The sequence below is a fragment of the Lissotriton helveticus genome, chromosome 7 (genome assembly GCF_964261635.1).
Source record: "Lissotriton helveticus chromosome 7, aLisHel1.1, whole genome shotgun sequence".
NCBI classification, from domain to species: Eukaryota; Metazoa; Chordata; class Amphibia; order Caudata; family Salamandridae; genus Lissotriton; species Lissotriton helveticus.
Window position 1 is genome coordinate 65,092,106 of NC_136068.1, and position 72,089 is coordinate 65,164,194.

Genomic DNA, 72,089 nt, shown 5'->3' on the forward strand with positions numbered 1-72,089 from the left:
CTTGTCCCCTTTGAATCCTTGGCTTTTCGCCTTCTGCACAGTTTTTTTCTCCAACGGCCTGTTGTTGCTTCTCCTATCCCCCCAGGGATATTCCCTTGGTCCTTTATGCCTTGCAACTTTCCAGATTTCAGCCTCTGCCTTCTGTCTCTCTGGAGTTTCTCACCCTGAAAGTTTGTTTTCTGGTGGCCATTACTTCCAGGTGACGTTTGGGGGTGCTTGGCGCTTTGCTTTGTCATCCTCCTTTCTTGCGTTTCTTCCCTGACAAAGTGGTCCTTCGTCCCGACCCGACTTTTCTTCCTAACAATCCCTCAGCTTTTCATTTGTACCAGAATATTGTCTTTCCTGCCTTTTTCCTGCCCCCTCTTCAGAGGAGGAGGTCTGCCTCCATTCCTTTGATTTGACCAGGGCTCTGGGGATCTACCTTGATCGTACGGCCTTTATTCGCCAGGTGGATTTTTTGTTTGTCACCTTTGGGGTTGCCCGGCAGGGTCATCGCCCTACCACGGCCACTCTTTCCCGTTGGGTGCAGTCCGCTGTCTCCTTGGCCTATCAGCATTTGGGGGTCTCTCTTCCCCTGGTCATTCAGGGTCGTTCCACCCGGGGTATGTCTTCCTCCTGGGTTTCTTTTAAAGGGGCCTCCTTGAAAGATCGTTGTGCTGCGGCGACTTGGTCCTCCCCTCACACCTTCATCTCCCATTATAAGTTGCGGATCGGGGAGGTTTTTTCTGGAGATTTTGGTTCTGCTGTCCTTGCGGCTGTCCACTGATTGTGTGTTCTTGTCTGCATTCATTTTTTCTTTGGCATCCTTAGTGTCTGTTTTTTTGTTCCTCTGGCGCTTGGGTATACACTCCTTAGTGACTGTGACGAGGAAGACGGAGGAGGATGGTAATGACTCGGTTACTTACCGGTAATCTTCATTACTCCGAGTCATAGTCTTCCTTGTCACAGTCATGTTCCCTCCCGCCCGCCCTTGGTGGTGGGGGAATGAACAAACTGTTTTCTTTCCTTTTGTTTTCTGCTTGTGTATTTCAGAATGTTTCCTGTGTTGAGACCACCTTGATAGGTCAGGTGGCAGCTACTTCCTGCCAGGCCGCCATATTGGGTGAGGACCTTTTTGTTTATGGGTGAACGCTGTGCCTGAAACACGGGGTGCTCCTTGGTGACTGTGACGAGGACGACTATGACTCGGAGTAATGAAGAATACCGGTAAGTAACCGAGTCAACCATTAGTATCTTAGGGGAGAGAATGTGGTCTCACAGCGAGACTGCCGACTTTGGAGCCAGGAAACCAAGGTTCGATCCTCGGGGTCGACTCCACATCCTGTGATTCTGGACAGATCACAAGCTCAGCTATGAAAAAAAAAAAGTGTCCTTGTGTAATGTAACTGGTGCCTATGTAAAGCGCTCTAATACCTTTGGGTCGAGTTCGCACTATATATATCTGTAACAAAAAAAAGAAATCTCACCATGTTTGATTCTGATTGGTTTACTTCATGGGAATTAAAGGGAGTAACAACTCTCATACAAAACATGATTGAAGTTATGCATTGCTGAGCTAGATGAGATGCATTTTCTACTCTCCGCAGTGGATATGTTTTCCTTTCCACTAAATACTTCTCCTCCTGGGCAGATCCCCTTCTCACTTGCTTGGCTGGATCTTTATCTGATTCTGACTTTAGAGGCTTTACTTGATGAGACCTTGTACCTGACTCCTCCTTAACTTTCTCAACTTCTGTAGCTAATTAGGAAACTTCCCTTCTTGGGAAACTGAGCCTGGTTTGATTTACTCTTTACAGATAAAGAACAATCATACAGAGTGCAACAAATGAAATTACTCAAAGTCAAATCAGTCAATCAAACAATAGAATTCACTGACAGTAATTAGGTCATAAAATTAATCATTAAGAAAAGAAACAGCTGGACCCATATCGACAGTGTATTTATATATGTATTAAAATCCTGATAAAAAACAATCAAAATTGCTCTGTGCGCAGGTGATCACACTCTATAAAATGCCAAAATAGTGTTGAACAATGTGTGTAAACATGCAAAGCACACGATGTTTTGGCGTGCCCGAGAGGGCCGGCTACAGCGTAATGCACACTTTAGAGTGCAGCAACCACTCCTCCCCCTCGACGTCAGGGGAGCCAAGCCTTGCCTGCCCTAACCTGACGATACTAAAAATAAAATGAGAAAAATTTAGATATTATCATTTTATATTATTTCCTTTTACACTGCTCATGAGCAGTGGGGCGACGCTCCTCCGCCTTAGCGGAGGAGCCGCTACATCATTGTTATAGTCATTGAAGGAGTTTCAACCCCAAACGACTAGGGGGTCATCATCAGGAACCATAACAGTTTGATGATACAAGAGTGATCTTTGTATTTGCTATTTCAAGCTGATTTTAATTATATTGACTAATGCATTCATGTATTGATACTGAACTACAACTAAATTGAATGACTTTGAGTTTATAACTTTGATGATTTGCTTATAAACCTTTATGGTTTGCAAATCTACCACTCTCCATCACTCTTGTAGGCCTAATGTGCGCCACTGAAATTAACTGTATTATATTTGTCGTGTCACGCCTCAGTCCAGGACTACAGGTCCATAAGTTTAAGCGTAGCTTGTACTTGAGTTTGCACCCAGAGATCTGCACAGTGCAAATCTGCTGCATCCCATGCAAATGCTGTGCAAGTGAGTGGAGTTGCTACCATCAATGTTAATTCAGTGAAGTCATAAGGGTTGTGAAAAATCCTAATGTTACACAAAGTGTCGCAAATGAGCCTCAACCACTCAGCAGAAGATTGGTGAATGAGTGGTGTCTGTCTAGTGGTGCATTTTGGATCACATTGCCCTAAATATATGGCCATGGTATGGTTGGGATCTACTGACTTTTACAAACAGTATATTTTTCTATTGAAATGGCCTCTAGACATGGCAACTAAATGTGCATCAGTCATACAGTTTTAGTGCTAAATCTATGTATTGCACAAACAATGTTGTGTGGAAATCAGATTTCTGCACATATTTAAAATGTCTCTAGTACTGTAAAGCACCTTTGTTTGTTTTGCTCCTAATATAATCTGTTTCCATCACATCTCAGAATTTATTTTAAAAAAAGTGCCTCATTTAAACTTCTCTTGCAGTATTGTTTTGAAATATTTGTAAAGTTAATTTACAAGTATTTCACTTTCTTGTGTATTAGAAACACTTGACATCCTGCAGCCTTTCCTTTCATCCTTCCTGTAAGCCAGCAAGATTGGATCTTGGTTCACATTACAAAATACCCTTAATTTGGAATCAAGGAAAGGAAACTCAAACATGGATCTTCATGTTAAATAAGCAGCAGTTTGTCAGAAGACATTTCATGACACCTGACTCCTGTCTTTGAACTCAGAGAAAATGCAACATGATAAAAACTAAACCTAAAGGCCTCTTTATTGCTCATTCCCCTTCTGCAGGGTTATCTGGGGTGCTGCAGCACCTCCCACACCCCTACTTCCAGTGTCCCAGTCTTTAGAAAGCATGGAAATAAGTTATTATGCCCATACAATGAGATACATTACAGAATTATGTGGTACCATCAGAGATTACTGTTTTTTTAAGCCAACAGAAAAGTTGCATTCTCAGACTTGTGTTGTGTTTCTGCAGGCTCAAAAAGCAGAAGGGGATGAAAATGTCACATAAGGCAGAAACCTGGCTACAGCTGTCCTGAACTTTACATTTTTGTTGACTGTTATTCGCTGGAAGATGAACAGTACAAGAATAGCTCCATTCATACAGTTATGTGCTCAGATCCATGTACATACAAAATGAAATCCTTCCAGGTGTACAGCGTTAACCAAAAAAAGCTGCAGAAATTGATGTTGTAATGTAACTTACTCAAAACATGGTATATCTGAACTTTAACTATATTGAAAGTACCTCATTAAGACATAGTAACAATATTTCCATTCATCCTGCAAGCGCTCTATTCACCTTTCACCCTTGAAATTTCCTTTCATGCATACATTCTACCATTCACCCATTCAATCGTCTCATCGTTTTCCTATTTCACTCAACCGTTCACTCATCCATTCATTATCCCTTCATCCATATCTTCTCCCTTCACACCTTTCATTCCAACCGTCCATCAATCCACCCACCCATCATTTCATCCTTACATGCATACACCATTCTTCCACCTCCTTACTGATTCATTTTACCCATTTGCCCATCTGTTCATCCTTTCATTAATTCACACAGCCATCCATTATACCATCTATCGATTCGTCCTTGCATCTACCCGTTCCCTAACTAAACTGTCCCTTTACTCATCCATTCACTTTTCACCTATCCATCCTTTCACTCTCTCTTCCACCTATAGACCCATTCATCCATCTAGCCTCAAATCCCTCTATGCCTGCATTCTTTCATCAGTCCATCCAACATCAAACCTTTCATCCATCATAACATCGATCCTTTCACTCTTCCATTCATCCTATAACCACTCCACGGCGCATATTATCAATGACCGGTGTTGCAATTATCGCTGTTTTATCGGCAGGAAACTGCCGATAAAATGGCGATAATGGGCTTGATATTACGCTCTTGTTAATTCTCATAAAAGCCCAGGTTAACATCAGAACATGGGCTTCTATGAGAATTAACAAGAGCGTATTATCAAGCCCATTATCGCCGTTTTATCGGCAGTTTCCTGCCGATAAAACGGCGATAATTTTAACAGCGGTCCTTGATAATATGCCCCCACATTTCTACCCACCCAGCTTTCGCCTAGTGACCCTTTCATGGTTCCATCCATTTCTTCACCTATACATGTTTCCACTCTTCACTTTTCCATTCATTCAATCTTTTACCCTTCCTTTCAACTTTCTTTTCACCTTCCTTTCTCCACTTCCTTCTTTAACCTTTCAATCTACACGTCTTTTCTCCCCCCCTTAAATTTTTCTCGTACCTTTTTCTCTCCTGCTCGCTCTTTCTATTTGAGTCTCGCTGTTTCCCACTTTTTTCATAATTTCTCAGGTTTCTCCTCCACTGCAACTGACTCATTTAGCACACTGTGAAGGCTGCAAAGTGTCATTTTATTAGCATTTATCTGCTGACAGAAGAGAGCCTTGGTTCTACATTAACTGCACAACGAAGGACAATTTTTAGTGTAAGAACAATAAAATAGAAGCATTTTTGACTCAACAAATTGACCGGGAGTGCTGGTAAGCAGGGACTGTTGGAGTGACTGAGTGAGTGTGAATGTCTGTGTCTGAGTGTGTGAAGAGAGGGCGTCTCTGGAGTTGTTTGGATTGGTTGACCCCCACCCCTAATCAGTCTCCCAATTGCAGGAACTAAAGTCTGGAACCCCAAAACAGTTGAGAGAAAGAAAGAAAGAAAGAAAGAAAGAAAGAAAGAAAGAAAGAAAGAAAGAAAGAAAGAAAGAAAGAAAGAAAGAAAGAAAGAAAGAAAGAAAGAAAGAGAGAATGTGCGCATGTGTGTTTGCTGTACGTGGCCAACGGATGTACTTTGTTACAACGCATGCTTTTACCACGCATGCTGTAACAACGCAAGTTTTAAAACGCATTCCATTACAACGCATTACACTGGGGGTGCTGGATAGTGAATAGTTTAATTAACTATTTCAACACCAGTCCCCGTGGACACTAGGGAAGGTGTTGGATAGTAAATTAAAACTATTCCCTATCCTAGAGCGCCCCCCAGTGTAATGCGTTGTAATAGTTTTCGTTTTAAAGTCTGCGTTGTAATAGCACTGCGTGCTAAAAGTTGCGTTGTAAAGGTTGTTCCCCATGGCCAACTGCACGTGAATCAGGGATCATGACTTATATTTTGTCCCCGGCTTCACACGAAACTAGCATGCCCAGGCCTTTTCCTGACATTGCAAGATCCCGGACCTGTCCTGTGACGTGGAGGGGCTCACTATTGTCCCTGTCCTGAATGCAAGAAACACAATAAGGGGTTATGCCCAAATCACCCTCCTATACATGAGTAAAAGACATCAAAGATGTATAAAAAAAAAATAAAGAAGTACAGAGGGATCAATTCAACATTTATTTTCATTCAGGGAACAACCAATTACCCTGATGTTCTCAATATTATTTACATATCCTGTATATCCATAGGTCAAAGAAACTTATATACGTGTCAAAGGACGGGGTAGGGCACAAATCAACAAAAATATATATACACAAACTGTTAAACAAAGACAGAACACTCTAAATCACATTTGAATCACATTCATCTCTATATTACAATACATCATACATTATGTACACAACATGTACAATATCTACAGAGCATACAAAACCCAAATAAAATATACCAAAAGGCTATACCCTCAATAGAAAAAGAATTATCGAAGTGTACACTCCTAATTACAAGTAGTACTCTCAGAGGAAATCCTAACTGCGCCAGAGGTGAAACACCCCTAAATAATAATTTTGTGGGCGCTTTGATCTTTTTTTGGACCAACTCAGCACTTAAGGGACTCCTCATCAAAGTGTCGACGCAGTCGCGGTCGTGTTTCAGCCAGTCATTTCTATAGGCTTCATCAGGACAAGGGTATAATGTCACTCAAATGGGAGCGAAGAAAACACTCTCAAGTCCCTGAGTTACAGGGAGGGACACCACAGCCACTCAATCCGTTGGCTTACTATATATCTGAAAAGACACAGGGCCAGATGTAGGTGGGAGATTTTGGCCATTTACCGGCCGGTAACGGCCGAATTCGGCCGTTACCGACCGGTAAATGGCAATGGAGATGTAGGGGGATAAAAAACATGCATTTCGGTAATTTTACCGAATCGGTAATTTTACCCATTCGGTAAAATTACCGATTCTGTATATTTTACCGAATCGGTAAATATACCGGTCGGTAAAATTACCGAAAATGCATGTTGGTATGTAGGTGCCAATTTTAACATTGACACAGGGCTTTGAAAATCGGTATTTTACCATGCAATACAATTGCATGGTAAAATACCGATTCAGGTGTACATGCACATCTGTGCATGTACACCTGTGGTATGTGGCACACATCCATGCCCTTAGGGCATGGATGTGTGCCACATGGCACACAAGCCTAAAACAGGGGTGCTAGAGGGTGTCAAAGTGACACCCCCTGCACCCTTGAAGCCCCTTGAAGCCCATAGGATTCAATATCAAATACCGATTCGGTATTTACCGAATCTGTAAATACCGAATTTTACCGATTCGGTAAAATTTACCGAATTGGTACCTACATTAGAAATACCTACTCGTAATTACCGAATCTGTAAAATTCGGTAATTAAGAGTCGGTATTTCTGATTTTGCTACATCTGGCCCACAGTCCTTTGGTGCCCTTTCAAGTTCCCACAGAGTCACTCCTCACTTCAAATATCGCGGCTCTCTTTCTCCTGTCAAGGGGGTCTTCGTCACTCAATACAGCTCCTTAGTCCAACCGATCGGCATCCGTCCAGACACAAAGACCCTTGTCCTGAATGCAGCACATAAAGTGGTGGTGCTTTTTGAATGCTTAGTATGACCAGCCCTTTTTATCTGTGTCAATTAGAGTGTGGTCTGTTGACCTTCTTATGTAAGGCTCTGCTGTTATATGTTCCCCAGAATCTTGCCCAAGCATCCCATATGTATATCAAGTAAGTGGGTGTGTATAGAATGTCTGTAGTATATGTGTGGCATTAAGGGTGTATGAGTATGAATACTTAACCCGTGAGATCCATTGTGGGTGCCCATACTGCAAAAGCATTAAGGAGCTTATTTACAAGACCCTTGCGCCGCCGGTACGTCACTTTTTCCCCATATTAAAAGTGACGCATATGCCCCTTATCCTCTTGTTCAAACTTGATAATCTCGAGACAATAAGGTGTCAAGTAAAAATCATAGATACATTTTAAATAATAAACTTTGGCCCAGGAGATATTTAAGACACTCTGTGCTAGAGTTTTATTATGCCAGAGATCATCAGTACTTATCTCTGACCAGAGGTGCCAGGTCCACTTATCCGCTCCAACCTGAAAGGAATCCATCCTACCACGTACCAAGGCTTCTGCTGACGATATCATTCTATATGCCAGAGTGATAGTTCCCGTAAAAAGACCCTTGATCAGGTAATCAAGAAAATAACTCTGAGTGCAGCAAGATTCAACTGGATTAACACTATTCAAAAAGGGGAGACAGATATGACAACGCGAGCTTTACACCGCGCTGCCATTACGACGCTGCCATCACAACGCAAGTCGTTACAACGACTTGCGCTGGATGGCACTAGATACTAAGGAATAGTAGATTTACTATTCCTACACCTTCCCTACTGTTGCGTAGGCTGGAGTTAGGATAGTAAATCATTCTATTCCAAAATCCTGCACCTACAGCGCAAGTCGTTGTAACGAATTGCGTTGTAATGGATGCGTCGTAATGGCAGCGCGGTGTAAAAGCCCGCGTTGTCATGACGTACATCCTTCAAAATGTGTTGTAGCTGTAAGTACCGGAACAGTCCAGCCCGGGGAAGAGAAAACCTTTGATGCAGACACTGATACAAATGGAGAACGCCTCCCATGAAGAACTGCTCTAGTGTAAAAAGTTGAGAACCTTCCCAGAAACTCAGGAAGTTCTCATGCACTTGTCGAGGTACGTTTCGATTACCCAAGTATACATAGGCATTAAAGGGGGTACTTCCCGGCAGGATTTTTTTTTTAGAGAAGACCTGATAAGGTGAAAAACCAATAGGGGGGAGAGGGTGTAGCCTTACGGCTAGAGTGGTCGACCTCGAAGCTGGGGAACCGGGTTTGAGTCTTTGCAACGATGCTCAATATACTGTGATTCTGGTCAAATTGCTTAATCTCCCCGTGCCTAACGAAAATTAATGTGTCCATCTGTAACGAAACTGGTGCTCATGTAAATCGCTCTGATACCTGATATCCTCGGATCTAGGTTGCTCTATATAAAACTCCCCCCGCCCCAAAAAAAAAGTCTTGAAGCTAGTCCACTTGAAGAAGATTGAGTCCATAATTCCAATAAAAGGGACAATGGCCTCACCCCATGGCAGACAGTCAGCAAACATATGCCCCAAAGGCAACAGCTCCCTACCAGCCCCATCCTTAGCCTGGAAAAGAAAGCAACAAGATAATAAACCCACAGCCCCGGCAAAAAAGACCATCCTCTTCTCTCATGGGAGCTGAAGCAGCGGTATATTAGGTCTGGGTTTCCGAAAGTTCCATAAGAATTTCTGCCAAGGCGCTTCCACCCTGGAGAGAAAGTTTTAGAGAAGTAGAGAGGCATGCATCTAAACAAATAAAGATGCCGAGGTAAAATAATAATTTTAATACGATTGCACCTCCCAATTAAACCTAAGTGGAGCCTGTTCCACTTATTAAACATCTCCCCCATTCTCATGAACAATTAGCCATAGTTTAATCAAAGTATCTCCTCCATTGCAAGTGATAACTCAACCCCGAGATAGGTTGGGGAGCGTACCCAGCGTCGGTCCTTTCCTGGGTCCACAACATTAGGCAAAACTTGATTTTTATCACTTAAGCTTGTACCTTGAGACAGAACTATAGGTGCTAGCAATTGTATGTATCACAGTCAGGGCTGCAGTACGAGCAGATATATAATAGCCATATCGTCCGCATAGGCCAGTTCCTTAATCTGTATCTGCAGCAGAAGGATGTCATTAGCCGTCTTCAAGGCTTGGGTATAGGGCCATCATATCATTTTTGGACCCAATTGATGAACCAGGGGCCAAAACGAGCAGCACCAATCATTGACCATAGAAAGGACCACGTGACCCGGTCAAATGCTTTTTCAGAATCAAGCAATATCATTCCGACTGGGTTCTCTTCCGCTGACCCAACTTCTGTGGCAGAGATGGCCATGTTCACATGAGCTGTGATATATAACGCCCCAGTTTAAAGTCATGTTGATTCTCGACAACCAGGTCGGTGATCACAGGAGATAGCCTATTTGCAAGAATCTGAGTGTAAGTCTTAGAATCAATGAGATCGGTCAATTCGACCCGCATATCCTGGGGTTCTTGAACTTATTATGAAAAATGACAATGTTGGTATCTGACCACGTCTGAGGGACCCGCCGAGCGGCTGAAAGGAGTTAAAAAGCTGACAAAGAAGGAGCGCAAGAACCTCTAAGAAGGTCCCATAAAATTCAAGTGGAATTTGACACTTTTTCCTTGGCAAGGTGTCTTACCACATTCTCAACTTTCAACAAGCAAATTGGACCCTCCAAGGAAGACCGCTGTGTATCAGTCAATGTGCGATTATAGGTCTGAGAGATATATTAATTGATTACGTCAGTTGGGTCCCCCCATCCTCACAGTAAAGTTATTGATAGTACCTACAAAACTCTCTTCGAATTAGGGTTTGACCAGAGTTAATGGTCTCCCAATCCTGATTAGACATACTGTGTACTACATAGCTGTCAATAGCACTAAGAAAGGACCTTATACGAACCTCCTCCTTGTTGGAGAAGCAGAACCTACATTATACTGCATGTATTCCCTGAGTTCTTCACTCATCTAATCAATGTAACTTTCATTGAGTAACAATCGTCTGTCAAAAGTTAAATTACAAGGTCGGTCGATCAGAGTGGGCTGATCTACTGGAAGAAATAGAGAAAATGAATTGTGATCCGAATTCACCCTGGGGTTCAATTGAAACCAAAGAGAGGATACTAATGAGTGGCTCACAAGAAACATATTGATTCGAGAAAGTGATTTATTAGGAACGGAATAAAAAGTACAGCCGGGTTCGTTAGGACGATAATTCCGCCATGCAACTACCAGTGCCTAAGATGCCATGACCTGTCTCAAAGCCTCCCCAAGGTGTTGCTTCAACCTGGGGGCTCCATTCAACCCACCAAACCACAAGGAATCCCATACAGGGTGGAGAGTAATATTAAAGTCCCCGCAGAGTATAAATTGGTTCGGACCAAAAATGCAACTCCACCACCAGCTGAAAAAACCCGGGTGATCATCCTCATTAGGTCCATATACCATACAAACTGTGAATGTGACTTTCACCAGAGAACATTTTGGGATAAGCCAACGACCCTGAGGATCAGAGCGCTGGTCCCTGATCGACCAGTTCTTATCTCGGACCAGGAGAGCTACTCCACTTGCAGCAGAGGAGAAGCTAGCCGTGGAGAGCATTTCATAGCCCAGATCATTCAACAATAAGGCTTCAGATCTGGAGAGATGTGTCTCCTGTAAACAAACGATATTTGGGCGTAGGTGAGACAATTCTTCCCTAATTAGTTTACGGTTGCAAAATATTAATAATAATAATTGATGCTGTTTACGTTCCATGACAGAATAGGTAGGCGTTGGTCATGACCATTAAAGTTACTAGCCATTAACAACAGCCATCCTAGACCAGCTGTCAACCCCAAAAAGCTTACAGGTCCTCCCCTGCTCCAAACATTAACCACCCTGTGTGACCTAAATGCAAGCATTTATGCCCTAAGATTTTTTGTTTATCCACAGCCCTCCGCCCACGTTTGGTCCTGTTTCTAGTACATCCCACTGCACCACCGTGACCTACTCCCTTCTCCTCCCAACAAGACCCCAAAAAACCACCCTGTCCCTCTGCAGCACCCCCCCACCCCCAATAAAAAAGGCCCTACCCATGGCCATTGCCCCTAACCCTATGAGTGCAAGATGCATTTACCATCTCAGGAGCTGTGAAGCTCAGCCTCCCCCAGGACCTACCTCAATGATTAGTAGAAGAACAGAAAAGCAATGGAGAGAAGTCCATTTATTGGTAGACCAAAGCCCAAGAGATGGAATCGATACCCATACGTGAGAGTCTTGCCAGAATCAGCAAGAGAGGAGAACTAAGAAGGGAAGAGAAAGAACAGCTGCAAGCACCATCACCTCTCCCTTCAACCTTCCTGGTGCGCAAGACATCCAGCAAAGTTGGAGACATCCAGAGAAAGGAGCCGGGAAAAAAGGCAAAGAGAGTAGGGAATAAAGGAGCAAAAAATAAAAAAACAGAGGAGCTTTCATGGACCAACTTAGTGTATTAAATCTAATTGGTAGCCTGTTTTGAGGATTCCCATTTTCTCTGAGATCTCTACAACCTTTGCGGCTTCAAAACAATGATACGTTTCGCCTTCATACTTAATCCTGTGTAGTGGGTTCTTGGTGTATCTTCTGCCCTCACCTGCTGTCCTCACCTGCTGACTTCAGTTGACCCGTGCGGCAGGACCACTCCACGCACCCCGAGGAGGCTGCTTGTGCCGCCGGACGCCACCATTGTCCCGCTGTCGCTGGGGGGACTAAATTGCCCAGCAGCCTTTGTGGCAGGGAAGCCGCGTCAACATTCGGGAGGCGCATAAAAGGACGGTAGAGCTCCCGCAGAGCGGGACACGTGTGGGCGGGCCCATCTATGCCAGTCAGGGGCCGGAAGAGGCTGGGCTGGGCCACCTTATTTTATTCTTGATTGCAGACACTTAGAAAATTATTTAACTTGCATGTTGACTAATTTTAGTTGGTGGTTAAAATGCTTTAGATTAGTTTCTCTAGGAAGGTGATGTGGATCCCCCCGGGGGCTATCTTATAAGTTCCCCATTTGTTTTCCATCCATACTATGGCAAATTTACTGTCCCTCTGGGCTGGTCACCCCCTCGCACCTCGCACACTCCTCGTGAGTGAGCCCAGGCTGCCCCCCGTTCCCGCCAAGTGCCGCCGCCGCCGCTCGCAGCTTGGTCCTGTGACCCTGTGACTCCGCTGTTGGCGCTCGTGACCCTGTGTCTCCGCTGTTGGCGCTCGTGACCCTGTGACTCCGCTGTTGGCGCTCTTACCCCACCTGCGCCGCGTCTGTGTTTAAGTATCCGACTGTTTCTCTTCCCCCCGTGTGTTCTCTGCTCCCTTGCATTTTTAGTCCCCGTGTTGTTTCACTCGTTCCTCTGTAACTCCGTTGCTTTGACCCCCTGTGTAGCTTCTGCTCCCTGTTTTATTTTCTGTTTCCCCCGTTTTTGTATTATTGTACCCCTGTGACTTGGCCCCTGCCGCGCTTCCCGCCACCTCCCCGCTCCCCGCCGCTGCCCCCTGCGGCCCCGCCCCTCCCCTCATCAGCCCTTCCCATTCGCCGCCCCGCTCCCGCCTCCCAGCTGCCCCTCCCTCGCTCCGCCCCGCCACTCTCCACATATGGAAGAGCGGTCAACGCGCAGCGTGCACGCGCAGCGGGCGTGCCGATTGTGCGCCGAAGGCGCGCCAAAGGTAAGCCCGTCTGCGCCCGTCCGCGCCTGGACCGCGCCCAGTGCCAGGACCCCTGGCCCCCGCAGACCCCTGCCCACCCGCCGGACGTACGACGCCGCCACCCTCAAAGCACTCAACGCCGGCCGAACCCCTGGATGCTACCGAGCCACCCCGAGACGCACCCACGGACCCTTCATCTGCCAGGCCTGCAAGTTCTCCTGCACCCGGACCTGCACTGCACCAGCACCCACCAAGCCGAACTCCAGCAGCAGCCACCTGAAGTGCATCCTGCTCAACACCCGCTCCGTCCACAGACACGCCGTCGAGCTCTGGAACCTGCTCGACACCACAGCCCCAGACGTCGCCTTCCTCACGGAAACCTGGATGAACGCCTCCTCAGCACCCGACATCGCCATCGCCATCCCGGACGGCTACAAGATCATCCGGAGAGACCGCGTCAACCAGACAGGAGGAGGCATCGCCATCATTCACAGGAACACCATCCGCATCACGACCAACACCGACGACACCATCGCACCCGCCGAACACCTGCACTTCCAGATCCACGTCAACCCCAAGACCACCCTCAGAGGCACCCTCATCTACAGACCCCCGGGACCACGCACACAATTCAGCGAGGACATCGCCGACTTCATCAGCCCGCTCGCCCTCCCCTCAGCCGACTACATCCTCCTCGGGGACCTCAACCTTCACCTGGAGAACAACGACGACCGCAACACCACCACCGTGCTGGAAAACCTCGCAAACCTGGGACTCAAGCAACTGGTGACCACCCCCACCCACCTCGCCGGACACACACTTGACGCCGTCTTCTCATCCAGCAAAGACATCGCCTTCAGCCACGCCACAGGACTCCACTGGACGGACCACAGCTGCGTCCACTTCACCTTCAGAAGAACGACGACCCACCACCACCAGCAACAGGTTGCCCGAAGAAGCTGGAACAAGATCACAGCCGACCAGCTCGCCGCTTCCCTGAGTCAGCACCCTCCCGCCAGCTCAGCGAACCCCAGCCAGGCCGGCGACAACCTCACGAAGTGGATCAGCAACTGCGCGGACGAACTCGCCCCTCTGAGGACCCCGCCCAGCAGACCCGGCAGCAAGAAAGCCCCATGGTTCACCGACGAACTCAAGAGCTCCAAGAAGAACTGCCGAGCCCTCGAGAAAGTCTGGAGAAGGGAACCTACACCGGACAACATGACCACCCTCAAGCTTGCCACCCGGAAGCACCACCAACTGATGCGCGCCACCAAGAAAACTGCATTCAAGGACCGACTGGACAGCAACGCACACAACTGCAAGGAACTCTTCAACATCGTGAAAGAGCTCTCCAACCCCAACGCCGGAAACAACGACATCACCCCATCGCAAGACCTCTGCAACTCCCTCGCCTCCTACTTCCACAACAAGATCGCGGACATACACAACAGCTTCAGCAGTCAACCATCGCACACAACGACCGCAGCAACGCCACCCACCACCACCCTCCGCGCCTGGACTCCGATCAGCACCGATGACACCGTCCGCATGATGAACTCCATCCACTCCGGATCTCCGACCGACCCCTGCCCTCACCACATCTTCAACAAGGCCGACGCTGTCATCGCACCCCACCTGCGGGACATCATCAACACCTCCTTCGACACCGCCACCTTCCCGGAGAGCTGGAAGCACGCCGAACTGAGCGCTCTACTTAAGAAACCAACAGCAGACCCCACCGAACTCAAGAACTACCGCCCCATCTCGCTCCTCCCGTTTCCAGCCAAAGTCATCGAGAAGACCGTCAACAAACAGCTGGCCGCCTTCCTCGAGACGAATGGACCCCTCGACCCCTCACAGTCTGGCTTCCGAGCCAACCACAGCACCGAGACCGCCCTGATCGCTGCCACCGATGACATCCGAGCCCTGATGGACAACGGAGAAACAGCGGCCCTCATCCTCCTAGACCTCTCCGCGGCATTCGACACTGTCTGCCACCGCACCCTAGTGCAGCGCCTCAGCAACGTCGGAATTCAGGAGAAGGCACTGGAATGGATCGTCTCCTTCCTCGACGGAAGAACACAGAGAGTCCGCCTACCACCGTACAAGTCAGAGGCCACCGAAGTCATCTGCGGCGTCCCTCAAGGATCTTCGCTGAGCCCCACCCTCTTCAACGTCTACATGAGCCCCCTCGTGCCCATCGCACGCCAACACAACCTGAACATCATCTCCTACGCCGATGACACCCAGCTGATCCTCTCACTGACCAACGACCCCGCCGCTTCCAGAGCCAACCTTCACGAAGGGATGAAAGATGTAGCCGAATGGATGACGACCAGCCGCCTGAAACTGAACTCAGACAAGACGGAAGTCCTCATCCTGGGCTCTTCGCCCTCCGCCTGGGACGACTCCTGGTGGCCCCCCGCCCTGGGCACCGCACCCACACCGACAGACCACGCACGCAACCTGGGCTTCATCCTGGACTCCTCCCTCTCCATGACCAGACAAGTCAACGCCGTCTCCTCGTCATGCTTCAACATCCTGCGCATGCTACGAAAGATCTTCCGGTGGATCCCCACCGAGACCAGGAAGACGGTCACCCAGGCCCTCGTCACCAGCCGACTGGACTACGGCAACGCCCTCTACGCCGGAACCACCGCCAAGCTCCAGAAGAGACTCCAGCGGATCCAGAACGCCTCAGCCAGACTCATCCTCGACATCCCCCGACGCAGCCACATCTCCGGACATCTGAGAGACCTGCACTGGCTCCCTGTCAACAAGAGAATCACCTTCCGTCTCCTCACCCACGCACACAAAGCCCTACACGACCAAGGCCCGAGCTACCTCAACAACCGCATCAACTTCTACGCTCCCAAACGCCACCTCCGATCAGCCAGTCACGCCCTCGCCGCTGTCCCCCGCATCCGAAGATCGACAACAGGAGGAAGGTCCTTCTCCCACCTGGCCGCCAAGACCTGGAACTCCCTCCCGACCGACCTGCGCCTGACCCAAGACCACCTCTCCTTCAGGAAGAAGCTCAAGACCTGGCTGTTCGAGCAGTAGCAGCACCCCCCCCCCCAAGCGCCTTGAGACCCTCCGGGTAAGTAGTGCGCTATATAAATGTCCATGATTGATTGATTGATTGAATTTGATATAAGCTACAAGCTGTGGGGCCAGCCTATTCTCGCAAGCTTTGGATAGTTAAATTGACCAGTAACCAAGAGGGGACTACAGGTTCAGCCAGAGCAACAGTAACCACTATGGACGCCTTCTTGTCAAGAGCTGCTTCAGTCATTGACAAGGAGATTGAACTGGTAAATAGGCACCTATCTAGATCTCCCCCCAGCAGCCTTTATCCCCTCCTGGGCGGGTCTAACAACTGCTCCAAGGAACTCGCTGGCGAAGTACAGAGTTATTCTCTCTCCCCGAGGTTGGGTAGTGTTACCCAGGTTACGGATGTGCTTTCCCCCGTATTAGAATCCCAGGGGGAGGTACCCGCTACGCCCCTGTCTCCCGTTGTGATTATCGAAAATAGGAAGGGTGCTGCTTTCTCTGTCACATAAGGGAAGGGTGGGAATGGTGGGAAGATTACTCATCCATCAATAGAGGTACCCTGCGGCCTCGATTCGCCACAACAAACGGGGGAGGCTCGCCGGTTTAGTGGTGGCCTGAAAAGAAAGTGTAAAGCAAAAGATAGCCAAGCCAAAAAGACCAAACCCAATGTTACTGCCAAAGCCTGCATCTGTTAACAGGGTATCTCCGTCAGTAGCATCTCCTATGGTTGATCTGCCCTTGTTGGAAGTTTTTTAATCTATCATATGTTGCATGCTGGAGGAAAAGTTGTGCCCTATTGTGGCTAAGTTAAACCGTATAGAGCAAAGTATAGCAGACCAGTACAAAATCTTGCAATCTATCCCACCATCAAACTGTGTTGTCACAAACTTAAAAAAGCCCAAAACTGCATCAGGCACTCTGCCTTTATCAGGGGTAACTGGGGATTCTCGTTCTTCTAGCATTAACCCATCCTGTGGCACAAATGTGGCCCCTAGAAGTACAGGGGAGATGCCCATCAGCACAACTGATGGTTTGGCATTGAATGGGGTTCCATTAGCAAATCATCATGGACAAGCCACCCACGATTCGGGGAAGAACGTGGGAATGCGGCAGGGACATTCTACTAATGCCCTGCAGAATTTAGCAATTATCAATTTACCGCCTCAATTTACACCAGTGGTGGTTATCTTGGGGAATGTCCCGCCACTCTTACAAGGTTCAAAGGAGGACTTCCCTCAACTTAAGAACAAGGTCATCCATTGGTTGTTGTACAACACCTCTGTAGGCCCAGTGGTGGAACAAAATATTATTATGGTACGCCGTGTGGGCTGGTTGGGAAACATCAAGAAACAGGGGGGGGGGGGTGAATGTATAATTGTGAATTTTATTAATCCATTGCTTGTGGAGAGAATCTTCTGGGAGGTTCACGCCGGACTCTCTAACAGGGATTCTGGTATCCAGATTTTGCCTCTGTTTTTTTTTTATAAGCCTGAGCTTCCGAGGCGTAACAACCTAAATTTATCATGTAACAAGCGGTTTCGAAGGCCAGTGGAGGCCTTCGGGGATAGTCAACTTAACCCCACAGTAGGGAGACATAGTATGTTGGGGCATCGCCCTTTCTCCCCCATGCTACAGGTGTCAAATAGATGTGCAGCACTCTCAAGGTTGGATGATTGCGATTGACTGAACAAAAGTTTAGAGCTTAAAGAATCACTAGTTCAGCATCAGGCGTGCTCCTATTCCCCCTCCGGTAGTGCTGGGTCCTCTATTCAGATGTTGCCTGGTTTGCCTAGCCCCGAGCTAAGGGAGGTTTTACCTATTGTACCCCTAGGTGATTCCACTAAGTTAGAGGATTACAATGTTCTGTAATGGAATATTGCAGGGTTAGCAGGGAAGATTCAAGTCCCAATGTGGGTGCAGTTCATCAGGCAATTCCCTATGATCTGTCTTCAGGAGACTTGGCTGGTGAACTGTAACCTATTTTTGGAGGGTTACAAAGCCTTTTTTGCCCCCGCTTCCCCGTCAGTTAGTGGTAGAGCTAGGGGTGGTTTGGTTATATTTACAGCAATAGCCATGAATTGTAGGATTAAGGAACTCCCCTCCACTCATAGTGATTTCCAAGTCGTCGCCTTAAAGCGAGGAAATGAGACTTTGTGTATGATTAATTTCTATACCTCTGTAAATACTCAGGGGGTTTGCAAGATCACCCAGTTGAAGTGCATTATTAGGCAGCATTGTGGTCATGTTGCTCATTGTGTTATGATAAGAGGGGACTTTAATGTTCACCCATGCGGTGATCCTAAAATTACTAGCATGGGAGAAATGGGCAGTGCCAGGATGCAGGGATTCCACTTAAAGCATTCTGTTCAGGGGGACGCACTTAACGATTTGCTTAATGAATACGACCTGATCTCATGCATGTCCTCTGTAGCGGCATCAAGCAAACAGTCCATTCGATCCTTCAAAGGACGCAGCGGTGGGTCTTTTATAGACCATAGTTTGATCTCTGCTGGCCTCCAGTCCTTCCTCCGGGGATTTACAATCATAGAGAGTATATTTAGCGATCACAACCCCGTGAGCGTGCGCTTGGAGGGTGGTATGTTGAAAAGGCAGGTAAGGGTGATAGCGCCGGGTGCGTTGAGACCTACGGATGGCAGGCGCCGCCTTAAGTGGTCCCAGGTGGCCCCGGACCTATTCTATGACAAGGTACATGATTTATGCGCTTCAGAAATAGAATTATGTGTGTCCCCTGGTTCCCCTGCCGTGGGTATTCTCAAGGCTTTTGAAGGGATTGTTTCTAAGGTGGGGGCGTTATTAACTGTCCCCGCTCAAAGAATGTTGTCCAGAGATCCTAAATGGTTTGATCCTTTATGCTCTAAAGCCGCCAGAGTTCTGAAGGTAGCCCTGAAAGCAAACCCGAGAGATCAACCCCGAATCCGTGCCCTCTGTCTTAATTATAAAAAGATATTGGCAAGGCGTAAGGTGGAATTAAAGGAAGCAACATGGAGAGAACTACTAGAACCAAGTACGTTAGGTAGTAGCACAAGATTTTGGGGAATCATCAACAGACCCTTATTTGAGAGGGATGAGGCCGAAGATATAGGTACCAACATAACCGAAGATGAATGGGTGTCTCACTTTTGTTCTATATTTAAGAGTGCCACAACTCAACAACAACCTCAAACTAGAGCTCAAAATGACCCCATGGTCCCATTTACTCAGAGTGAGGTGGAGAAAGGTATTTCTGGGCTGTCGTGTAACAAGGCTCCAGGTCCGGATGGTATTCCCCCGGACCTTTTCAAATCAAATCCATCCCTCTGGGCACCGGTTCTGGTGGCCTTGCTCAACGCGGCGGCAAAGGCCAGTTGCCCGGAGTCCTGGGGCACCTCAACAATCGTACCAGTAATCAAGAAGGGCATTCGTAACAGTATAACAGTACCCTGTGCTACAGATCGATCTCCCTTATTGACTCTGTGGTCAAGGTCGTGGGCGGAGCTGTATTGAATCGTTTGGCCGCCTGGGCGGAAGATAATAAGATAATTTCTGATATCCAATACGGGTTCCTACCTTAGCACAATGCCTCAACCTATATATGATCCTCGGGAAGTACACGGTTGCCCGCCGGGGTACGATCTACATGGCGTTCATGGATCTTTCCTCCGCTTTTGACTGTATCAATCGGGGGAAATTGTGGCAGTCCATGAGGGCCATGGGGGTGGAGGCAAGCCTGGTTGACTTCCTGAGGGACCTGCACAGGGACACCAAGGCAAACATTAGATTCGCCAGGATCTTAGGGTATCTAGGGATTTTAACATCGAAAGGGGAGTATGGCAGGGGTGTATTTTGGCCCTGTTTCTTTTTAATGTATTCATCAATGACCTGGATAAGACCTTGGTAGAAACTGGGGCCAATTTCCCTTACGTGGGGCGAAGGGGTCTGCCCGTCCTGCTTTATGCGGACGACGCGGTTCTCCTTGCCAGAACCGCAAGAGGTTTGCAGACCCTGCTTGACACCTTTCGAAGCTTCATGGCTGAACGAGACATAGTCATAAATAACTCAAAATCCTATATAATGCAGGTCCTGTTGCGCCCCAAGAAGCAGTATCCCATCATAGTGAATGTTGAGAAAGTGCCCAAACCCTCAACTTTCTCATACCTGGGCATCCTACCAGATGACCACCTGAATTGGGGTGCCCTAGTCCGGAGAAAAAGGGGGAGGTGATAAGAGCGAATACAGCAATTTTCAACTTTGCTACAAAAAAGGGTAAGCGCCCTATCGCGGCAATGTTGAAAATATACCAGGCAAAAAGCGTTGCTATTGCCAGTTATGGTAGTGAATTATGGGGGCATGCAGCATCTGAGGGTATCCAGCTGGCAGATACCACTTTTTTAAAACAGCTCCTGGGAGTACCTAGAGGAACATCTAACTTAATAGTACATGAAGAAACAGGGTTACCATTCATCTGTGACATTCTGGCCATGCGCCCATTGCTCTTCTGGCTCAATTGTTGGTTAAATAAAGACCTAGCCCTTACCACTAGATACTGAGAGAAGTTTTGAGCCTGGACCACATGATTCACATCCCGTGGCTAAAATATATAAAGGGCTGTTTTGATGAGCTGGGGCACCCGGACCTTTTCATTAAGGCCTGATCTTTTTACCGCAGCGGACGTGGAGTTTGTAAAGAAGACTTTTGTTTCACTCAAAAAACTCAATAGAGATGGGGTAGATCTGTGTAAACCTAGCGTCTGTAAATTCGTGATGCTCAAAATTACTCCTTCCACGAAGCCATATCTTTTGTGGTCTTTGTCGGCCCACGAGCGTTTTTTATTGACCAGGTTTCGTATGGATTATTTCCATCTTTTACTTGCTGTTCCGAAGGGGAGCCATTGAGGCCAGGTTTTAGCACCCTGTGGCTGCGGCGGAGTGTCTCCACAGGATTTGCTACACTTTATGTTTTTCTGTAACCTCTATGATGCTCCCCGGAGGTTCTTTTTAAAACCACTTTTAAAAAAGCTGAATTTTATCCAGGTCCACCCAGCCCTTTGCTTTTTACAAATGTTGAAGCCAGAATGTATCCCATTCGTGGTTGGTTTCCTGAAATCTTCACTGAGGTCCAGAAACTGTATGGAGAACTAATATATCCCCATATTACAGCTGGCAACTTCTTAGCTATTCCCCATGAGTGTACATGTTCTCTACAGGTGGCTGATTTTTCTCCCATATTTTTTATTACTGAGCCTGATGTATATATACTCCTTTATATTCATAGGAATGGATATCTGTGTATTGTGATCAAGAAATGTATATATGTGTTTATTTTTATTTTTATTGTAGATCTGTAACTTTTATGTTTTTTTGCTTTTTAAAACCGAATAAAGTATTTTGAAATTGAACTGGGCAGCGGGTTCCATTAGCGAAACTGCAGCCCTCAGTTTCAAGAGAGTGGGGATCTATTCACGTAGTTCCCACAGTAGGGCCACAGAGATAAAAAGGAAAAACAAAGAAGGAGAGATGGGGGCATATTCACAAGCCCCTAGTGCCATTAGATCGTCACTTTTTTTGACGCTCCGGTGGCGCTCTATGCAAGCCCATATTTACAAGTCTATGCTAAGCCACTTTGCCTGGCTTAACGCAGCCTTGCAAATATGGTCCTCTGCAACGCAGTTTTCTGTGGCAAATATGGCCCTCTGCAACGCAGTTTTCTGTGGCAAATGTGTGCTGCATTCCGCGGCACACATCGAAGGAGGAAACGCCATTAATGACTGTTTTTGTGCAGGATAAACACAATCATCCCTGCAACGCAGGCCCCCTTGGTGCAAGGGTGCCTGCATTTGTGCTTTTTGAGTGCGTGCACAGGGTTGAGCAAAGGGATAAGCCATATTCTTGTTAATACGGCGCATCCCTGCGTTTTGAAAATGATGCAGCTCGGCGCAGCAAAATGGCTTGCGGCACCACATTTCGCAATTTTCATGTAAATATACCCCATGGTTTGTGGGCTTGTCAGAGAGAGTGATTGTGTATCACAGCAAAATAGTGTGTATATGTGAAAATGAGAGTGTGAGGGTCACAGTATTTGTATGTTTGAGAGGGGGAGAGTGTATCTGTGTGTCAGATACAGTGTACTTGTCTGGAGCTGATTCACAAAAGCATTTATGAGTATGGAAAAAGTGATACAGAAGTACTTACTGAAGTCCTCTTACATGACTGACTCTTCCTCGAAAACTACAACTGCTAGTAAAAGTGCACAGAAGACACAGGGGCAGATTTATGTTGGACTTGCGCCACTTTTACGCCGCCGTTGCATCACTTCTGTGACGCAGCGGTGGTGTAAACCCTGCGCCACGTTGCGACATACTTACATCGTGACGCATCTCTGGAGATGCGTCACGGTGTAAGGCCCTGCACCACATGAAACCTGCGTCAGGTTTAATGTGGGCGTATCCACGCAGGGGGGCGTTCCGTCGCAGGAACGCCCCTGAAAAGTGACTCAGTGAAATCTACAAGATTTCACTGAGTCACTTTACCAGCGCTGATGCGTCAAAACCCTGCGCCTGCTTGAAGCAGGCGTAAGGCTTGACGCACCACGTTACAGATAGGGCAAGTTGGAAAAGTGTTGGAGTTGCGTACCGCACGCAACACAACTTCAGCACTGCGCCAACTTCATGCCCTAGATGCGACATGCATCTGTTTATTCCTGCACCCTGGTGCGCCGCATTGTAAATGCGGCGCTTCTTGGGTGGCGCAATGATAAACTTGCGTGACGCATCGTTCCTGGCACATCTCTGCTGATTTGCAGAGATGCGTCAGGCAACATAAATCTGCCCCACAGTGCCTTCTATTTGTACCAGTTGAATTTCAGTGTATTCCCTGAGTATTCACATTTTAGAGGAGTTGGGTGAATTAATTCACAGTGCCTGCATCCTGTTACTAATTACCGCAAAAATGCATCTCAAAGCAGGCTCTCGGGCCTATTACGTGATATATTATCTATATCGCCCTAGATCTACAACCAGTGACCACCAGAACTGAGCTGTCCTATCAGGGAGACCCCCACCCGCTTCTGTTTGCCACCAGGACAGCAGGCACTGTGGAGTTGGGTTGACACACAACATTATTACAACATTCCCGTACTCTATTACAATATCTGCCGAACTTGTCATTTCCCCAATGCCCTTGGGACCCCCTGAGCAGCAGTGACACCCCCAGAAGAGACAGCCCCCCCCCCCCCTGACTCGGCCATGGGGGCTCACAGCTGAGAGTGCTGGCACGCGCTCCAGAAATAGGAGAGAGTTGAATCTACGCCGGCGTCTAATCCGTGAGGTAATTGCTGTGGACAGACACCCGGGGATTACACCCAATCCAATTTGTAATAATCACTCGCCCCATAAACGCCTTCTCCTCCTCGGCGAGTTGTAGGCGCCAGAAACGAAAGGTTCCGAGGATTGACTGAAAAATACACACATTCGTGTGAAAAATAAGACATCTCCAGTGCAATCATTGCCCGTGACGCCGCCTGCCAAAGTGAGTTATAAACAGCCACAGAGAGGATTTACGAGTTCTGTGCACAAAGGCGAGGCTGTAAACTCCCACACCCCAAGCGGGTTCCAATTCCCTGTCCCGGAATGACTTCATTATTTCTGTCTCGGAATGGCATGGTGCCCGTGTCTCTCCTACACTGGCATTACCGCCACTCTGACCCACAGCGGTGGCCTAACCTCCCTAAAGTGAGTTTCAAACCCCTCTGTCCCAGAGAAACATTAGCTGCTCTGTCCCACTGCGGGATCCTAACCTCCTGTCCTAATGTGAGTTTCTAATCCCTCTGTCCCAGAGAGGCATCCCAGCAATTCTGTCCCAGAGTGATATTCCAATATGTGGAGAAGTGTGGCTCAATGGTTAGAGCGGCAGACCCTGATGCAGAGGTCTGGCCAGGGACCAGGGTTCAATTCCCGCCTCAGCAGGTCTTGGGCTCAATTTCCTCAGACCTGATAATTCTCGCCTCGGTGCCTATTCTAATCATGGGTCCCACTCTGCGACTCTTGGCAATAGCTTGCCTAATCTCCACAACAGCCCCAACAGCGCTGGGATGCCTGGCTTCACCTTGGGGGTGCCCAGGAGTGGACACCTCACAGGGACAGCCAGGAAGGGTTCCACAGCGGTATGCGTACAGCGCCAAGACGCCTCAGGGTATAAGTGCGCTATACAAGTACGAATTCATTTAATTTCATTTCAACCTCCTGTCCTAATGTGAGTTTCTAATCTCTCTGTCCCAGCGTGACATTACACCTGTTCTATCCCTGGGTGATATTCCAATCTCCTGTCCTAATTTGAGTTTCATCCCCTCTGTCCCAGAGAGGCATCATAGCCATTCTGTCCCAGAGTGATATTCCAACCACCTGCCTAATGGCAGTTTCAAACCCCTCTGTCTCAGAGTGACATTACAGCTGTTGTCCCACAGCGATACCCACACTTCCTGCCCTATTGTGAGTTTCTAATCCCTCTGTCCCAAAGAAACAGTACAGCCACTCCTGTCCTAATTTGAGTCTCACAGTGACATTAATGCCTCTCTGTCCCAAAGCGGTATCCTAACTAACCCTGGGCGTTGGACTACTCTATGCTCGCAGATTGTGTGTAGTTTGCGCAAATTACACGTAGCACTGAGCAAAAACACGTAGCGTAGCAGGCATTTTTTACTTGCTCGCAGTCCTCAACGTCAAGTTGGCGACCGCGAGCGAGCAAAATCACCATCCCAGCGGGACTTTTTCCTCATTCGCGATCAGCAACATCAAGTTGCAGATCGAGAGCGTAGAAAATATACCTCCCGGTGAAATTCTCAACGCGGGGAGGTCAGGTTTCTCATTGCGAGTGGTCGCGCATGCTCACGATAGCTTGCAATAAAAAACTACCAGTCCGCATTAAGAAAGCTGACGCTCGAGTACAAATCTACTCAAGCTGCAGAAAACGACCGCTTGACCTGTGCAAGATGCCGGTTGCAATGATTGCACAGTGCAGACGAGCATCCGGCACTGTGCAATGAGTGCAAACGGCAGTTTCCCTACCGCACTATGCAGTTAGCGTAGCTTGCGTAGTGCGAAGTGCACTTCGCGTAGCTACACGTATCGCTACTACGCGAACTACACCCAGGGTTAATCCTAACCTTCTGTCCCACAGCAGCATTTTACACTCCTACCTTAATGTGTTTCAACCTCCTCTGCCTGTGGTGAGAACTGCCGCTCTGTCCCACAGCGGTATCCTTACCTCCTGACCTATTGTGGGTTTCAAGCCTTATTTTCCAGAGTGCAGTACAGACTCTCTGTACCACAGCGGTATCCCAACCTCCTGCCCTAATGTTCAATCTCCTCTGTCCGATTACGAATTTACAGCCTCACTGTCCCACAGTGGAATTCCAACCTCCTGCGACGGACAAGCCCCTCTGTCCCAGAGTGACTTCACGATTCCTGTACCAGCATTACAACACAAACTCTGGAGTCTCACAGCCCCTCTGTCCCACAGCTGTTTCAGAACCTCCTGTCCCAGAGTACCTCGGGCCATATTATCAAGAAAGGGCGATACATTATCGCCGTTTTTATTGGCAGGAAACTGCCGCTAAAGCGCCGATAATGGGCTTGATAATACGCCCTTGTGAATTCCCATAGAAGCCCGGGTTCTAGTGTTAACCTGGACTTCTATGGGAATTCTCTACGGCGTATTATTAAGCCCACTATCGCCGCCTTAGCTGCAGTTTCCTGCCGATAAAAGCGGCGATAATGTATCGCCCTTTCTTGATAATATGGCCCCTCGTCATTCCCTGTGTAGCAGAGTGACGTAGTAACTCCTCTGTCCCAGAGGTACTTCAAACTCCCCTTAAATCCTCCTTCCTAGAATGACGTCATAACTTTTGTGTCTCTGACTGAATGCGGATTCCCAGGCTACATCTGAACTCTTCTGTCCCAGAGTGGCGTCACAGCCCGACATCAGAAAGTACTGCCCTAACATCAGTTTTTGTAGTCTCTCACCCACAGTGACGTCAGGATCCCTTAACCTCTCCTGCCACCGAGGGTCTTCATAGCCCCCCTGCCCCACAGTGACATCATAGCCTCCCGTTCTACACACCTCTGTCCCAGAATGGTATCATAACTCTTATTTCACACTGATGACGCCTGTCCCGTGTTAGTGTCCTTGAGCGACTAATGATTCCTCTTTCCTAGAATGACGTCATAACTTGTGTCTCAGGGTGAAGGCAGATTCCCTGGATATGTCATACCTCTTCTGTCCCTGAGTGACGTCAGAGCCCGTCTCCCGCAGAAACATCAGAAAGCTCTGCCCTAGCATCAGTTTTGATACTCTCATCATGAGTGACGTCATGATTGCTCTCATGCCACTGAGTGTCTTTGCAGACTGCCTGGCCAACAGTTGCGTCATAACCTCCTGCCCTAATGTGGTTTTTAACCCTCTCTGATGCAGACTGATGTCAAGATCCCCTCTCACCCAAAATGAAAGCATAATCTCTCCAGCCACTGGCTGCTTATACCACCCCCTGTCCCACAGTGGTATCACTGCCTCCTGTCCCTGTCCCGCATCATCACTGCCTCCTGTCCCTGTCCCACACTGGTATCACAACCTCCCATCCCTGTCCCACAGTGCATCACAGCCTCCTGTCCCTGTCCCGCAGTGTATCACAGCCTCCTGTCCCTGTCCCGCAGTGCATCACCGCCTCCTGTCCCTGTCACGCAGTGCATCACAGCCTCCTGTCCCTGTCCTGCATCATCACAGCATCCTGTCCCTGTCCCGCAGTGCATCACAGCCTCCTGTCCCTGTCCCGCAGTGCATCACAGCCTTCTCTCCCTGTCCCGCAGTGCATCTCTGCCTCCTGTCCCTGTCCCGCAGTGCATCACCGCCTCCTGTCCCTGTCCCGCAGTGCATCACAGCCTCCTGTCCCTGTCCCGCAGTGCATCACAGCCTCCTGTCCCTGTCCTGCATCATCACAGCCTCCTGTCCCTGTCTGGCAGTGAATCACAGCCTCCTGTCCCTGTCCGTCAGTGAATCACAGCCTCCTGTCCCTGTCCCGCAGTGCATCACAGCCTCCTGTCCCTGTCCTGCATCATCACAGCCTCCTGTCCCTGTCCCGCAGTGCATCACAGCTTCCGGTCCCTGTCCCGCAGTGCATCACAGTCTCCTGTCCTTGTCCCACAGTGCATCACAGCCTCCTGCCCCTGTCCCGCAGTGCATCACAGCCTCCTGTCCTTGTCCCACAGTGCATCACAGCCTCCTGCCCCTGTCCCGCAGTGCATCACAGCCTCCTGCACCTGCCCCGCAGTGAATCACAGCCTCCTGCCCCTGTCCCTCAATGCATCACTGCCTCCTGTCCCTGTCCTGCATCATCACAGCCTCCTGTCCCTGTCCCGCAGTGCATCACAGCCTCCTGTCCTTGTCCCACAGTGCATCACAGCCTCCTGCCCCTGTCCCGCAGTGCATCACAGCCTCCTGTCCTTGTCCCACAGTGCATCACAGCCTCCTGCCCCTGTCCCGCAGTGCATCACAGCCTCCTGCACCTGCCCAGCAGTGAATCACAGCCTCCTGCCCCTGTCCCTAAATGCATCACTGCCTCCTGTCCCTGTCCTGCATCATCACAGCCTCCTGTCCCTGTCCCGCAGTGCATCACAGCCTCCGGTACCTGTCCTGCATCATAACAGCCTCCTGTCCCTGTCCCGCAGTGCATCACAGCCTCCTGTCCTTGTCCCACAGTGCATCACAGCCTCCTGCCCCTGTCCCGCAGTGCATCACAGCCTCCTGCACCTGCCCCGCAGTGAATCATAGCCTCCTGCCCCTGTCTTGCAGTGCATCACTGCCTCCTGTCCCTGCCCCGCAGTGCATCACAGCCTTCTCTCCCTGTCCCGCAGTGCATCACTGCCTCCTGTCCCTGTCCCGCAGTGAATCACAGCCTCTTGTCCCTGTCCCACAGTGAATCACAGCCTCCTCTCCCTGTCCTGCAGTGCATCACAGCCTTCTCTCCCTGTCCTGCAGTGCATCACTGCCTCCTGTCCCTGTCCCGCAGTGCACCACAGCCTCCTGTCCCTGTCCTGCATCATCAAAGACTCCTGTCCGTGTCCCGCAGTGCATCACAGCCTCCTCTCCCTGTCCCGCAGTGCATCACTGCCTCCTGTTCCTGTCTCGCAGTGCACCACAGCCTCCTGTCCCTGTCCTGCATCATCACAGCCTCCTGTCCCTGTCCCTGTCCTGCAGTGCATCACAGCCTCCTCTCCCTGTCCTGCAGTGCATCACTGCCTCCTGTCCCTGTCCCGCAGTGAATCAGAGCCTCCTGTCCCACAGTGCACCACAGCCTTCTGTCCCTGTCCTGCATCATCACAGCCTCCTGCACCTGCCCCGCAGTGAATCACAGCCTCCTGTCCCTGTCCCACAGTGAATCACAGCCTCCTGTCCCTGTCCCGCAGTGCACCACAGCTTCCTGCACCTGTATCACAGTGAATCACAGCCTCCTGTCCCTGTCTGGCAGTGCATCACAGCCTCCTACACCTGTCCCACAGTGCATCACAGCCTCCTGTCCCTGTCCCGCAGTGAATCACAGCCTCCTGTCCCTGTCCCACGGTGCATCACTGCCTCCTGTCCCTCTCCCGCAGTGCATCACAGCCTCCTGTCCGTGTCCTGCATCATCACAGCCTCCTGTCCCTTTCCCGCATCATCACAGCCTCCTGTCGTTGTCCAGCAGTGCATCACAGCCTCCTGTCCCTGTCCCATAATGAATCACAGCCTCCTATCCCCGTCCGGCAGTGCATCAGCCTCCTGTCCCTGTTCCACAGTGCATCACAGCATCCTGTCCCTGTCCCGCAGTGCATCACAGCCTACTGTCCCTGTCCCGCAGTGAATCACAGCCTCCTGTCCCTGTCCCACAATGACTCACAGCCTCCTGTCCCTGTCCCGCAGTGCATCACTGCCTCCTGTCCCTGTCCCACACTGGTATCACAACCTCCCATCCCTGTCCCACAGTGCATCACAGCCTCCTGTCCCTGTCCCGCAGTGTATCACAGCCTCCTGTCCCTGTCCCGCAGTGCATCACCGCCTCCTGTCCCTGTCACGCAGTGCATCACAGCCTCCTGTCCCTGTCCTGCATCATCACAGCATCCTGTCCCTGTCCCGCAGTGCATCACAGCCTCCGGTCCCTGTCCCGCAGTGCGTCGCTGCCTCCTGTCCCTGTCCCGCAGTGCATCACCGCCTCCTGTCCCTGTCCCGCAGTGCATCACAGCCTTCTCTCCCTGTCCCGCAGTGCATCTCTGCCTCCTGTCCCTGTCCCGCAGTGCATCACCGCCTCCTGTCCCTGTCCCGCAGTGCATCGCAGCCTCCTGTCCCTGTCCCGCAGTGCATCACAGCCTCCTGTCCCTGTCCTGCATCATCACAGCCTCCTGTCCCTGTCTGGCAGTGAATCACAGCCTCCTGTCCCTGTCCGTCAGTGAATCACAGCCTCCTGTCCCTGTCCCGCAGTGCATCACAGCCTCCTGTCCCTGTCCTGCATCATCACAGCCTCCTGTCCCTGTCCCGCAGTGCATCACAGCTTCCGGTCCCTGTCCCGCAGTGCATCACAGCCTCCTGTCCTTGTCCCACAGTGCATCACAGCCTCCTGCCCCTGTCCCGCAGTGCATCACAGCCTCCTGTCCTTGTCCCACAGTGCATCACAGCCTCCTGCCCCTGTCCCGCAGTGCATCACAGCCTCCTGCACCTGCCCCGCAGTGAATCACAGCCTCCTGCCCCTGTCCCTCAATGCATCACTGCCTCCTGTCCCTGTCCTGCATCATCACAGCCTCCTGTCCCTGTCCCGCAGTGCATCACAGCCTCCTGTCCTTGTCCCACAGTGCATCACAGCCTCCTGCCCCTGTCCCGCAGTGCATCACAGCCTCCTGTCCTTGTCCCACAGTGCATCACAGCCTCCTGCCCCTGTCCCGCAGTGCATCACAGCCTCCTGCACCTGCCCCGCAGTGAATCACAGCCTCCTGCCCCTGTCCCTCAATGCATCACTGCCTCCTGTCCCTGTCCTGCATCATCACAGCCTCCTGTCTCTGTCCCGCAGTGCATCACAGCCTCCGGTACCTGTCCTGCATCATAACAGCCTCCTGTCCCTGTCCCGCAGTGCATCACAGCCTCCTGTCCTTGTCCCACAGTGCATCACAGCCTCCTGCCCCTGTCCCGCAGTGCATCACAGCCTCCTGCACCTGCCCCGCAGTGAATCATAGCCTCCTGCCCCTGTCTTGCAGTGCATCACTGCCTCCTGTCCCTGCCCCACAGTGCATCACAGCCTTCTCTCCCTGTCCCGCAGTGCATCACTGCCTCCTGTCCCTGTCCCGCAGTGAATCACAGCCTCTTGTCCCTGTCCCACAGTGAATCACAGCCTCCTCTCCCTGTCCTGCAGTGCATCACAGCCTTCTCTCCCTGTCCTGCAGTGCATCACTGCCTCCTGTCCCTGTCCCGCAGTGCACCACAGCCTCCTGTCCCTGTCCTGCATCATCAAAGACTCCTGTCCGTGTCCCGCAGTGCATCACAGCCTCCTCTCCCTGTCCTGCAGTGCATCACTGCCTCCTGTTCCTGTCTCGCAGTGCACCACAGCCTCCTGTCCCTGTCCTGCATCATCACAGCCTCCTGTCCCTGTCCCTGTCCTGCAGTGCATCACAGCCTCCTCTCCCTGTCCTGCAGTGCATCACTGCCTCCTGTCCCTGTCCCGCAGTGAATCACAGCCTCCTGTCCCACAGTGCACCACAGCCTTCTGTCCCTGTCCTGCATCATCACAGCCTCCTGCACCTGCCCCGCAGTGAATCACAGCCTCCTGTCCCTGTCCCACAGTGAATCACAGCCTCCTGTCCCTGTCCCGCAGTGCACCACAGCTTCCTGCACCTGTATCACAGTGAATCACAGCCTCCTGTCCCTGTCTGGCAGTGCATCACAGCCTCCTACACCTGTCCCACAGTGCATCACAGCCTCCTGTCCCTGTCCCGCAGTGAATCACAGCCTCCTGTCCCTGTCCCACGGTGCATCACTGCCTCCTGTCCCTCTCCCGCAGTGCATCACAGCCTCCTGTCCGTGTCCTGCATCATCACAGCCTCCTGTCCCTTTCCCGCATCATCACAGCCTCCTGTCGTTGTCCAGCAGTGCATCACAGCCTCCTGTCCCTGTCACATAATGAATCACAGCCTCCTATCCCCGTCCGGCAGTGCATCAGCCTCCTGTCCCTGTTCCACAGTGCATCACAGCATCCTGTCCCTGTCCCACAGTGCATCACAGCCTACTGTCCCTGTCCCGCAGTGAATCACAGCCTCCTGTCCCTGTCCCACAATGACTCACAGCCTCCTGTCCCTGTCCTGCAGTAAATCACGGCCTCCTGTCCCTGTCCCACAGTGATTTACAGCCTCCTATCCCTGTCCCGCAGCGCATCAGCCTGCTGTACCTGTCCCGCAGTGCAGCACAGCCTCCTGTCTCTGTCCTGCAGTGCATCACAGCCTCCTGTCTCTGTCCGCAGTGCATCACAGCCTCCTTTCCCTGTCCCGCAGTGCATCAGCTTGCTGTACCTGTCCTGCAGTGCATCACAGCCTCCTGTCCCTGTCCTGCATCATCACAGCCTCCTGTCCCTGTCCCGCAGTGCATCACCGCCTCATGTCCCTGTCCCGCAGTGCATCATAGCCTCCTGTCCCTGTCCCGCAGTACATCACAGCCTCCTGTCCCTGTCCCGCAGTGCATCATAGCCTCCTGTCCCTGTCCCGCAGTGCATCGCAGCCTCTTGTCCCTGTCCCGCAGTGCATCACAGACTCCTGTCCCTGTCCTGCATCATCACAGCATCCTGTCCCTGTCCGGCAGTGCATCACAGCCTCCTGTCCCTGTCCAGCAGTGCATCATAGCCTCCTGTCCCTGTCCGGCAGTGCATCACAGCCTCCTGTCCCTGTCCCTCAGTTACTCACAGCCTCCTGTCCCTGTCCTGCAGTAAATCACAGCCTCCTGTCCCTGTCCCACAGTTACTCACAGCCTCCTATCCCTGTCCCTCAGTCCATCACAGCCTCCTGTCTCTGTCCGCAGTGCATCACAGCCTCCTGTCTCTGTCCGCAGTGCATCACAGCCTCCTGTCCCTGTCCTGCAGTGCATCACAGCCTCCCGTCCCTGTCCCGCAGTGCATCATAGCCTCCTGTCCCTGTCCCGCAGTGCATCATAGCCTCCTGTCCCTGTCCCGCAGTGCATCACAGCCTCCTGTCCCTGTCCCGCAGTGCATCACAGCCTCCTGTCCCTGTCTTGCATCATCACAGCCTCCTCTCCCTGTCCTGCAGTGAACCACAGCCTCCTGTCCCTGCCCTGCATCATCACAGCCTCCTGTCCCTGTACCGCAGTGCATCACAGCCTCCTGTCCCTGTCCCGGAGTGCATCATAGCCTCCTGTCCCTGTCCCGCAGTGCATCACAGCCTCCTGCACCTGTCCCGCAGTGCATCACAGCCTCCTGTCCCTGTCCCGCAGTGCATCAGAGCCTCCTGTCCCTGTCCCGCAGTGCATCACAGCCTCCTGCCCTGTCCTGCATCATCACAGCCTCCTGTCCCTGTCCCACAGAGCATCACTGCCTCCTGTCCCTGTCCCACAGTGCATCACAACCTCCTGTCCCTGTCCTGCATCATCACAGTCTCCTGAGCCAGTCCCGCAGTGCATCACAGCCTCCTGTCCCTGTCCCACAAAGCATCACTGCCTCCTGTCCCTGTCCCACAGTGCATCACAACCTCCTGTCCCTGTCCTGCATCATCACAGCCTCCTGTCCCTATCCTGCATCATCACAGCCTCCTGTCCCTGTCCTGCAGTAAATCACAGCCTCCTGTCCCTGTCCCGCAGTGCATCACAGCCTCCTATCCCTGTCCCTCAGTCCATCACAGCCTCCTTTCCCTGTCCCGCAGTGCATCAGCTTGCTGTACCTGTCCTGCAGTGCATCACAGCCTCCTGTCCCTGTCCTGCATCATCACAGCCTCCTGTCCCTGTCCCGCAGTGCATCACCGCCTCATGTCCCTGTCCCGCAGTGCATCATAGCCTCCTGTCCCTGTCCCGCAGTAAATCACAGCCTCCTGTCCCTGTCCCGCAGTGCATCATAGCCTCCTGTCCCTGTCCCGCAGTGCATCGCAGCCTCTTGTCCCTGTCCCGCAGTGCATCACAGACTCCTGTCCCTGTCCTGCATCATCACAGCATCCTGTCCCTGTCCGGCAGTGCATCACAGCCTCCTGTCCCTGTCCAGCAGTGCATCATAGCCTCCTGTCCCTGTCCGGCAGTGCATCACAGCCTCCTGTCCCTGTCCCTCAGTTACTCACAGCCTCCTGTCCCTGTCCTGCAGTAAATCACAGCCTCCTGTCCCTGTCCCACAGTGACTCACAGCCTCCTATCCCTGTCCCTCAGTCCATCACAGCCTCCTGTCTCTGTCCGCAGTACATCACAGCCTCCTGTCCCTGTCCCGCAGTGCATCATAGCCTCCTGTCCCTGTCCCGCAGTGCATCGCAGCCTCTTGTCCCTGTCCCGCAGTGCATCACAGACTCCTGTCCCTGTCCTGCATCATCACAGCATCCTGTCCCTGTCCGGCAGTGCATCACAGCCTCCTGTCCCTGTCCAGCAGTGCATCATAGCCTCCTGTCCCTGTCCGGCAGTGCATCACAGCCTCCTGTCCCTGTCCCTCAGTTACTCACAGCCTCCTGTCCCTGTCCTGCAGTAAATCACAGCCTCCTGTCCCTGTCCCACAGTTACTCACAGCCTCCTATCCCTGTCCCTCAGTCCATCACAGCCTCCTGTCTCTGTCCGCAGTGCATCACAGCCTCCTGTCTCTGTCCGCAGTGCATCACAGCCTCCTGTCCCTGTCCTGCAGTGCATCACAGCCTCCCGTCCCTGTCCCGCAGTGCATCATAGCCTCCTGTCCCTGTCCCGCAGTGCATCATAGCCTCCTGTCCCTGTCCCGCAGTGCATCACAGCCTCCTGTCCCTGTCCCGCAGTGCATCACAGCCTCCTGTCCCTGTCTTGCATCATCACAGCCTCCTCTCCCTGTCCTGCAGTGAACCACAGCCTCCTGTCCCTGCCCTGCATCATCACAGCCTCCTGTCCCTGTACCGCAGTGCATCACAGCCTCCTGTCCCTGTCCCGGAGTGCATCATAGCCTCCTGTCCCTGTCCCGCAGTGCATCACAGCCTCCTGCACCTGTCCCGCAGTGCATCACAGCCTCCTGTCCCTGTCCCGCAGTGCATCAGAGCCTCCTGTCCCTGTCCCGCAGTGCATCACAGCCTCCTGCCCTGTCCTGCATCATCACAGCCTCCTGTCCCTGTCCCACAGAGCATCACTGCCTCCTGTCCCTGTCCCACAGTGCATCACAACCTCCTGTCCCTGTCCTGCATCATCACAGTCTCCTGAGCCAGTCCCGCAGTGCATCACAGCCTCCTGTCCCTGTCCCACAAAGCATCACTGCCTCCTGTCCCTGTCCCACAGTGCATCACAACCTCCTGTCCCTGTCCTGCATCATCACAGCCTCCTGTCCCTATCCTGCATCATCACAGCCTCCTGTCCCTGTCCTGCAGTAAATCACAGCCTCCTGTCCCTGTCCCGCAGTGCATCACAGCCTCCTATCCCTGTCCCTCAGTCCATCACAGCCTCCTTTCCCTGTCCCGCAGTGCATCAGCTTGCTGTACCTGTCCTGCAGTGCATCACAGCCTCCTGTCCCTGTCCTGCATCATCACAGCCTCCTGTCCCTGTCCCGCAGTGCATCACCGCCTCATGTCCCTGTCCCGCAGTGCATCATAGCCTCCTGTCCCTGTCCCGCAGTAAATCACAGCCTCCTGTCCCTGTCCCGCAGTGCATCATAGCCTCCTGTCCCTGTCCCGCAGTGCATCGCAGCCTCTTGTCCCTGTCCCGCAGTGCATCACAGACTCCTGTCCCTGTCCTGCATCATCACAGCATCCTGTCCCTGTCCGGCAGTGCATCACAGCCTCCTGTCCCTGTCCAGCAGTGCATCATAGCCTCCTGTCCCTGTCCGGCAGTGCATCACAGCCTCCTGTCCCTGTCCCTCAGTTACTCACAGCCTCCTGTCCCTGTCCTGCAGTAAATCACAGCCTCCTGTCCCTGTCCCACAGTGACTCACAGCCTCCTATCCCTGTCCCTCAGTCCATCACAGCCTCCTGTCTCTGTCCGCAGTGCATCACAGCCTCCTGTCTCTGTCCGCAGTGCATCACAGCCTCCTGTCCCTGTCCTGCAGTGCATCACAGCCTCCCGTCCCTGTCCCGCAGTGCATCATAGCCTCCTGTCCCTGTCCCGCAGTGCATCATAGCCTCCTGTCCCTGTCCCGCAGTGCATCACAGCCTCCTGTCCCTGTCCCGCAGTGCATCACAGCCTCCTGTCCCTGTCTTGCATCATCACAGCCTCCTCTCCCTGTCCTGCAGTGAACCACAGCCTCCTGTCCCTGCCCTGCATCATCACAGCCTCCTGTCCCTGTACCGCAGTGCATCACAGCCTCCTGTCCCTGTCCCGGAGTGCATCATAGCCTCCTGTCCCTGTCCCGCAGTGCATCACAGCCTCCTGCACCTGTCCCGCAGTGCATCACAGCCTCCTGTCCCTGTCCCGCAGTGCATCAGAGCCTCCTGTCCCTGTCCCGCAGTGCATCACAGCCTCCTGCCCTGTCCTGCATCATCACAGCCTCCTGTCCCTGTCCCACAGAGCATCACTGCCTCCTGTCCCTGTCCCACAGTGCATCACAACCTCCTGTCCCTGTCCTGCATCATCACAGCCTCCTGAGCCAGTCCCGCAGTGCCTCACAGCCTCCTGTCCCTGTCCCACAAAGCATCACTGCCTCCTGTCCCTGTCCCACAGTGCATCACAACCTCCTGTCCCTGTCCTGCATCATCACAGCCTCCTGTCCCTATCCTGCATCATCACAGCCTCCTGTCCCTGTCCTGCAGTAAATCACAGCCTCCTGTCCCTGTCCCGCAGTGCATCACAGCCTCCTATCCCTGTCCCTCAGTCCATCACAGCCTCCTGTCTCTGTCCGCAGTGCATCACAGCCTCCTGTCTCTGTCCGCAGTGCATCACATCCTCCTATCCCTGTCCCGTAGTGCATCAGCCAGCTGTACCTGTCCCGCAGTGCATCACAGCCTCCTATCCCTGTCCCGCAGTGCATCAGCCTGCTGTACCTGTCCCGCAGTGCATCACAGCATTCTGTCCCTGTCCTGCATCATCACAGCCTCATGTCCCTGTCCGGCAGTGAATCACAGCCTCCTGTCCCTGTCCTGCATCATCACAGCCTCCTGTCCCTGTCCAGCAGTGCATCACAACCTCCTGACCCTGTCCCGCAGTGCATCACAGCCTCCTGTCCCTGTCCTGCATCATCACAGCCTCCTGTCCCTATCCCGCAGTGAATCACAGCCTCCTGTCCCTGTCCTGCATCATCACAGCCTCCTGTCCCTGTCCTGCAGTAAATCACGGCCTCCTGTCCCTGTCCCACAGTGATTTACAGCCTCCTATCCCTGTCCCGCAGCGCATCAGCCTGCTGTACCTGTCCCGCAGTGCATCACAGCCTCCTGTCTCTGTCCTGCAGTGCATCACAGCCTCCTGTCTCTGTCCGCAGTGCATCACAGCCTCCTTTCCCTGTCCCGCAGTGCATCAGCTTGCTGTACCTGTCCTGCAGTGCATCACAGCCTCCTGTCCCTGTCCTGCATCATCACAGCCTCCTGTCCCTGTCCCGCAGTGCATCACCGCCTCATGTCCCTGTCCCGCAGTGCATCATAGCCTCCTGTCCCTGTCCCGCAGTGCATCACAGCCTCCTGTCCCTGTCCCGCAGTGCATCATAGCCTCCTGTCCCTGTCCCGCAGTGCATCACAGCCTCTTGTCCCTGTCCCGCAGTGCATCACAGACTCCTGTCCCTGTCCTGCATCATCACAGCCTCCTGTCCCTGTCCCGCAGTGCATCACAGCCTCCTGTCCCTGTCCAGCAGTGCATCATAGCCTCCTGTCCCTGTCCGGCAATGCATCACAGCCTCCTGTCCCTGTCCCTCAGTTACTCACAGCCTCCTGTCCCTGTCCTGCAGTAAATCACAGCCTCCTGTCCCTGTCCCACAGTGACTCACAGCCTCCTATCCCTGTCCCTCAGTCCATCACAGCCTCCTGTCTCTGTCCGCAGTGCATCACACCCTCCTGTCTCTGTCCGCAGTGCATCACATCCTCCTATGCCTGTCCCGTAGTGCATCAGCCTGCTGTACCTGTCCCGCAGTGCATCACTGCCTCCTGACCCTGTCCCGCAGTGCATCACAGCCTCCTGTCCCTGTCCCACAGTGACTCGCAGCCTCCTGTCCCTGTCCTGCAGTAAATCACAGCCTCCTGTCCCTGTCCCACAGTGACTCACAGCCTCCTATCCCTGTCCCGCAGTGCATCACAGCCTCCTGTCTCTGTCTACAGTGCATCACAGACTCCTGTCTCTGTCCGCAGTGCATCACAGACTCCTGTCTCTGTCCGCAGTGCATCACAGCCTCCTATCCCTGTCCCGCAGTGCATCAGCCTGCTGTCCCTGTCCCACAGTGCATCAGCCTGCTGTACCTGTCCCGCAGTGCATCACAGCCTTCTGTCCCTGTCCTGCATCATCACAGCCTCCTGTCCCTGTCCGGCAGTGAATCACAGCCTCCTGTCCCTGTCCTGCATCATCACAGCCTCCTGTCCCTGTCCCGCAGTGCATCACAGCCTCCTGTCCCGCAGTGCATCACAGCCTCCTGTCCCTGTCCTGCAGTGCATCAGCTTGCTGTACCTGTCCTGCAGTGCATCACAGCCTCCTGTCCCAGTCCTGCATCATCACAGCCTCCTGTCCCTGTCCCGCAGTGCATCACCGCCTCATGTCCCTGTCCCGCTGTGCATCATAGCCTCCTGTCCCTGTCCCGCAGTACATCACAGCCTCCTGTCCCTGTCCCGCAGTGCATCATAGCCTCCTGTCCCTGTCCCGCAGTGCATCACAGCCTCTTGTCCCTGTCCCGCAGTGCATCACAGACTCCTGTCCCTGTCCTGAATCATCACAGCATCCTGTCCCTGTCCCGCAGTGCATCACAGCCTCTTGTCCCTGTCCAGCAGTGCATCATAGCCTCCTGTCCCTGTCCCGCAGTGCATCACAGCCTCCTGTCCCTGTCCCACGGTGCATCACTGCCTCCTGTCCCTCTCCCGCAGTGCATCACAGCCTCCTGTCCCTGTCCTGCATCATCACAGCCTCCTGTCCCTGTCCCGCAGTGAATCACAGCCTCCTGTCCCTGTCCCGCAGTGCATCACAGCCTCCTGTCCCTGTCCCGCAGTGCATCATAGCCTCCTTTCCCTGTCCCGCAGTGCATCACAGCCTCCTGTCCCTGTCCCGCAGTGCATCACAGCCTCCTGTCCCTGTCCCGCAGTGCATCACAGCCTCCTGTCCCTGTCCCGCAGTGCATCACAGCCTCCTGTCCCTGTCCCGCAGTGCATCATAGCCTCCTGTCCCTGTCCCGCAGTGCATCACAGCCTCCTGTCCCTGTCCCGCAGTGCATCACAGCCTCCTGTCCCTGTCCTGCATCATCACAGCCTCCTCTCCCTGTCCTGCAGTGAATCACAGCCTCCTGTCCCTGTCCTGCATCATCACAGCCTCCTGTCCCTGTCCCGCAGTGCATCACAGCCTCCTGTCCCTGTCCCGCAGTGCATCATATCCTCCTGTCCCTGTCCCGCAGTGCATCATAGCCTCCAGTCCCTGTACCGCAGTGCATCACAGCCTCCTGCACCTGTCCCGCAGTGCATCACAGCCTCCTGTCCCTGTCCCGCAGTGCATCAGAGCCTCCTGTCCCTGTCCCGCAGTGCATCACAGCCTCCTGTCCCTGTCCCGCAGTGCATCACAGACTCCTGTCCCTTTCCTGCATCATCACAGCCTCCTGTCCCTGTCCCACAGTGCATCACAACCTCCTGTCCCTGTCCTGCATCATCACAGCCTCCTGAGCCAGTCCCGCAGTGCCTCACAGCCTCCTGTCCCTGTCCCACAAAGCATCACTGCCTCCTGTCCCTGTCCCACAGTGCATCACAACCTCCTGTCCCTGTCCTGCATCATCACAGCCTCCTGTCCCTATCCTGCATCATCACAGCCTCCTGTCCCTGTCCTGCAGTAAATCACAGCCTCCTGTCCCTGTCCCGCAGTGCATCACAGCCTCCTATCCCTGTCCCTCAGTCCATCACAGCCTCCTGTCTCTGTCCGCAGTGCATCACAGCCTCCTGTCTCTGTCCGCAGTGCATCACATCCTCCTATCCCTGTCCCGTAGTGCATCAGCCAGCTGTACCTGTCCCGCAGTGCATCACAGCCTCCTATCCCTGTCCCGCAGTGCATCAGCCTGCTGTACCTGTCCCGCAGTGCATCACAGCATTCTGTCCCTGTCCTGCATCATCACAGCCTCATGTCCCTGTCCGGCAGTGAATCACAGCCTCCTGTCCCTGTCCTGCATCATCACAGCCTCCTGTCCCTGTCCAGCAGTGCATCACAACCTCCTGACCCTGTCCCGCAGTGCATCACAGCCTCCTGTCCCTGTCCTGCATCATCACAGCCTCCTGTCCCTATCCCGCAGTGAATCACAGCCTCCTGTCCCTGTCCTGCATCATCACAGCCTCCTGTCCCTGTCCTGCAGTAAATCACGGCCTCCTGTCCCTGTCCCACAGTGATTTACAGCCTCCTATCCCTGTCCCGCAGCGCATCAGCCTGCTGTACCTGTCCCGCAGTGCATCACAGCCTCCTGTCTCTGTCCTGCAGTGCATCACAGCCTCCTGTCTCTGTCCGCAGTGCATCACAGCCTCCTTTCCCTGTCCCGCAGTGCATCAGCTTGCTGTACCTGTCCTGCAGTGCATCACAGCCTCCTGTCCCTGTCCTGCATCATCACAGCCTCCTGTCCCTGTCCCGCAGTGCATCACCGCCTCATGTCCCTGTCCCGCAGTGCATCATAGCCTCCTGTCCCTGTCCCGCAGTGCATCACAGCCTCCTGTCCCTGTCCCGCAGTGCATCATAGCCTCCTGTCCCTGTCCCGCAGTGCATCACAGCCTCTTGTCCCTGTCCCGCAGTGCATCACAGACTCCTGTCCCTGTCCTGCATCATCACAGCCTCCTGTCCCTGTCCCGCAGTGCATCACAGCCTCCTGTCCCTGTCCAGCAGTGCATCATAGCCTCCTGTCCCTGTCCGGCAATGCATCACAGCCTCCTGTCCCTGTCCCTCAGTTACTCACAGCCTCCTGTCCCTGTCCTGCAGTAAATCACAGCCTCCTGTCCCTGTCCCACAGTGACTCACAGCCTCCTATCCCTGTCCCTCAGTCCATCACAGCCTCCTGTCTCTGTCCGCAGTGCATCACACCCTCCTGTCTCTGTCCGCAGTGCATCACATCCTCCTATGCCTGTCCCGTAGTGCATCAGCCTGCTGTACCTGTCCCGCAGTGCATCACTGCCTCCTGACCCTGTCCCGCAGTGCATCACAGCCTCCTGTCCCTGTCCCACAGTGACTCGCAGCCTCCTGTCCCTGTCCTGCAGTAAATCACAGCCTCCTGTCCCTGTCCCACAGTGACTCACAGCCTCCTATCCCTGTCCCGCAGTGCATCACAGCCTCCTGTCTCTGTCTACAGTGCATCACAGACTCCTGTCTCTGTCCGCAGTGCATCACAGACTCCTGTCTCTGTCCGCAGTGCATCACAGCCTCCTATCCCTGTCCCGCAGTGCATCAGCCTGCTGTCCCTGTCCCGCAGTGCATCAGCCTGCTGTACCTGTCCCGCAGTGCATCACAGCCTTCTGTCCCTGTCCTGCATCATCACAGCCTCCTGTCCCTGTCCGGCAGTGAATCACAGCCTCCTGTCCCTGTCCTGCATCATCACAGCCTCCTGTCCCTGTCCCGCAGTGCATCACAGCCTCCTGTCCCGCAGTGCATCACAGCCTCCTGTCCCTGTCCCGCAGTGCATCAGCTTGCTGTACCTGTCCTGCAGTGCATCACAGCCTCCTGTCCCAGTCCTGCATCATCACAGCCTCCTGTCCCTGTCCCGCAGTGCATCACCGCCTCATGTCCCTGTCCCGCTGTGCATCATAGCCTCCTGTCCCTGTCCCGCAGTACATCACAGCCTCCTGTCCCTGTCCCGCAGTGCATCATAGCCTCCTGTCCCTGTCCCGCAGTGCATCACAGCCTCTTGTCCCTGTCCCGCAGTGCATCACAGACTCCTGTCCCTGTCCTGAATCATCACAGCATCCTGTCCCTGTCCCGCAGTGCATCACAGCCTCTTGTCCCTGTCCAGCAGTGCATCATAGCCTCCTGTCCCTGTCCCGCAGTGCATCACAGCCTCCTGTCCCTGTCCCACGGTGCATCACTGCCTCCTGTCCCTGTCCGGCAGTGCATCACAGCCTCCTGTCCCTGTCCTGCAGTAAATCACAGCCTCCTGTCCCTGTCCCACAGTGACTCACAGCCTCCTATCCCTGTCCCTCAGTCCATCACAGCCTCCTGTCTCTGTCCACAGTGCATCACAGCCTCCTGTCTCTGTCCGCAGTGCATCACATCCTCCTTTCCCTGTCCCGTAGTGCATCAGCCTGCTGTACCTGTCCCGCAGTGCATCACTGCCTCCTGTCCCTGTCCCGCAGTGCATCACAGCCTCCTGTCCCTGTCCCACAGTGACTCGCAGCCTCCTGTCCCTGTCCTGCAGTAAATCACAGCCTCCTGTCCCTGTCCCACAGTGACTCACAGCTTCCTATCCCTATCCCGCAGTGAATCACAGCCTCCTGTCCCTGTCCTGCATCATCACAGCCTCCTGTCCCTGTCCCGCAGTGCATCACAGCCTCCTTTCCCTTTCCCGTAGTGCATCATAGCCTCCTGTCCATGTCCCGCAGTGCATCACAGTCTCCTGTCCCTGTCCCGCAGTGCATCATAGCCTCCTGTCCCTGTCCCGCAGTGCATCACAGCCTCCTGTCCCTGTCCCGCAGTGCATCACAGCCTCCTGTCCCTGTCCTGCATCATCACAGCCTCCTGTCCCTGTCCCGCAGTGAATCACAGCCTCCTGTCCCTGTCCCGCAGTGCATCACAGCCTCCTGTCCCTGTCCCGCAGTGCATCATAGCCTCCTTTCCCTGTCCCGCAGTGCATCACAGCCTCCTGTCCCTGTCCCGCAGTGCATCACAGCCTCCTGTCCCTGTCCCGCAGTGCATCACAGCCTCCTGTCCCTGTCCCGCAGTGCATCACAGCCTCCTGTCCCTGTCCCGCAGTGCATCATAGCCTCCTGTCCCTGTCCCGCAGTGCATCACAGCCTCCTGTCCCTGTCCCGCAGTGCATCACAGCCTCCTGTCCCTGTCCTGCATCATCACAGCCTCCTCTCCCTGTCCTGCAGTGAATCACAGCCTCCTGTCCCTGTCCTGCATCATCACAGCCTCCTGTCCCTGTCCCGCAGTGCATCACAGCCTCCTGTCCCTGTCCCGCAGTGCATCATATCCTCCTGTCCCTGTCCCGCAGTGCATCATAGCCTCCAGTCCCTGTACCGCAGTGCATCACAGCCTCCTGCACCTGTCCCGCAGTGCATCACAGCCTCCTGTCCCTGTCCCGCAGTGCATCAGAGCCTCCTGTCCCTGTCCCGCAGTGCATCACAGCCTCCTGTCCCTGTCCCGCAGTGCATCACAGACTCCTGTCCCTTTCCTGCATCATCACAGCCTCCTGTCCCTGTCCAGCAGTGCATCATAGCCTCCTGTCCCACAGTGCATCACAGCCTCCTGTCCCTGTCCCACGGTGCATCACTGCCTCCTGTTCCTGTCCCGCAGTGCATCACAGCCTCCTGTCCCAGTCCCTCAGTTACTCACAGCCTCCTGTCCCTGTCCTGCAGTAAATCACAGCCTCCTGTCCCTGTCCCACAGTGACTCACAGCCTCCTATCCCTGTCCCTCAGTCCATCACAGCCTCCTGTCTCTGTCCGCAGTGCATCACAGCCTCCTGTCTCTGTCCGCAGTGCATCACATCCTCCTATCCCTGTCCCGTAGTGCATCAGCCAGCTGTACCTGTCCCGCAGTGCATCACAGCCTCCTATCCCTGTCCCGCAGTGCATCAGCCTGCTGTACCTGTCCCGCAGTGCATCACAGCATTCTGTCCCTGTCCTGCATCATCACAGCCTCCTGTCCCTGTCCGGCAGTGAATCACAGCCTCCTGTCCCTGTCCTGCATCATCACAGCCTCCTGTCCCTGTCCGGCAGTGCATCACAACCTCCTGTCCCTGTCCCGCAGTGCATCACAGCCTCCTGTCCCTGTCCTGCATCATCACAGCCTCCTGTCCCTATCCCGCAGTGAATCACAGCCTCCTGTCCCTGTCCTGCATCATCACAGCCTCCTGTCCCTGTCCCGCAGTGCATCACAGCCTCCTGTCCCTTTCCCGTAGTGCATCATAGCCTCCTGTCCCTGTCCCGCAGTGCATCACAGCCTCCTGTCCCAGTCCCGCAGTGCATCGTAGCCTCCTGTCCCTGTCCCGCAGTGCATCACAGCCTCCTGTCCCTGTCCCGCAGTGCATCACAGCCTCCTGTCCCTGTCCTGCATCATCACAGCCTCCTGTCCCTGTCCCGCAGTGAATCACAGCCTCCTGTCCCTGTCCCGCAGTGCATCACAGCCTCCTGTCCCTGTCCCGCAGTGCATCATAGCCTCCTGTCCCTGTCCCGCAGTGCATCACAGCCTCCTGTCCCTGTCCCGCAGTGCATCACTGCCTCCTGTCCCACAGTGAATCACAGCCTCCTGTCCCTGTCCCGCAGTGAATCACAGCCTCCTGTCTCTGTCCCGCAGTGCATCACAGCCTCCTGCACCTATCCCGCAGTGCATCACAGCCTCCTGTCCCACAGTGCATCACAGCCTACTGTCCCACAGAGCATCTTTGCCTCCTATCCCTGTCCCACAGTGCATCACAGCCTCCTGTCCCTGTCCCATGGTGCATCACTGCCTCCTGTCCCGGTCCCACAGTGCATCACAGCCTCCTGTCTCTGTCCCGCAGTGCATCACAGCCTCCTGCACCTATCCCGCAGTGCATCACTGCCTCCTGTCCCTGTCCCGCAGTGCATCACAGCCTCCTGTCCCTGTCCCGCAGTGCATCACAGCCTCCTGTCCCTGTCCCGCAGTGCATCATAGCCTCCTGTCCCTGTCCCGCAGTGCATCACAGCCTCCTGTCCCTGTCCCGCAGTGCATCACAGCCTCCTGTCCATGTCCTGCATCATCACAGCCTCCTCTCCCTGTCCTGCAGTGAATCACAGCCTCCTGTCCCTGTCCTGCATCATCACAGCCTCCTGTCCCTGTCCCGCAGTGCATCACAGCCTCCTGTCCCTGTCCCGCAGTGCATCATATCCTCCTGTCCCTGTCCCGCAGTGCATCATAGCCTCCAGTCCCTGTACCGCAGTGCATCACAGCCTCCTGCACCTGTCCCGCAGTGCATCACAGCCTCCTGTCCCTGTCCCGCAGTGCATCAGAGCCTCCTGTCCCTGTCCCGCAGTGCATCACAGCCTCCTGTCCCTGTCCCGCAGTGCATCACAGACTCCTGTCCCTTTCCTGCATCATCACAGCCTCCTGTCCCTGTCCAGCAGTGCATCATAGCCTCCTGTCCCACAGTGCATCACAGCCTCCTGTCCCTGTCCCACGGTGCATCACTGCCTCCTGTTCCTGTCCCGCAGTGCATCACAGCCTCCTGTCCCAGTCCCTCAGTTACTCACAGCCTCCTGTCCCTGTCCTGCAGTAAATCACAGCCTCCTGTCCCTGTCCCACAGTGACTCACAGCCTCCTATCCCTGTCCCTCAGTCCATCACAGCCTCCTGTCTCTGTCCGCAGTGCATCACAGCCTCCTGTCTCTGTCCGCAGTGCATCACATCCTCCTATCCCTGTCCCGTAGTGCATCAGCCAGCTGTACCTGTCCCGCAGTGCATCACAGCCTCCTATCCCTGTCCCGCAGTGCATCAGCCTGCTGTACCTGTCCCGCAGTGCATCACAGCATTCTGTCCCTGTCCTGCATCATCACAGCCTCCTGTCCCTGTCCGGCAGTGAATCACAGCCTCCTGTCCCTGTCCTGCATCATCACAGCCTCCTGTCCCTGTCCGGCAGTGCATCACAACCTCCTGTCCCTGTCCCGCAGTGCATCACAGCCTCCTGTCCCTGTCCTGCATCATCACAGCCTCCTGTCCCTATCCCGCAGTGAATCACAGCCTCCTGTCCCTGTCCTGCATCATCACAGCCTCCTGTCCCTGTCCCGCAGTGCATCACAGCCTCCTGTCCCTTTCCCGTAGTGCATCATAGCCTCCTGTCCCTGTCCCGCAGTGCATCACAGCCTCCTGTCCCAGTCCCGCAGTGCATCGTAGCCTCCTGTCCCTGTCCCGCAGTGCATCACAGCCTCCTGTCCCTGTCCCGCAGTGCATCACAGCCTCCTGTCCCTGTCCTGCATCATCACAGCCTCCTGTCCCTGTCCCGCAGTGAATCACAGCCTCCTGTCCCTGTCCCGCAGTGCATCACAGCCTCCTGTCCCTGTCCCGCAGTGCATCATAGCCTCCTGTCCCTGTCCCGCAGTGCATCACAGCCTCCTGTCCCTGTCCCGCAGTGCATCACTGCCTCCTGTCTCTGTCCCGCAGTGCATCACAGCCTCCTGCACCTATCCCGCAGTGCATCACAGCCTCCTGCACCTATCCCGCAGTGCATCACAGCCTCCTGTCCCACAGTGCATCACAGCCTACTGTCCCACAGAGCATCTTTGCCTCCTATCCCTGTCCCACAGTGCATCACAGCCTCCTGTCCCTGTCCCATGGTGCATCACTGCCTCCTGTCCCGGTCCCACAGTGCATCACAGCCTCCTGTCTCTGTCCCGCAGTGCATCACAGCCTCCTGCACCTATCCCGCAGTGCATCACTGCCTCCTGTCCCACAGTGAATCACAGCCTCCTGTCCCTGTCCCGCAGTGCATCCCAGCCTCCTGTCCCTGTCCCGCAGTGAATCACAGCCTCCTGCCCCACAGTGCATCACAGCCTACTGTCCCACAGAGCATCTTTGCCTCCTATCCCTGTCCCACAGTGCATCACAGCCTCCTGTCCCTGTCCCATGGTGCATCACTGCCTCCTGTCCCTGTCCCGCAGTGCATCACAGCCTCCTGTCCCTGTCCCACAGTGACTCACAGTCTCCTGTCCCTGTCCCACAGGGCATCACTGCCTCCTGTCCCTGTCCTGCAGTGCATCTCTGTCCCTGTCCCACAATGCATCACTGCCTCCTGTCGTCAGTTTTAAACCCCTGTCTCAAAATGGCATCATGACATTCCAGAGTAACTTTACACCCTCTCTAACCCTAAGTGTTACTCAAACGTACTGTCCCAAAGGAAGCATCATTAACTCGCCCTCTCCGAATGAACTATACACTCCTTCTGACCCAGAGAGACTCCTGGGTTCCTCAGATTAAGAATATTTATCCTCTTCTGTCCTGCAGTGGTATCATAATGTCGTTTCCCAATGTGACGTCATTAACCTCTCCCCCCAGACCTGTCTGTCAAGTCAGTAGTGCTTTGTGGACATGTGTACCGATGCCCCCGTTGCAGCCTGGCAGATGTCAAGGACAGGCCCTCCGCTTGCGAACGCAGTGGTAGCCGACTTAGCCCTGGTGAAATGGGGTCTCAACCCTTCCAGAGGCTGCTTCGTGCCTATGCATAGCCTAGGGTGACCAGGCGTCCCGGATTTGCCAGGACGGTACCCGTTTTTTACCAGCTGTCCGGGCAGATTTCGAGAAATTTAGCTCATGTCCCGGTTTTTGGAGAGGGTCGACTAAAAATAGGGGGTGGTTTATGTTTTACAAAGCAGGAATAGTTAGCAGTTGTTCCAAGAAAGCAATTTAGTTCACAGGCAAGCTACTGGGTTTAAAAATAGTATCCTATGCATTACAATTGGGGGTGGGGTCGCACACTACTCACACACCAGCGGTATCGCCCCTAAGGACTATGGTAAATGTAGTTACGTGTTCCGCGATGCATCTTCTTTTGATTCTCTGCTATCTTTGCTGTCTTCGCCATCCCTGGACAAGTGTTTCGGGGTATCACCCCTCGTCAGCAGGGATAGGCCGTGTTCTGGGGTTGCCGGTGGCTGCCAAATATCTGCCAGGTTTAGTACCACTCAGGCGCATAGGTGCGGGGTCCCAGGCTCGTCAGCCAACTGCTCGAGGGAGCTTTAACATTACAATTGGGGGTGGGGTCGCACACTACTCACACACCAGCGGTATCGCCCCTAAGGACTATGGTAAATGTAGTTACGTGTTCCGCGATGCATCTTCCTTCGATTCTCTGCTATCTTCGCTGTCTTTGCCATCCCTGTTTCGGGGTATCACCCCTCGTCAGCAGGGATATGTTATGTTATAAAAGTCTCTTCTATAGCGCACGGCTACTCCATAGAGTGTCCCGGCACTTTGGCAAAGAGAACTACAAGGAAAAAGTGCACAACACAACACCAAACGCAGGCCGACAGAGAAATTACTGGGAGAAAAGCGAGGTCTTCAGCTCCTTTCTGAAAGAGAGCAAACTGTTGGCTATTCTCAAGGAAAAGGGAAGCTCATTCCAGCAACGAGGTGCCAGGTACCGGAAGGAACGACCTCCAATGCGTGCACGTCTGATGGTGGGAACAACGGCTTTAGCCTGCAAAGCGGACCTTAAAGTCCTCCTAGGGGCATAGAAGGCAATACGCTTCCCAAGGTATTTTGGGCCAATCGAGTGAAGGGCCTTAAAGGCAAGGGTCAGGACCTTAAAAGTAATTCTCTTAGAGACTGGAAGCCAATGCAGTCTCTTGAGTAGCTCCGAGGCTCTTGCCCTACGCTGTAGTCCAAAGATGGCTCTGGCCGCCGAATTCTGCATGACCTGCAAGCGTGCCATCAGGTATTTGGGAAGGCCAAGGTAGAGAACGTTCGCGTAGTCGAGATGCGAGCCTATCAAGGCCTGGACAGTAATTTGTTTTTGTTGCAGAGATAGTAGTGGAAGAAACTTTCGCAGCATTTTCAGAATGCCGAAACATTTCCCTGTCAGCCCTATAATCTGGGGTCTAAAGGAGAGATCATCATCACACAGGATACCCAGATTTTTGGCTTTTAACGAGGCAGCATCAGGCGGGAACATATCGCGGGGTCACCATGTCTTCCAACAGGGATCTGGCGGGCATCCGAAAAAAAGCAGCTCCGATTTATCGGAATTGCACTTCAGACTATGCCTCTGAAACCAGTCAAATACAGCGCCCAAGCACTCCTTGATCCGGCCGCCGTCAAAATCCTCCCCCTTGTTACACGTAAAAAGGAGCTGGGTGTCGTCAGCATAGGATATGATCCGGGCACCGAAAGATTCCGCCACCGCCGCTAGAGGGGCCATATAGATGTTAAAAAGGGTGGGGCTCAGGATGGACCCTTGAGGAACCCCAACCTCCAGCGGCGGCATTTCGGCGGAAAACGGGGGTGCCCAGACCACTTGTCGGCGGTTGGCCAGAAAAGACTTAAACCAGTTCCACACCGTCCCACGGAAGCCGATCTCCCAGAGTCTTAAAAGGAGGCCGTCGTGGGGAACGGTGTCGAAAGCCGCCGACAAATCCAACATGACCAAGATGGCTTTACCCCCCCCCATCCAAACTCTCTCTTATGGCATCAGTGATCTCAAGAAGTGCCGTCTCCGTGCTGAAATTCGCACGGAAACCCGATTGAGAGTCATGCAAGATATTATTACTCTCAATAAAGCTGGAGATGGAGAGATGCACATGCTTCTCAATCACTTTAGCCAGAAAGGGAAGGAGGGAGATTGGTCTGTAATTAGCGTGAACAAGGGGATCTAGAGATAGTTTTTTAAGCAGCGGCAGAATCAAGGCGTGCTTCCAAGCCATAGGAACCTCTCCCGTTGTCAGGGAAGAATTAAGCAGTGGGTTGAGCAAGATATTAACTGCCGGCGCCACTCTCCCTAGGCATTTCGCTGGACAAGGGTCAAGCGGCGAACCCGATTGAAGCCGAGACAGGCCGTCAAGAGAGGAAGCAAGAGAAATGGAAGGGAAAACCGAAAGAAAAGGGCCTTTCTCCTTCAAGGATGGTGGCATAGTTGTCAGATGACAGGCAGTTGGAATAAGGCCCACATCAGGAAAACAGCCCTGAATAGATTTGATTTTAGTAATAAAAAACTAACTAAGCTGGCAAATCCAAACTTCAGTGTGAGAGTGGATGGGCGTGCTCGAAGAAGGGGAGATAAACTCTTTTACAATTCTAAAGATTTCTTTGCTCGTACTTTCCGCTGCATTAATTCTGCGCTCTAGATAGACTTTTTTTTCATCCACAATATGTTTGTGGTACAGTCGTGTCATATCCCTATATTTTATTTTGTCTTCCGGGTCGTACAAGCGCCTCCAAGCTCTTTCAGCCCTCTTACAATCTTGGCGCATCTTACCTAGAAGAGGAGTGAACCAAGGGGCCGAGGCGTGTCTAGCCGCAGAATTAGCTGGCTTACCGGGGGCTAGCTCCTCAAATCTAATTGTAAGCCACTTTTGGACCGAGTCAAGATCTTGTTCCAGGTTACCAGAAAACAGGCAGGGATGTTGGCAGAGAGCATCGGAGAGCATTTCCGCAGTAACTCGATGGAAAGGCCGAGACACCCTTCTGGTATCATTCGCCAGTCTTGTACCAGGCGTAGCTGCAAAAAGAATGCAGAATTTAATTAAAAAGTGGTCTGACCACAACACTGGAAGCGGTGGGGAGACATCAATTAGACTAGTGGAAAAAATCTGGTCAATAGTATGGCCTTTGATATGAGTAGGGCTGGAAATATAGGGAATCAACCCTAGAGAAGAGGCAATGTCCTGCAGCTTACTAGTATCCGGGTCCACTGTATTGTCCATGTGAAGATTAAGATCTCCCAATAGGATACAATGCTCCGATCTCAGGCAGGGCACCGAAAGTGCCGCCTGAAGTTCGTCAAAGAAAGAGCCTAGCGGTCCCGGTGCCATATAGATAATAATCCCTGCGCAAGTTTGACGGGGAGATAGCCTAAGAGTGAAGCCTAAGGCTTCGCAGCCCGGGATATTATCAACGGGGAAAGTTGAACAAGGAAAACTCTTGTCAACAATTAGTGCCACACCTCCACCCCTGCCTACCGCTCTGTCCTTCCTATGGATAATATAATCCGGGGGGACAGCAGCGGCAAGATCAGGGCCGGAGCACTCGTTCAGCCATGTCTCAGTAAGGAACAGACACGATGTTTTAAAGTCTGATAACAAGTTCCAGATGTCAGTGGAGTGTCTACTGAGAGATCTGGTGTTAAGCAAATGACATTGAAAGTATAGGGGTGTGGATTCAGGCAAAAAGCCCTCCTGACTCGGCATGTGCCAACCACAGCCAGAGCAGCCCTTCCTAAGAGAGCGGCCACCCAGGAAGACATGGTGGCAGGTGGAAATATGTCCTCATAGAGCTAGTAGCTCGCTGGAGGAATAGGAGAGCATGGAGCCTAGAAGTGCACACCCACGACCCGCAAAAAGAGCAGGACGTAGGAGAAGAACTGCGGGCCTACCTCGCCGACCTCCGAGACGCTGACGAGCGCAGACGGGCAGGACTCTGGCACGACTCAGGCGCAGGGAAGGCGCTCCCGCTGCGCGTCACCGCTGCGCACCATGAGGAGTCCTTTAAATAGGCAGTTCACACTGTCCACGAGCGCAGGAACGCTCAAAGATGGCGGCCACAGTTCGCTTCCTGCTCTAAGATGGCGCTCCCCGCCCACAACCTCCCCGGAACCGGACCCGCTAAGCAGCGCTGGGGTTTCCAGAAATTATAGTGCAGGTAAGAGGCAAGAAACCAAGTGGCTAAAAACAGGGAATAATCAAAAGAAAATTTAAAAGAAAATAGAAAAACCGGCGATTAAAATGCAGCAAATAGCGCTAAACAGCCCGCGCGACCAGCAGCGAGGTGCAGCAGCACACTCGACCTCAAGTCCACTTAACCAGGCCGTGTTCTGGGGTTGCCGGTGGCTGCCAAATATCTGCCAGGTTTAGTACCACTCAGGCGCGTAGGTGTGGGGTCCCAGGCTCGTCAGCCAACTGCTCGAGGGAGCTTTAACATTACAATTGGGGGTGGGGTCGCACACTACTCACACACCAGCGGTATCGCCCCTAAGGACTATGGTAAATGTAGTTACGTGTTCCGCGATGCATCTTCTTTCGATTCTCTGCTATCTTCACTGTCTTCGCCATCCCTGGACACGTGTTTCGGGGTATCACCCCTCGTCAGCAGGGATAGGCCGTGTTCTGGGGTTGCCAGTGGCTGCCAAATATCTGCCAGGTTTAGTACCACTCAGGCACGTAGGTGCGGGGTCCCAGGCTCGTCAGCCAACTGCTCGAGGGAGCTTTAACATTACAATTGGGGGTGGGGTCACACACTACTCACACACCAGCGGTATCGCCCCTAAGGACTATGGTAAATGTAGTTACGTGTTCCGCGATGCATCTTCTTTCGAATCTCTGCTGTCTTCTCTGTCTTCGCCATCCCTGGACACGTGTTTCGGGGTATCACCCCTCGTCAGCAGGGATAGGCCGTGTTCTGGGGTTGCCGGTGTAGGAAGGTAGATCCCTGACTATGGTTGCCCCCAACTTTTTGCCTGGTGTTTTGCTGGTTTTCTGACTTAGTTGACCTGGGGCCCTGCTATACAGGACCCCAGGCCCACTGCTCTCTCTGTAAAATGGATTCCATGTACCTTAGGTACATATCTAATTGGATACTGAGTCACCTTATCAGTCCCTGTACAGTGTACCTTAGGTACCCAGGGCATAGGTGTACCCAGGGCCTACCAGGGGCTGCAGCATGTATTATGCCACCCCTGGCTGGCCATCCAAATCTGACACAACTGGCTGCACGACAGCTGGGGCAAGGTGGTGTAATCACCCTTTGCTTTAGATATAGTATACCTATATCTAACCCTAAAATGGACACACAGATCTCCTATCAGTCACTCCTATGGCAGGCCTTGACAATCCTGAAGGCAGAGTGCTTGGAATCGTGTGAGATAGTGCTCTGGCATGAGCTGAGCCTGTCTGCGGCTTTCGGGATCCATCCCTTAGCCGTTTCCATGATATCGCATACCATATACTCTTAAGTGCATTAGAATCCTCGCGGTTATATGCCAACTCTGGTATCGCTTTATCAAAACATGTCGAGTAAGGTGTCATACGAATTGGAATACTAACCCCTCGCCAATTCTGGCGACGGGGTTAGCATTCCACCCTTCTAGAGGGACACGACATGTATGTAACCTGTAACCCCGGTTAAAGTCAGACATAGCCTTAGCTCCACAAAATGGATGCTGCCACCGAGACACAAGTCTGCCCTCCTGCTGCTGGGAGTCCTCCCAGAGCAGGAGGCAAGGACAAAGGGTTTCCTGTCAGGGGCGGTGCCAGCACCGTCCCAGACAGGATTTTGTGTATCCTAGGTAGGCAGGGCTTCAGAGGAAGGTGACTGCAAGTGGCACCCCGGTGCTCACTGTGCATAGGCCGGCTGGAACCAGTTCCAGGGGCACTCCAGCCCCTGGCCTGGGGAAAGCCCGCCAAAGGAGAGGGGTGTAACCACCCCCCTCCTAGTCCCACCCATAGGGCAGGACTTAGTCGCGTGCCAGCCCCTTTTTGCAGGATAAAGGTAGGAACTGGCCCCCTTCCAAATCAGATCATCTTTGAATCCTGAAACTACTTTCTGCAAGAAGGAACTCAAGACTCTTCTCAAGATTTCTCCCTTGTGACTAAGGAGTAGTCACCCTGCAGCAGCAGGCACCAACCAAGCAGCGCGGTTTGTTGCCAGTCTCTCCTTCGGATCAAGACTGCTCCAGCACGACGAGAACCGGCTTCCCTGGCACCTCTGACCTCAACCTACATCATCAGCCCAGCTGTGATCCGTGGGTGTGACGAGACCTCGAGGGACCGGCCATCTTCAGAACTGCACGACGCTTGTCCAGCACGACTCCCGAGTGACCCTCGACTGAGTGCTTTGGGGTAAGAGAAGCCCCGACCCTGAGCAGCTCCAGCACCGAAGTTCAGTCCCCCTGCATCCACGAGATCTGCGTGGGGCCCTTCTGCTCTTTGCTGCCAACCGCGTTGTCCAGGTCGCTTGCCCGTTGGCCAGTGGCCCCCTCACGACGCTCCACGACAACAACCACTGCTGGTCTGGTTGCTCCAGACTAGCCCTTGCTCCCCTCCAAAAGAGGAGCACCCTGAACCCTCCTGGTCCACTCAAGACGCCATTTTAGGTCCACCGCGTGGGCCTTGCATTTGCCAAGACTTGTTGCCCAATCCTGGGTCCAGCGACGTCGACAGCAAGAACCTTCGTGGGACAGCTCGCACCTCCATCCTGGTCGCCGACAACGCCTCCTGGTCCGAGAGACTGCAGAGCCCAGCAGCGCCCACTCACCTGGCTGAGGTGACTTCGTCCGGTGCCATCCTGGTGCCCACTCAAATCACTGGCTAGTGATTCAGAACTTGGTCCCCTCTGCTTACAGGTTTCTTCTTCCCTGATCCAGGCTTGGATCACTCCGAACTTTCTTCACTGGCCGCCTGCCAGCAACTCTTTCTTCAGGCTCCTGGATCTTCAACAAGGGTTTCCGACGCAACTTCAACCCTATGCAGCCGCAGCCCCTGGGCTAGGTAACCTGAGTACTCCGGTGCTCCAGCATAGTCCAACACCCTAAGTGTTCGGATCCACTCTTGTTTTCGACCCACCTAGTCGGGTTCGCCCGAGAACAGTAACTTTGCAACTGCTAGCCTCCATAGACTTTTTCCCGCCTTACGCGTGAGAGTTCCCACTCTGCACACGACGTCCCCAGGCCTCCTGCATCTAATCCCAGTGTTTAGAATTGTAGGCCTAGCGATTCCTGAGTCTAGAAAAGTATTACTTACCTGCTAGCAAGTTCGCATTCCACTTACTGTGTATATGGTTTTTCTTGCCCCTAGGGCATTTGTGTAAATTGTGCGACTTAAAGTATTTTCGTAAGAGTTTTGTTGTGTGCTTAGCTCCCTGACTCATAAAGAGTTCAGGGTAGTCTTGTTATAAATAAATATCTGTTTATTTTCATAACAACTTGTGTGGTGTCCTTTCACTTGGTGTTCAAGGGGTAATGTGATGGTAAAACAGCTGGCTTAACACGCCCTCTAGAGTCTTAGCCTTAGACTGCTCGTATCCATGCTACTAGGATAGCTGGTCTATAAGGTTGACTTACAACCAATCATCAATAAGGGTTGTTTGGACTGATACAAAGTGCTCACTAGAATAGTGAACATTATATATCAGGCCAACTTCTCACATTGGTGAGCAGCGGTTGGGATTTGAGCTTGCTGTTTGTTTTGCCACACATATCCTAAGAATATCTTGTGAAAGATCACATAAGTACTAAGGTACATATAACTTAGCTTAGAATACTCTGAGTTCTACTGAACCAGCTGTTGTAGCTCCTAGGGCCTAGCACACCCTAAACTACAACTCTAGCAAGGGATCAGTAGGCAAACATATAGTGTAGGTAAGTGCACCACTTACACCTCACTAGAAAAGCATGTCTACCCAGGGAGAGTCTACTGAGACTCCCCTTGTGGCAGTTGACCCTCCACAGGTCACTTCAAGATATGCAGCTCTCAGTTTCCAGGAGATGAGACAGGTGTGTACCTCCAGGAAACTGAAACAGGGGTCTAACCCCACCATTCCCTTTCTGATAGGTCTCTTAGAGACATATGATGCGAGAAAGATTTCTCAGCTAGATGGGAATATGCCAGCCTTAGAGGGTACCACTGGGGATCCAGACCTCCACAACACTGTAAATGCAGTTGGGGAGGAGGATCCTGAGGAACTCTCTGGGGATGAGGTAGACAAAGGTCTTGAGGTAGTCAGAAGGCTAACTAGGGCCAACATAGACTTGCTTGGGCTAGGATCTGGGGGACCCCCAGTACTGACCCTGAGTAGGCCTAACCTTGGAGTTAGGAGAGATAGATCTCTTTCTAGGGACTCCAATAGATCTCTGCACTCTAATGCCTCTTCTCAGGGGAGAAGGAACTCTCCCCAGAGGAGATTGACTTCCCCTCAGAGAATAGAGCATGAAGCCAGAATGAGACAAGCTGCTCTGAGGATTGAAAGGGAAGAACTTGCCCTGGCCAAAGAAAAGCTTGCATTTGCTAGAGAGCAGCAGATGAGTGGGTTAGCTCCCACTGGTGGCAGCAATCTCCCAAGAGAAAAAGAGAAGGGTTTAGATACTAAACACCTGACAAAGATAGTGCCCCCCTTTAAACAAGGGGATGACATCCAGAAATGGATGGCTGCTTTGGAGAGGGCCTGCACTGTACAGTGCATCCCCCAAAGTCAGTGGGCAGCTATACTGTGGCTCTCCTTTGATGGCAAAGGTAGAGATAAGCTCCTCACTACTAGGGTTGAGGATGCTAACAATGACCAAGTCCTGAAAAATACACTGGTTGATGGGTTTGGCTTAACCACTGAGCAGTACAGGTTGCTGTTCAGGGATACCCAGAAAACTCAGTCTCAGGACTGGTCTGACTTTGTTGATTGTGCCACTAAGGCTTTGGAAGGCTGGCTACTGGGTAGCAAGGTTACTGACTTCACAGGATTGTATAATCTTATTATGAGAGAGCAAGTCTTAAATAATTGTCAGAACCAGTTATTACACCAGCACCTGGTAGACTCTGATCTGACCTCTCCACAAGAATTGGGTAAGAGGGCAGACAAATGGGTCAGAACCAGGATTAGGCCCAAGAACCAAGGTGGTGACCAGAAAAAGGAATCAACCAAGCCTCAAGAGAAGGGTGGGAATAAATCTCCAGATCAAACCACATCAGGGCCCCAAAAATCCTCTGAGGGGGGTGGGTCCCAGAATCCTTCCAATAACCAAAAGAAACCTTATTGTTATCCCTGTAAACAGGTGGGTCATTTGAAAACTGACAGCAGTTGCCCAAAGAATAACAATAAGGAGAACATACCCCCAAGTAACATTCCCAAACCTCCTGTTACTATTAGTAGTAATCCCCCAGGTGGTGGGAGTGCCCCCAAGAATTTGGGTGCATTTACTTTGGGAGTTCCTGGGGACTCTGGCCTAACCAGGTCCCCAAACTTAGATACTCTTGTCTGTGAGACTGGCATGGGGTTTGCCAACTTCACAACTTGTCCCAACACTTTGGGCAAGTACAGACAGGAGCCCCTCATCAATGGTATAAAAGTTGAGGCCTATAGAGACACAGGGGCTAGCATCACTATGGTGACTGAGAGTCTAGTCCCCTCAAGGCAACTTTTACCTGGTGCCACATACCAGGTGACCAATATTGATGGAGTACAGAGAGATCATCCCATGGCAGTGGTCAATCTCAGCTGGGGAGGTGTCACTGGCCACAAGAGAGTGGCAGTGTCACCAAACTTGCCTGTAGATTGCCTACTGGGGAATGATTTAGAGCGCTCAGCCTGGGCTGAAGTAGAGCAAGAAACCCATTCTAAAATTGTAAACTTCCATGGTAAGGTTAGTGGGGCAGTGATAGCCACAGCCCCAGTCCAAGGTGTCCTCCCTGAACAGGTCAGGAGGGCTGTGCCAGTCACAGCCCAATCTCAGACAACTTCCTTCCCAGAACAAGTTGTAAAGGCTGTGATGGTCACAGCCCACACCCAAACTGAGCCCCCTCCTGAAAAGGTTGGGAGAGTTGTGATGGCCACAGCTCAAACTCAGACAGATGACAGTGTTGTGAAGCCTGAAACTATGGATCACTCCACTCAGACAGAGAGCATTGAGGAGGAAGAGAAATCTCCCTCCCACCAGACTTTAGGAAAGGGTCAGCCTCCTCAGGGAACTGATCTGACCCCTTGTGAAGGAACTGCCCCAGAGGTAGTCAGGCCTAGCCTGGCAGAGCCCCTGATGTCAGTGGACCCTTCCAAGGTGGGACCCAGTCTGGAGCAGGTAACCTGCCCCTCTCTACCCTGCCTCAGTCAGCCCAGGGCTGTAGAGGTCAGGGAGGCCAGTGGTGGACCCCAAAGGGCCCCCTGTCCAAAAGAACTTCCCAATCAGCAGATTAAGGGCACTGAAGCTAGTAATCCCAGCCAAGTGAAAATAAAACAAACTACTGAGGGATCCCCCTTAAATTTAGTTAGGGACCTCCCACAGATGGACACTGTTGGGCACAGCCAGACCTGGGACCTAAGGGCCCCAAACCTGACCTGTCCCTCCAGTAAGCCAAACAGAGGGACCCAACCTCCAGCTGTAGGTAGCCAGAGGTTGACCCTGAGAGCCCAAAACAACTCAGTCTTGGAAAGAAAGGCCTCTATGGTGGAAAATGATTGGAGGAAGCTGAGCCCAAAATTAGTGGAGCCTCACTTCAGTACTCCATTTCAGCACCAGCCTTTTCCTTTGCCAAAACACACCACAGGTAGAGATTCCCTATGGTGGAGACCCTCAGATACCCTTAGGGTGAGGGATTGCTTAGTGGACCATGAGATGGGGGGTAACCATGCCAGTGCTGGTACTTCCTTATATGGCCACTCAGGCAATATAGGCTTACCTGGCAAGGATAGCCTTATCTCCTTTCGTTTGGGGGGGGGGGGGGTTATGTAGGAAGGTAGATCCCTGACTATGGTTGCCCCCAACTTTTTGCCTGGTGTTTTGCTGGTTTTCTGACTTAGTTGACCTGGGGCCCTGCTATACAGGACCCCAGGCCCACTGCTCTCTCTGTAAAATGGATTCCATGTACCTTAGGTACATATCTAATTGGATACTGAGTCACTTTATCAGTCCCTGTACAGTGTACCTTAGGTACCCAGGGCATAGGTGTACCCAGGGCCTACCAGGGGCTGCAGCATGTATTATGCCGCCCCTGGCTGGCCATCCAAATCTGACACAACTGGCTGCACGACAGCTGGGGCAAGGTGGTGTAATCACCCTTTGCTTTAGATATAGTATACCTATATCTAACCCTAAAATGGACACACAGATCTCCTATCAGTCACTCCTATGGCAGGCCTTGACAATCCTGAAGGCAGAGTGCTTGGAATCGTGTGAGATAGTGCTCTGGCATGAGCTGAGCCTGTCTGCGGCTTTCGGGATCCATCCCTTAGCCGTTTCCATGATATCGCATACCATATACTCTTAAGTGCATTATAATCCTCGCGGTTATATGCCAACTCTGGTATCGCTTTATCAAAACATGTCGAGAAAGGTGTCATACGAATTGGAATACTAACCCCTCGCCAATTCTGGCGACGGGGTTAGCATTCCACCCTTCTAGAGGGACACGACATGTATGTAACCTGTAACCCCGGTTAAAGTCAGACATAGCCTTAGCTCCACAAAATGGATGCTGCCACCGAGACACAAGTCTGCCCTCCTGCTGCTGGGAGTCCTCCAAGAGCAGGAGGCAAGGACAAAGGGTTTCCTGTCAGGGGCGGTGCCAGCACCGTCCCAGACAGGATTTTGTGTATCCTAGGTAGGCAGGGCTTTAGAGGAAGGTGACTGCAAGTGGCACCCCGGTGCTCACTGTGCATAGGCCGGCTGGAACCAGTTCCAGGGGCACTCCAGCCCCTGGCCTGGGGAAAGCCCGCCAAAGGAGAGGGGTGTAACCACCCCCCTCCTAGTCCCACCCATAGGGCAGGACTTAGTCGCGTGCCAGCCCCTTTTTGCAGGATAAAGGTAGGAACTGGCCCCCTTCCAAATCAGATCATCTTTGAATCCTGAAACTACTTTCTGCAAGAATGAACTCAAGACTCTTCTCAAGATTTCTCCCTTGTGACTAAGGAGTAGTCACCCTGCAGCAGCAGGCACCAACCAAGCATCGCGGTTTGTTGCCAGTCTCTCCTTCGGATCAAGACTGCTCCAGCACGACGAGAACCGGCTTCCCTGGCACCTCTGACCTCAACCTACATCATCAGTCCAGCTGTGATCCGTGGGTGTGACGAGACCTCGAGGGACCGGCCATCTTCAGAACTGCACGACGCTTGTCCAGCACGACTCCCGAGTGACCCTCGACTGAGTGCTTTGGGGTAAGAGAAGCCCCGACCCTGAGCAGCTCCAGCACCGAAGTTCAGCCCCCCTGCATCCACGAGATCTGCGTGGGGCCCTTCTGCTCTTTGCTGCCAACCGCGTTGTCCAGGTCGCTTGCCCGTTGGCTAGTGGCCCCCTCACGACGCTCCACGACGACAACCACTGCTGGTCTGGTTGCTCCAGACTAGCCCTTGCTCCCCTCCAAAAGAGGAGCACCCTGAACCCTCCTGGTCCACTCAAGACGCCATTTTAGGTCCACCGCGTGGGCCTTGCATTTGCCAAGACTTGTTGCCCAATCCTGGGTCCAGCGACGTCGACAGCAAGAACCTTCGTGGGACAGCTCGCACCTCCATCCTGGTCGCCGACAACGCCTCCTGGTCCGAGAGACTGCAGAGCCCAGCAGCGCCCACTCACCTGGCTGAGGTGACTTCGTCCGGTGCCATCCTGGTGCCCACTCAAATCACTGGCTAGTGATTCAGAACTTGGTCCCCTCTGCTTACAGGTTTCTTCTTCCCTGATCCAGGCTTGGATCACTCCGAACTTTCTTCACTGGCCACCTGCCAGCAACTCTTTCTTCAGGCTCCTGGATCTTCAACGAGGGTTTCCGACGCAACTTCAACCCTATGCAGCCGCAGCCCCTGGGCTAGGTAACCTGAGTACTCCGGTGCTCCAGCATAGTCCAACACCCTAAGTGTTCGGATCCACTCTTGTTTTCGACCCACCTAGTCGGGTTCGCCCGAGAACAGTAACTTTGCAACTGCTAGCCTCCATAGACTTTTTCCCGCCTTACGCGTGAGAGTTCCCACTCTGCACACGACGTCCCCAGGCCTCCTGCATCTAATCCCAGTGTTTAGAATTGTAGGCCTAGCGATTCCTGAGTCTAGAAAAGTATTACTTACCTGCTAGCAAGTTCGCATTCCACTTACTGTGTATATGGTTTTTCGTGCCCCTAGGGCATTTGTGTAAATTGTGCGACTTAAAGTATTTTCGTAAGAGTTTTGTTGTGTGCTTAGCTCCCTGACTCATAAAGAGTTCAGGGTAGTCTTGTTATAAATAAATATCTGTTTATTTTCATAACAACTTGTGTGGTGTCCTTTCACTTGGTGTTCAAGGGGTAATGTGATGGTAAAACAGCTGGCTTAACACGCCCTCTAGAGTCTTAGCCTTAGACTGCTCGTATCCATGCTACTAGGATAGCTGGTCTATAAGGTTGACTTACAACCAATCATCAATAAGGGTTGTTTGGACTGATACAAAGTGCTCACTAGAATAGTGAACATTATATATCAGGCCAACTTCTCACAGCCGGTGTATACCCAAACACCTCAAAGCATATATCTCAGTACCCCAAAACATATACCCCTACACCCATACTTACCGTATCCAAACATTAAAAAAAAACATGCTTTTACCATTCATGCATTTACAACTAATTTCGTTGTAAATGTATGCGTGGTAAAAGCATATAAAATGTAATGCCATGCGTTATAATGGCATTGCGGAGTCATGATACTTTCGTATTGAAAGCATGCGGAGTGATGGTACGCAGAAAGAAAGTTGCGGAATAATGGGTGTTTACCCTCCCCCGGTAAGTACATTGGTGACACGTCGGCCCACATCTCCAGCAACATACTCATATTTTTTCACCACCAATTTGAAAAATGCACAGGTCTCTCTCATTGATGGCCAGCACCGACATACACTTTTAGACACACCTCCCGCCACAAGTTCTAGAATTGCGAACTTTAGAGCTGGGGAGCTACGTTCGAATCTCGGCATCAGCTCAACATCCTGTGATTCTAGGCAAATCGCTTTGTCTCCCCGTGCCTACCACAAATGAATGTGTTCTTCTGTAATGAAAATTGTGCTCATGCCATGTTGTCGAGTTCGCGCTATATAATATTGCAAGGAAAAATAAAGTAGGGAAACTCGAGTTCACACACTACTGAACGCGCACTCTTAAGTGCATCAGCAGTGCACTGTCAATCGGAGCGTTTCACAGGCCTGTCACAGATAAGAAATGCTATCAAAACGAAATCCTACAAAACAATATACTACTGGCCGGCAGCAATTCATACCCGGACAACATCGGGACGGGCTGCTAGTAAGGTATATTTTCCTAATCGTGGTGCTTCCAGTGATTTACAGGTTACTAACACACACATCTCAGCAGCAGGAACATTAATCTGACGTATTTTTAAGGCACTGAAAACTTTTGCGAAAGTTTCTGGGGCAGGCATATTTAACCTTAGTGCTCAATTTATTGGCATTGAAAAGTTTGACTTTGAGGTTTTATAAAGATATCACCTGAAGCGGGATTAACCTGACATGCTACCCTACCAGGAACAGAACCGTGAAACCGCAGCGTACACACCACCCGACACCACTTTTTGTGAATGGAAACGATAATGACCCATAATCGGGAAATTCAGAACAAGGTCATACTGCATAGGGATAGTGTGTAAACAGAAGGAGATTATTGTGTTGTGGGAGACTTTATCGCAGAACTATGGTTATAGTCAGTCTACATTGATATTGAGCCCTGATGAAGTCCTGATTAGGACGAAACACGTACGTGTTGGCTAATGCACAGTGCAATAAAGCACTCGTAAAGAGCAAGATTGAACACAACGACTGAAGATTGAATGTTTGCATAATTGCGTGTGCCATAAAGCTGCATAGATGTCTATATAGAACCTTTATTTTGGGTTCTGTTTCTGGATGTTGGGTGGGCATCCCCCCTTTGTTGTGTATAGGTACATACAAGATAGGGGTTTTGCCCAAATCACCCTCATATACCTGAGCAAAAAACATCAAAGATGTAAATCCAAGGGAGAAAGGTATAGAGGGACCAATCCAACATTTATTTTCATTCAGAGTACAGTTAATTACCCTGATGATCCCAATTGTTATTTACAAAATACTATATTCCACAATTCAATCTTATATACGTGTCATATGACGGGGCAGAGCATAATTAAATCAAAACCAAAAATACATATATACACCTCATATGTACAGGACGTAGACAATCAATACATTTGAATCACATTCATATATATGATACACTACATATATACAATATATACAACATATACAAAGCATACAAGGAAAGTACCAAAAAAAAGTAATACCCCTACTGGGAACAAAACAATCAGAATGTACACTCCTTATTCCGAGCAGTACACTCTAAGGTAGTCCCTATTGCGCCTGAGGGATAACACCTCCAAACAAATTATTTTCTAGGCGCTTTCCTTTTTCAAAACAACTCAAAATGATGGGACTCCTCGTGAAAGTGTCGACGCAGGCGCGGTCGCGTTTCAGCCAATGATTCCTTTCGGCTTCGTCAGGACAAGGGTATCAATATCTCTAAAATAATAATAACGTACACTTAAATCTATATATAAATCTACCATGGTTCCACTATCCCCTCAGTTGTTGTATACAGCATGACTGATCAATGTGTACTACATAAGTGTGACATTCAAGTTAGCGCTAGGGAACCCAATTCACCCCTTTAGAGTCCCTAAGACCTATAACTTGCAGGAGACAGAGTAGCACTCGTCGTTTTCTCCTACTTCCTCTCCCTCTTCATCTCCTTCCCCATCTCAGAACCTCTCTCCTAAACTGCCTTGTTTGTACTGGAGCCCGTGACTTGTAGGTGCTAAGTGGAGTGGTGTGGCTCACTGGTTAGAGGCGGCAGACCCGGAGGCAGAGGTCGGCCCGGGACCAGGGTTCGATTTCCGACACCGCAGGTCTTGGGCCATGGTCAGCGGACTCGATAATTCTCGCCTTGGTGCCTACTCTAACCATGGGTCCCACTCAGCAACTCTGGGCAATAGCTTGCTTAATCTCTACTAACGGCCCCATCAGTGCGGGGGATGCTTGTCTTCACCTTGGAGATGCCCAGGAGGGATCATCTCACAGGGAAAGCCAGGAGGATGCGTTCCCCAGCGGTATACAGCGCCGGGATGCCCCTTTGCTGGGTAGCTGTGCGCTTTACAAGTATTTAACATTTAACGTTAGATCTTTTGGGATTAAACCGGAGGTTGCAGAGTTTTCTGCTTATCTTGCTGACCTCGTATGAATGTATGGGATGTTTCCATTGTTGGGGTATTGGTGCAAGAGCTTGACGCAAATCTCTGTAGAGACACTTCAGGAGGGCCCCCTTAATTTTTTTATTTTTTATTTTATTTAAGCAATTTATAAAGCGCGCAAATACCCTTGGGTACTGAGATATCAAGGCATGGTGCAAGCCAGTAAGTACATTTTATTGTATATGATTAAAATCATGTTACAAGAATTGTAAAAATAATATGTTTGGGACCAGATACAGCTAGACCAAACTAAATTTCCTGTTCCACAGTCGATTCAATACCCTGCATGATTCTTCACTGCAGACTGGCCACAGATATTTCCTACGCGGGTCTAGAAGAGGTGGACAGATTCGTGTTATGTGGTTTAATGTTTCCAGACTTGACGCAAACAGGTCACACTGGAAGTCTTGCTGAGAGATTGCAATCCAAGCGCCTTCAAATTCATGAATGTACAGGGACGGGAATGAAAAAGCCTGTGTTACACTGGCTTCTAGGGAGGATCTTAGATAGGATAGCCTGTCCTCTAAATATGCTGAATTTAGATATTTTGACACTTGGTTCAGTTTGGTCTGGTGGAGTGACCAGAGCCTGGGTATTTGCTTTAACTGTAGATTCCATTTAGTGTTTGGCAAACTTGACAGCGATTCCCATGTGCCCAGGTTATATTTGGGTAACGCTTGCTTAGTCTGGTCTTTAACCCCTTAAATGCTGGTGACGGAACCACTCCGTCACCAGCCACGGACGCGCTGTGCTGGTGACGGAGTGGTTCCGTCACGGCCCGGTCGCCGCCCCTGCGCAGCATTAATTCCACGCCTGCGCTGAGCGTTCCATTGAGCGGGCGGGGCCGTGACACAACCACTCCGTCAAGCACAGCGCGCCCATGGCTGGTGACGGAGTGGTTCCGTCACCAGCATGGCGGCGCCGCGCAGCCTCCCCTCCCCCCCAGCGCCGCGGCCGAGGTGTTAAAGAGGCAAAAAAATGTTTGGCGCCTGGCTGGTCCCAGCATTTAAACTGGTGCGGATCAGGCATCTGGAAAACCCTGGCGCACCGTATTACATTGTTGAATCTATTTTTTGACCAAGGTTGTTGATGCCCACAAAATAGGTTGGCCACTTATGTTGTTTGAAAAAGTTTCAACCCAGCAGATGCACTTTGGCCTTTGGTTGACAGGGTTTTAAATGGGCTAGGCCTTTTAATCTGTGATAAATTCCCACACCCAGATTTTTGTAATGCTTTACTCTGTCGACTTTGATGTTAGTTGTTTTCCATGTATATAAAATCTTTGAGTTTGAGAAAACTATAATATTAGTTTGGGTATAATTTATTTGTAGCTAATTTTCGATTTTTTTGTTTTTCAATTGGTTAGTAATCTCTGTCGGCCAATAGGGGCAGTGGATAGAAGAATTAGGTCATCTGCATAATTTGGATAGAAATGGACTGGAAGGAGGTAACTCTTGGCACAATGAGGCCCATGGCAAAATACTGGTTCTGGCATACTAGAGATAATAATTGGCACAAGTGGCACCCGCGGAAAAATGCTGATGCTGGCATACTTAAGGAAATTATAGGCATATGGGGCACCAGTGGAAAAATGCTGGTGCTGGCATACTAGAGATAATTATTGGCATAAGGGACACCAGTGGAAAAACGCTGGTGATGGCATACTAGAGATAATTATTGGCATAAGGGGCACCAGTGGAAAAACGCTGGTGATGGCATACTAGAGATAATTATTGGCATAAGGGGCATCAGTGGAAAAATCTTGGTGATGGCATACCAGAGGTAATTATTGGCATAAGGGACACCGGAAAAACGCTGGTGATGGCATACTAGAGATAATTATTGGCATAAGGGGCACCTGTGGAAAAACGCTGGTGATGGCATACTAGAGATAATTATTGGCATAAGGGACACCAGTAGAAAAACGCAGGTGATGGCATACTAGAGATAATTATTGGCATAAGGGGCATCCGTGGAAAAATGCTGGTTAATGGCATACTAGAGGTAATTATTGGCATAAGGGACACCAGTGGAAAAATGTTGGTGATGGCATACCAGAGGTAATTATTGGCATAATGGACACCAGTGGAAAAACGCTGGTGATGGCATACTAGAGATAATTATTGGCATAGGGAGCATCAGTGGAAAAATGCTGGTTAATGGCATACTAGAGGTAATTATTGGCATAAGGGGCACCAGTGGAAAAATGGTGGTGATGGCATACTAGAGATAATTATTGGCATAAGGGACACCAGTGGAAAAATGCTGGTGCTGGCATACTAGAGATAAATATTGGCATGAGGGGCATCAGTGGAAAAATGCTGGTTCTGGCATACTAGAGATAATTATTGGCATAAGGGACACCAGTGGAAAAATGCTGGTGCTGGAATACTAGAGATAATTATTGGCATAAGGGACACCAGTGGAAAAATGCTGGTGCTGGCATACTAGAGATAATTATCGGCATGAGAGACACCAGTGGAAAAATGCTGGTGATGGCATACTAGAGATAATTATCGGCATAAGGGACACCAGTGGAAAAATGCTGGTGATGGCATACTAGAGATAATTATTGGCATAAGGGGCATCAGTGGAAAAATGCTGGTGCTGGAATACTAGAGATAATTATTGGTATAAGGGACACCAGTGGAAAAATGCTGGTGCTGGCATACTAGAGATAATTATCGGCATAAGAGACACCAGTGGAAAAATGCTGGTGATGGCATACTAGAGATAATTATCGGCATAAGGGACACCAGTGGAAAAATGCTGGTGATGGCATACTAGAGATAATTATTGGCATAAGGGACACCAGTGGAAAAACGCTGGTGATGGCATACTAGAGATAATTATTGGCATAAGGGGCATCAGTGGAAAAATGCTGGTGCTGGCATACTAGAGATAATTATTGGCATAAGGGACACCAGTGGAAAAATGCTGGTGCTGGCATACTAGAGATAATTATTGGCATAAGGGACACCAGTGGAAAAATGCTGGTGCTGGCATACTAGAGATAATTATTGGCATAAGGGACACCAGTGGAAAAATGCTGGTGATGGCATACTAGAGATAATTATCGGCATAAGGGACACCAGTGGAAAAATGCTGGTGATGGCATACTAGAGATAATTATCGGCATAAGGGGCATCAGTGGAAAAACGCTGGTTAATGGCATACTAGAGATAATTATCGGCATAAGGGACACCAGTGGAAAAATGCTGGTTCTGGCATACTAGAGATAATTATTGGCATAAGGGACACCAGTGGAAAAATGCTGGTGATGGCATACTAGAGATAATTATTGGCATAAGGGACACCAGTGGAAAAATGCTGGTGATGGCATACTAGAGATAATTATTGGCATAAGGGACACCAGTGGAAAAATGCTGGTGATGGCATACTAGAGATTATTATCGGCATAAGGGACACCAGTGGAAAAATGCTGGTGCTGGCATACTAGAGATAATTATCGGCATAAGGGGCATCAGTGGAAAAACGCTGGTTAATGGCATACTAGAGATAATTATCGGCATAAGGGACACCAGTGGAAAAATGCTGGTTCTGGCATACTAGAGATAATTATTGGCATAAGGGACACTAGTGGAAAAATGCTGGTGATGGCATACTAGAGATAATTATTGGCATAAGGGACACCAGTGGAAAAATGCTGGTGATGGCATACTAGAGATAATTATTGGCATAAAGGACACCAGTGGAAAAATGCTGGTGATGGCATACTAGAGATTATTATCGGCATAAGGGACACCAGTGGAAAAATGCTGGTGCTGGCCTGCATGAAGGTAATACCAGGCATAAGGAGGCCAGCTGTGGCATATGGGAGGGGGGCAAGTGTGACCAGATGCTGGTCCTGAAATGCTACAGATAATATTTGACATGCGGGTAACCCCTTCGCTATGCACGGCATTACCGGCAAATAGAGGTCAAATCGAAAATAGGCATTTGTGCTGTATTTTTACATTTCTCATGCAGTTATTAAGGAACTTCAGAGATGTCAGTTATTGTGTTGTCATAAGGGTTAAGGTCATTTGATATCCCCTCCTAGGGATGTTCGGGGTCAAAGGTCACATGATGTCACTTCCTGGGATGTCAATAAGCCCAAAAGAGGATGTGATGTCACTTCCGGTTCTCCTTGGAATTTTGGTGAACCGACGTCCATGCCTTTACATCTATCCCCACCCCCCACACACACATCCTTGACTTACTACTTCTGGACTACAATTCTCAGTTTGGTATCCGGTCCAAAGCACAAGGAACCGGTTATCCCCGCCACTCTGCAGCATGTTCTCAACATGCAGAAAAGCCGCCCCGCCTCTCAAACTATTACTCAATCCACTTATGCTTAGTAAACTGAACTATTGCAACAGCCGGAGCCAGGGCTTGGCATCCGCCCGCAGTGCTCCTCCCCTCAGCCAAGGTCATTAGCTTTGACCTAAAAAGCATTGCTACCTGCGCAGGCACACACACACCGCATCGCATTAAATAAAATAAAATAGATCTTGTCGCTGCCAGGCTGGGCGGCTCGAGGCTGTCTGCTCACCGCGGTGAGTTGTTTTGAAACTAGAGGGTGAGCGGATGCTTCAGACAGGCGTGCGCGTGATTTATCAGCAGTCAGTTCCTGTTGTGCCTGCCTCGCCTTCTTTCGCAACCACTTCACGGCCTTGCAGTGATAACGGGCCAGACCTAAACAAGCCAGCTTTAGAGAAAGGATGAGGCGCAGAAGAAGCCCAGCTGGCAGCAAGGCCGTGTTTCAAGGCCAACTGCAGAACGGAAGATACGATTTCTAATGTATGGCTCTTTACTTCTCGGGCCTCATTTATGAGGCTGTGCGTCACTTTTACGCCGCCGGTGCGTCACTTTTTGCGACACACCAGCAGCGTAAAAAATGTGCCTTGTTGCACCATATTTACAAAGTGACGCATCTACCTAGATGCATCACTTTGTAAACCCCTGCGCTACATTATACCTGCGCCAGGTATAATGTAGGCAGGGGGGGCATTCTGACGCAAGAAAGGGTCATGGAAGTGACGCAGTGAAATCTATAAGATTTCACTGCGCTACTTCTTGCACACAAATGCGTCAATTTCTTACGCCTGCCTCACAGCAGGCGTAAGATTGACGCAGGCCCTTTTACATGTGGCTTGCCCCATGTGAAAGGACACATTGCTGGAGTTGCGTCACTTTTGTGACACACTCCAGCAATGCGTCACTTTTGCGCCTACAGATACGTCAGAAATACTGACGTATTTGTAACTCCTTGCGCCATGAATGCGTCATACTGTTAATATGACGCATCATTGGTGTCGCAAGGAGGACGCAGTGAAAAGTGACGCATTGCTGTTTTCACGCAGCGATGCGTCACTTTTCATAAATGAGGCCCTAGTGCCTAGAGCAAATGGTGTGATTCTGTGTAGATCTTCCATCCCGCGTCCGAGGGACTGTAAGAATCAGCTTACCGTCTCTTAACTGTGGCGGGGTTATGAGGGTCAGAGACGGCCTTCTCTTTAACGTCCACCAGGGGGCTGACAGAAGGGTTGTTTCTCAGTATCACGAAGAACAAACATGAAGACATGGGTAGAACCAACCAAGTTTGACGATTTTTTTCCCATTTATAATTGCTTTCACCAGACTGATTAAACCAACCTGGTGATGGTCTTCCTTCAAGAAACATTTGCTTCTTCAAGTTTTCTTTTTTAGTGCAAGGGCCACCCTTCCCCTCTCCCTGTGCAATTCTTTTAACCCGTTACCTTTCTTGGAAGCCTGTACAAGAAGATGCCACCTCCTACTTTACTCTGATTTTTATCTGTACAAGTGCTTTAAAGGGACAGGTACTGTCCAGTACTGAGTACTTGTACTTCTTTAATTTGAGAGGGTGACTACCTGCACTTCTTAGCACTGCTGCAACAAATGTAATGAGAGAGTATGGCACTTCTCAGCCCTGCTGCAATACATTTAATGGGAGAGTACTGGCACTTCTCAGCACTGCTGCAATACAGTTAATGGGACAGTACCTGCACTTCTTAGCACTGCTGCAATGCATTTAATGGGAGAGTACCTGCACTTCTTAGCACTGCTGCAATGCATTTAATGGGAGAGTACCTGCACTTCTCAGCACTGCATTTAATGGGAGAGTATCAGCACTTCTCAGCACTGCTGCAATGCATTTAATGGGAGAGTACCTGCACTTCTCAGCACTGCTGCAATACAGTTAATGGGACAGTACCTGAACTTCTCAGCACTGCCGCAATGCTTTTAATGGGAGAGTGCCTCCACTTCTTAGCACTGCTGCAATGCATTTAATGGGAGAGTACCTGCACTTCTCAGCACTGCATTTAATGGGAGAGTACCAGCACTTCTCAGCACTGCTGCAATGCATTTAATGGGAGAGTACCTGCACTTCTCAGCACTGCTGCAATACAGTTAATGGGACAGTACCTGCACTTCTCAGCACTGCCGCAATGCTTTTAATGGGAGAGTGCCTCCACTTCTTAGCACTGCTGCAATGCATTTAATGGGAGAGTACCTGCACTTCTCAGCACTGCATTTAATGGGAGAGTACCAGCACTTCTCAGCACTGCTGCAATGCATTTAATGGGAGAGTACCTGCACTTCTCAGCACTGCTGCAATACAGTTAATGGGACAGTACCTGCACTTCTCAGCACTGCTGCAATACATGTACACTACATTTAATGGGAGAGTACCAGCACTTCTCAGCACTGCAGCAATGCATTTAATGGGAGAGTACCTGCACTTCTCAGCACTGCTGCAATGCATGTAATGGGAGAGCACCAGCACTTCTCAGTACTGCTGCAATACATTTAATGGGAGAGTACCTGCACTTCTCAGCACTGCTGCAATGCTTTTAATGGGAGAGTACCTGCACTTCTCAGCACTGCTGCAATGCATGTAATGGGAGAGCACCAGCACTTCTCAGTACTGCTGCAATACATTTAATGGGAGAGTACCTGCACTTCTCAGCACTGCCGCAATGCTTTTAATGGGAGAGTGCCTCCACTTCTTAGCACTGCTGCAATGCATTTAATGGGAGAGTACCTGCACTTCTCAGCACTGCATTTAATGGGAGAGTACCAGCACTTCTCAGCACTGCTGCAATGCATTTAATGGGAGAGTACCTGCACTTCTCAGCACTGCTGCAATACAGTTAATGGGACAGTACCTGCACTTCTCAGCACTGCTGCAATACATGTACACTACATTTAATGGGAGAGTACCAGCACTTCTCAGCACTGCAGCAATGCATTTAATGGGAGAGTACCTGCACTTCTCAGCACTGCTGCAATGCATGTAATGGGAGAGCACCAGCACTTCTCAGTACTGCTGCAATACATTTAATGGGAGAGTACCTGCACTTCTCAGCACTGCTGCAATGCATTTAATGGGAGAGCACCAGCACTTCTCAGTACTGCTGCAATACATTTAATGGGAGAGTACTGGCACTTCTCAGCACTGCTGCAATACAGTTAATGGGACAGTACCTGCACTTCTCAGCACTGCTGCAATACATGTACACTACATTTAATGGGAGAGTACCAGCACTTCTCAGCACTGCTGCAATTAATTTAATTGGAGAGTACCAGCACTTTTTGGGAGCAAACAGGTACTCTAAGGGGCCGATTCCGATCTCGGTCGGAAGGGCACCGAATCGGGTTTGGCATTAGCGGATCGGATTCGGAGGCTGAATATCCGTCCGGTTCGTACACAGGTCCGGACGTCGAAGTACGATGCAAACAAGCGTGAAATTTCCGTCCGAATCGATTCCGGGTCCGAACCGCTCCGTACGTCTCGGCCGTAAGCTAACCGTGGCGCTCAATGGAGGCCAATTCCGACCAAGCCAGTACGATGCTCGATTCGGACAGGCGGATCGAGTTGGAGCTTCCGGCTCGCAATAGTTCCCGGAGTCGGGCTTTGGGGGTCCGCATCGGACCCCCTGTTACCCGCAGCCTTACGACTCTGACACAGGGGGAGATCCATGGGTCTCCCCAACATAGGCATGTACGGTGCAGATGGCACCAACATGTACCCACTGTAGGGGGCGCACTTTTCCGCGACTTACCCATTCAGTCAATGGGAGCCCATGCAAGCGTCGTATGACCGGCTCCCATTGACTTCAATGGGAGTCCGACCGACTGCATACGGCCGCATCGTACTTGCACGGTCGGACTGCAGGAGTCCGGTTCGGTCGGAAATCATCCCGGATCGGTCGGAGTGCTTTCCAACCAAGATCGGAATCGGCCCCTAAATAGTGAATACTTGCCCTTCTATATATCCATTTAAAGCACTGCTTGTAACTGCTTTCAAACTCTATTTACATTGTCCCCATCCTCAACATCGCACCCCTTTTACCCTTCTTACCCTCAAACCATCGTCATCTTTGCCCTTTAGTTTTTTTGTTTTAAATACCGGGTCGCAATAGACATTAAAAACAGAGCACTGCAACTTTTTTTACTCTTTAAAGTTTACCTTTTCCAAAAAGAACATGGAAGCTTGAGGCTTTTGAGGATTGGCTAGCCTCTGCCTCACACCCTCAGGGGCGTAGCTTCGGGGGGGGGGAGGGGTTTACACCTCCCTAATAAATGCACTGTTTAATAAATTGTTGGGTGCAGGAGATTTCAGTCTGGTATGACAAGGTGCCTGTTGGATTTGACCTAGGATTTTTAAATACCTACT